Raw genomic sequence first — 72089 nt, forward strand, 5'->3', positions numbered from 1 at the left:
GAATACAAAGACTGTGTGAGATCAAAGTGAAGGATTGGTGCAAAGGACAAGCACTTCTGTAGAAGTAAGGTCATGCAGAGGCACATAGCATTATAAATCAGTATAATGCCCTGCGCTCCAGGGAGGCCGTACTAGGCCACCAATTAAGGGGATGCCGACATGACAGGGTTTTGGCTGCAGAAGGGTAGGTTGGTGAGTTGAGGGTTAAAAGTTTAAAAGTTAGGGCAGTGAAGGAAGGAGGGGGGAGGAGTTAGGAAAAGGCGGGAGGAAAGGTTATATAAGGATAGGTCAGGGGTAGGAGGCACGTGGCGAAGTATATGTCTGTTTTGAAGGGCCTTTAGGGGCTCATTTGAAACAAGACGTGCGTGAACGTATTTGGAAAGGGGAGTATGTGGAAATTTTTTCCCTACTTCCCCTAGAACGTTTTAATTTGGAAAGTGGGAAGAAGGATGATGGCAAAAAAGAGGAAGAGGAAAAACGTAGGTTCCGTTTAATCCCACGTACTTTTTCAAACTGGCTTCAAGCGTTCGCGATCCTGGCCAGCGTGATTGGAGAGAAAAAGCCGGAGTGTTGTTCGGCTTTATTTTGTTATATGGACGCTATTGGGGAAGCGTTTCGGGGTGTACAGCGGAACTGGATGGCTGCGCTACGATGAGCAGTTCAGACAGAGGATGGCGGTGCGGAGTAATATAAGGTGGGACCATAAGGATATTGGGCTGTGGATGCGGGTAATGGCACCTGTGCGCCCGGCCCAGTCCTTTCGGGGTGAGGCTGGAGGGTCAGGACAGTCAGCATTTACAGTTGCTTCCGCAAAGGGATTATGTTTCCTTTTTTAACAAAGGGAACTGTAAATTTGGGGCAAAATGTTGTTTTAAAACATGAATGCTCATCTGCGGCGGAAACCACGGATTCAACCGTTGTTTTAGGGCTAATAGGCAGAGGGGTGGAGATGCCAGTGGGAAAGGGGGCGTTATTGGCGAAGACGGACATTGAGGCGGCATTTCGCCTCTTGCCGTTCACCCAGTTAGTTTACATTTGTTGGGGATGTTTTTGGGGAAGAGGTTATTTTGTGGATAGGTGCCTACCGATGGCTAGTTCGGTGTCCTGTGCATATTTTGAGTCTTTCAGCTCTTTTTTGGAGTGGGTGGTAGTCGACGTGTCAGGTTGTTCATCCATTATACATTATTTGGACGACTTCCTGTGTCTGGGCCCGGCGGGCTCCAGGGTTTGTTCTCTGTTACTGAACACGTCGAGGGCGGTTTTTCATTCCTTTGGGGTGCCACTAGCAGAGGAAAAACGGTGGGCCCCACCACGGAATTGAGTTTTCTGGGTATTGTGATTAACACCGATAGGTTAGAATGTCATCTGCCAGAGGATAAGTTAGTGGACTTGAGGTTGGCGGTAGACAGGGCTAGGCGGTCCCCTAAAATTAGGTTAAAAGATTTGCAGTCGCTGCTGGGAAAACTCAATTTTGCATGCAGAATCATGCCCATGGAAGAATATTTTGTCGTCGGTTGGCGGGGGCTACGGCTGGTGTAACGGCCCCCCGCATCATTTCATTCGTTAGGCAGGGAGCTCAAGGAGGATCTGGCGGTATGGGCTGACTTTTTACAGCATTTTAATGGGAGGTCTTTGGTTTTGGGTGACGTGGTGGAAAACTTTGATTTTGACCTGTTTTCAGACGCAGCGGGTGGATCCGGTTTTGGGGTCTATTGTCATGGGCAGTGGTGCGCAGGTACATGGCCGGATGCTTGGGCGGACCGGGGTTGGGTTAAGAACCTGGTGCTTTTGGAACTATTCCCGATTGTGCTTGCGGTGGTGTTGTGGGGGGACCTTTTTAGTGACAAAAAACTGCGTTTTCACTGCGACAACTTGGGGGTGGTGGACATCATCAATGGCATGACGGCATCCTCGCCGCCTGTGATTCGTTTGTTGCAGCACTTAGTGTTACTTTGCCTGAGGTTGAATGCTTGGATTGTTGCAGTGCATGTGCCCGGGGTTACTAACTGTATTGCGGATGCTCTTTCTCGTTCGCAGTGGGACCGGTTTCGGCAGCTGGCGCCAGATGCGGAGCTCGAGGGTCTGCGGTGTCCGGAATCCATGTGGGTGTTGTTGGAGGAGCCATAGGTCGGTTACTGCTGGATTCCAAGTGTCCGGAACGTGGGTAGCGTACGGTATAAACGTGGCAGGAGTGGGCTGTCGTGGTGCTCGGATTTGGGGTGTCGCGGCGAATGAGGGGGAGGTCCCCGCTGCTGTTACTGTTTTTGGGGCATGTTAGAGAGGCGGGCTGGTCGGTCGCGCGTCTTAATAAATGGATAGCGGGGTGTTGCGTTTGGTTTCAAGCTACGACAGTGGCCAGATGTGACCAAGGCTTTTTTGGTCCGACAGGTGTTGAAAGGTTGGAGGCACGGGAGTTAATACGGGACATCAAATTTGATTTGCTTAGGCTATGGTCCTTATTCCCAGGCACTATCACGGTGTGGTCAGATATTGTGCCGCGGAAGGTGTGGCGTGGAGCTCGGTCGGTTGAGCGCCTTAACAAGGCGCGGATCAAGGTCAACAGGCTGATAGGTAAATTTGTGGCCAGGAATGGGGCCGTGGCTGTTCGGCATACTGAATTGGAACGGGGTGAGGGAGCTTTTTGGAGGGCCGATGGCATTCGTCTAAATGCCGTCGGTATTGGTCTTTGGGGTTACAGGATGGTGTCGAGCGAGCACTGAGATTGTGGAGGGACGCGCAAGCCTAAGGTTGGGGTCAGGTTGCGCGTCGTTGGCGGGGGGAGGTCCTCGAAGTTGGTGACACTGATGCTTATGGAGGAGGGGAGGGCCTCAATGGTGGGGGCTGGACTCCCATGGTTGGTGTAGTTGGCTCGTGGAGAAGGCGTCCGTGAATTGGTCTCCGAGCTGGCGTTTTACGGCTGGAGGCAGGACGGTGGTGCCAGTCTGGGCAAGTGCGGTTTAATAAAGTTGGGGCTTCGAGGACCTCCCTCGTCAGTGGGGAAGATAACACGGTATTTAATGATTATTTAATGCTATGGAAATTTTATGCTTTATTTATGGTTTTGTATTTGAGATTTGGGAATAAACGGCTGCTGTGGCCATTAAATCCAAGATCGGTCTCTGTGTCGTTATTACTCCTGAGATGGTAAGGTAGGAAGGGGGGAGGTCTGGGGTGTCTCAGGTAAGTGGTATACTCCCCGAAATGATAGACAAATAACCTGGTCATGCAAGTCCAGAACAGAGGATCGCATACACACACGGTGTGTTTCCTGTAATGGAGTCGCTCGTGTGAAACAGCCCTTACATAATGTCCATTCAAATGTCTGCAAGAGCCAGTGCTTGTTAGTGGCTCCCTGTTATGACTCATAAAGAGGGGTATCCTGCAAATGAGATTGTTTTGCCAGGAACAGAACTGTCGTCTGGGACACTTCTTTGGCATGGGGTTGGGTAATCCAGAAGAACAATGCCCTGGATTCATGATGGCCACAAGTGGGTATAGGGCCTGGTTTTATGTGTCTACCAGCTGTTTCCAGAATGATGAATCGGAAGTAGATGCGGAGTATTCTGTGCAGTCTACAGGTTTGACAACCAAACATGCAACATTAATAGAATATGAAAAAAAAAATATGTTCCAGAGAATCTACAACCTTTTCTAGATTTTTGACTTATAAGGGTAGGTTCACATATCCATTCAGAAATTTGGTAGCCGGATCCATCAGAGGAACAGGGCTTCAACAGGCTACCGGATTTCACGGTATCCCCCATAGCCGTATATTGCCGTTCACCACCGAATCCCCTTTCACTATAATGGGTTCCAATGGGGATCAGGCCACATTCCAGAAAAATGCTGGCTTTCAGCTGAACAGCAAGTCGTACATGCAGAAATTTTTGTCTGGCAAAAAGATGCCATTTATGCCAAAAAGTGGCCGGCTCCCCACCAGCATTATCCGGCAATACAGGATTAGGTGAACAGCCTGCTTAGCCGTACTGTCTGTTATTCACTGACTTATTTTTAATACTGAAACATTGTGGTGCACAGAAAATTACTGCTAAAGTACTATAGGCATATTTTCATTCTGATAAGTTATCATGTCAAAAACTTAAATTGTGAAGACAAGTCTAAAAGTTCAGATTGTAGATAGAGCAGCTTCCCGGGGGATAATCCTTATATTGGAAGGAAAGAAGTACAAACAGATGTTTTCTTCTTTATCTCATAAGGCAATAAACCAAATTCCAGTACTATCGCTTAATACAAGTAATAAATAAAACTGCACCAGGGGGACAGGCAACATCTGTGTTATATGGGAATGGGGCTCTACAACTTGTCATTGACATTCATTATTTCAGAGCTCCACTGTTTGTGAGGCTTGCAACACAAAGGATTGACAGAGCGTCTTCTGTCATTTGTAGATACAGGTGGTATCTGTGAGATATTTGACGTTCTTCATGTCAATACTTGATAACTATTAATAACTTCAGTCAGATTGTTCCTTTGAGAGTTTTTGAAAAAGATTTTTAAGTGGTATCTATGTCCATCTAATGTAAAAAAAAAAAAAGTAATAATTAATGATATAGTTGTGAATATATCAAATTCAGTCCTCGTTGTGGGGTGTACATGACGTCTTCAATAGAGAATTCATCAGGGTGATGCTGCTTCTCTTGCCATCTAGAAGGATTACAGTAATCTGTGATTTAATATGAGCATTGTGTTATATCTCATCTGATAGTTACAGTTGCAAGAAAAAGTATGTGAACCCTTTAGGCCTCTTTCACAACGAGCATGTCCGGATGCGTCCCGGGCATTGCCGCAAACCCGCGCGAGTAGTTACGCAATTGCAGTCAGTTTTTATCGCGCGGGTGCAATGCGTTTTGCACGCGCGTGAGAAAAAACTGAATGTGGTACCCAGACCCGAACTTCTTCACAGAAGTTCAGGTTTGGGTTCAAGTTTGTGTAGATTGTATTATTTTCCCTTATAACATGGTTATAAGGGAAAATAATAGCACTCTGAATACAGAATGCATAGTAAAATAGCGCTGGAGGGGTTAAAAAAAAATTCAAAATTTTTTAACTCACCTTAATCCACTTGCTCGCGCAGCCGGCATCTCTTCTGTCTTGTTATGTGAGGAATAGGACCTTTGATGACGTCACTTCGCTCATCACATGCCGACTGCGCGAACAAGTGGATTAAGGTGAGTTAAAATTATTTTTATTTTTTTTTTCTAACCCCTCCAGCCCTATTGTACTATGCATTCTGTATTCAGAATGCTATTATTTTTCCTTATAACCATGTTATAAGGGAAAATAATAAAGGTCGGAACCCCATCCCGATCGTCTCCTAGCAACCGTGCGTGAAAATCGCACCGCATCCGCACTTGCTTGAGGATGCTTGCGATTTTCACGCAGCCCCATTCACTTCTATGGGGCCTGCGTTGCGTGAAAAACGCACAAAATAGAGCATGCTGCGATTTTCACGCAACGCACAAGTGATGCGTGAAAATCACCGCTCATGTGCACAGCCCCATAGAAATGAATGGGTCCGGATTCAGTGCGGGTGCAATGCGTTCAACTCACGCATTGCACCCGTGCGGAAAACTCGCCCGTGTGAAAGGGGCCTTAGAATGATATGGATTTCTGCACAAATTGGTCATAAAATGTGATCTAATCTTCATCTAAGTCACAACAATAGACAATCACAGTCTGCTTAAACTAATAACAAACAAAAAATTTAATGTTACCATGTTTTTATTGAACACACCATGTAAACCTTCACAGTGCAGGTGCAAAAAGTATGTGAACCCTTGGATTTAATAACTGGTTGATTCTCCTTTGGCAGCAATAACTTCAACCAAACGTTTCCTGTAGTTGCAGATCAGACGTGCACAACGGTCAGGAGTAATTCTTGACCATTCCTCTTTACAGAACTGTTTCAGTTCAGCAATATTCTTGGGATGTCTGGTGTGAATCGCTTTCTTGGGGTCATGCCACAGCATCTCAATTGGGTTGAGGTCAGGACTCTGACTGGGCCACTCCAGAAGGCGTATTTTCTTCTGTTTAAGCCTTTCTGTTGTTGATTTACTTCTATGCTTTGGGTTGTTGTCCTGTTGCAACACCCATCTGCTTGTCACGGCCTTTAGTTTGAGCTGTGACACTGTTGCCACACTTGCGGTTGCCCGCGGCAACGTGTTGTTGTGAGCATGCAGAGGAAGTGTCTCGGCCTTCTGGGTGATTGTAATGACATGGTTGCCACGCATGCTGTTGCCGGTGATAACGTGTTGCTTAGTCTGCTCGTGTGTGCACTTCCCCTTTAAGTGGCTTCCTTCCTCTGTCTGGTGTTGGAAGAGTTAACTCCCTTCCTAGTGTTTTGTGAACACTGGGTTGTGTGTTTGTGGGTGTGGCTGCTTAGGCTATTTAGTCTCTGCTGGAAGCCTGTAGCTGTGTGTTCCTCCAGGCTTGGTGTGTGCTGGTGGTTCACTGCTCCTGGCTTTACCATCTTTCCAGTGAGGGCCACCCTTGTGGTCATAGATGTTCAATGTCATCCCGGTGTCTCCTTCCCTTCCTGTCCCTATTTGTATGGAGTGGGTTATGTTCAGGGTGTTTATATGTCTAGCTTGGTGTTACATGTCTGGTGGTGTTTGTTGTCATGTTTACTAGACATTCCCCTGTTTTATGTCATTGCAGCTATGGTGTCCTGGGTTCCTGTGTGGTTTGTGGTGTGTGCTGTGTCCTTTAATGTTGGTGTGGACACCAGCACTTGTGCACGAGTTCCAGTCAGTGTGTCTGTGGCAGGTAAGTGTGTTATTGGTTTCGCTTACCTGCCATCTCCTTGCAGCCTGGCCTCAGATAGAGACTCCTGTTCATCCATTACTGGGATGAACAGGTCGTCTCTTCCCTGCTCCTTGGTGAGGGATTACCAGGGCGACTTAGGGTTTCTAGGAATCCTGAGTGTGAGTCGTCCTACCATCGGGGTCCGCTCATACGGTGAGGAGTCAGGGAGAGGATTAGGGATGTTGTAGGAGGTGACCTGCTCCCTTATTTCTCCTTTTGGCCAGGCTGATTCCCTTTTACCCTTTGACACCGTACGGTGGGTGGTTTCCCCCACTCCCCGCCGTGACACTTCTGTTCAGCTTCAGCTGGTGGACAGATGGCCTTAAGTTCTCCTGCAAAATGTCTTGATAAACTTGGGAATTCATTTTTCCTTCGATGATAGCAATCCGTCCAGGCCCTGATGCAGCAAAGCAGCCCCAAACCATGATGTCCCCACAACCATACTTCACAGTTTGGATGAGGTTTTGATGTTGATGTGCTGTGCCTCTTTTTCTCCACATATAGTGTTGTGTGTTTCTTCCAAACAACTCAACTTTGGTTTCATCTGTCCACCGAATATTTTGCCAGTACTGCTGTGGAACATCCAGGTGCTCTTGTGCAAACTGTAAACGTGCAGCAATCTCTTTTTTGGACTGCAGTGGCTTCCTCTGTGGTATACTCCCATGAAATGCATTCTTGTTTAGTGTTTTATGTATCGTAGATTCGCTAACAGGGATGTTAGCATATGCCAGAGACTTTTGTAAGTCTTTAGCTGACACTCTAGGATTCTTCTTCACCTCATTGAGCAGTCTGCGCTGTGCTCGTGGAGTTATCTTTACAGGACGGCCACTCCTAGGGAGAATGGCAGCAGTGCTGAACTTTCTACATTTATAGACAATTTGTCTTACCGTGTACTGATGAACAGCAAGGCTTTTGGAGATACTTTTATAACCCTTTCCAGCTTTATGCAAGTCAACAATTCTTAATCATAGGTCTTCTGAGAGCTCTTTTGTGCGAGGCATCATTCACATCAGGCACTGCTTCTTGTGAAAAGCAAACCCAGAACTGGTGTGTGTTTTTTATAGGGCAGCTGTAACCAACACCTCAAATCTCATCTCATTGATTGGACTCCAGTTAGCTGACACCTCACTCTAATTAGCTCTTGGAGATGTCATTAGTCTAGGGGTTCACATACTTTTTCAACCTGCACTATGAATGTTTACATGGTGTGTTCAATAAAAACATGGTAACATTTAATTATTTGTGTGTTATTAGTTTAAGCAGACTGTGATTGTCTATTGTTGTGACTTAGATGAAGATCAGATCACAATTTATGACCAATTTGTGCAGAAATCCATATCATTCCAAAGGGTTCACATACCTTTTCTTGCAACTGTAAGTACAATGACTTAAAGGGGTTTTACACGCTGCTAGACCTGTGAAGGGAAGTATACATGTTTGGTTCCCACCACTAGGTTCTTGCTTCTTCGGTCCCATGTCGCCGCTGCCACTGAAACGCTCCGGTTTCATGTGTCAACATCCGGTTTGACGAGGGTCACATGTTCCACTGCAGCCAATGACTGGCTGCAGGGGTGATGTTTTCCCCATTGGTCACATGACCCACTGACATGATGCATGGGGGTCATGTCACTGTTGGATGCAGTGGCACAAGTGACCTCATCAAACTGGATGTTGACATGTGGGACTGAAACTCGTTAGTGGTAGTGGGGGACCAAAGGAGACAAAACGCTGTGGTGGTAAGAAAGCAAGTATGTTTCCCAATACAATTCTGGTGATACGGGGTGCTTAGGCTGAAACCCCCCGAGCGGGACAACCCCTATAAATCAATTAACTGTCTTAGAAAACTCATTATCCAATACTGCCTAGAGAATTCTGAATTAATAGAGGAAATCCTCCATCTGGGACCATCTCTATTGCCAGGAGGAGCTACAAAGAATGGGACAGATTTATTATTTCTATAGATGGCATTAGCTTAGACAGGCTCAGGCTGGATGATAAAGTTGGTGCAGGTTTAGTCACTTTAGTCTAACTTCATATTAACTATTGGTTAGTTTACTTTTTGACTGAATTTTAGACCAGAATGACCACCTTTTACCATGAAGCAAATATTTTTCTGCTAGAACTCACCTCCTTTTTGGGCTAAGCGCAGATAATTTCTCTAAACTTAGATGTGCCAAATTGTACCACATTTTGCCTCAATTTATTCCAAAATCTGGGTGCACCTTCACTAGTAAATCTTGGCCAAGGTCCATTGCTCTGGAATACTAAGCACTTAAATGAACTACATTGACATAGGAGACATAGTGGCGACATTACAGATAAACTGAAAGCTTACAATAGGTCCTTACACACGCACAGAGTTTAAAGCTGACATAGAAGGAGTATCATTAGCGTGCCTTCAATGGTGGCAGTCCACGCGACTGCTATGGGGCCTGGGGAAGGAGCATAGCGCTGAACTTCTCCTTCAGATGTAAAAACACTGCATTTTCAGCAGCCACCACTAGGGGGAGCTCAGGAAAAACATATGATTACAGATTCCATTTCAGTCAATAGTAATGTAGTAGAGGCTGCCAGGCAGAAGGGAAGCAGTAGATTTATTAATGTATTTATGCCAGTTGTCTAGTGTGAATACATTGAGAAATACATACGGTGTTCAAAATTAGTGCCATAGTTATGAAGCATTTGTTCCATTTTTTCTGACATAGAAGCTGGAATAAGTTGGGTGGGACCAGGTGTGACTTTTTTATTATATTTTTTATAAAAATTTCTTCTGCTTAATTTTCAAAAAAGTAAATTCATCAGGAAAATTGGGAGTCGGAGGACCCATACTAGGTTTTGCTTTGGGGCCCTTTGAAATTTGTGTATATCTCTGAGGGACATACTATGAGAAATGCTTATCATTAGCGGATACTTCCAAAGTTCTGTTCATTGTGTTGGAGGCTACATTTAAAGCCGCTGTCACAAAGCAGTGTGTGCAGCGTTATACTTTCAGTCAGAACAATGGACACTACAAAAGAACGTGAATGGACTACAGCCAACTTTACCTTTTGGCAAATAACAGAAACAGCTATATATAATACAGGTTGTGAATCCTCATTTACATAAAATTAGAAGGATAATAATTCTAGCAGCAAGTAAAAGAATCATTATTATACCAGGAATATTTGGAACTTTTCCTTATAATCCACAAAATTTGACAATTGGAAAGGTTTTCCAAGTCCAGAGTTTTGATGGTACATCCTTACAATAGGTCATCAATATGAGATCATTGGGGGTCCATCTCTCAGAACCCTGACTGATCAGCTGTTTGAGCAGGCTGTGGAACTGATGTAAGCCCTGCAGGCTCCTCATTGTTTATGTGGAGGCCATCTACCTGTTTGCCTCCTACTCAAAAATGGCAGTGCAGGCTATTGTAGCTTCTACTCATTCTATTTTACAGGACAAAGCTGCAATACACTGCAACCCTATTACTAAGTAGACCATGTGCAGGTAAATAGATCGAGATAGACAATCAAGCTCTGCAGCACTCACAATGGAGCCATGGTCCATTCAATCAGTTGATTGTGGGGGTTCCAAGAGTTTGATTCTCACCAATTTGATATTCATGGCATGTTTTGAGGATTGGCCTGGTGTCAGCTAAGCATCTGTGCCAGTGTATAGTAGAGGGAAATATTCTGACTCAGATTGTTGTAATAGCGATTTATCCCTAAGGAGACCTCTATGCCTGGCATGTAGGAGCAGATATAATCACTGTGGACAATCCTTATCAGATAACTTGAATTAACCAACACTGAGTTTATCCATGTAAATTGCTTTATTCTGTAAGCCAGATAACAGAGTACAGCAGAACAGATGGATTCTGGTATTGTGCGGTCAAAAGATAATGCTATTATAAGCTTACATGAGAATACATGTGTACCTGTTCAATGCCTGGAGCAGTATGGAGAAACAGGAAGTGAGGTACACAGAAGAAGGGGTGGAGCAATGAAAAGAAATGAGTCACAGATATAACAAGTGCAATCCCACTAGATGGGAGCATATAACCAAATATAGAATATATATGAATTAAACTATATAGATTTAACTGAGTAGCAGCACAGGAAATCTCTATGGTATGGTCCACTGTTGTCATAGGCGCAACATGTATTCATGTATGAATACTAATGCAGAAAAAACATAAGCAGTTGCCCATAGCAACCAAATCCAACTTTCATTTTTCAGTTTAAAAAAATACCCTGATTGGTCACTATTGAGAACTTCACATTTTGTCACTAAGGGAATATTAAAGGGGTTCTCTAACCTCAGACATTGGTGGCATACCTCTAGAATATGCCACCAATGTCAGATAGGTGTGGGTCTCACTTCTGGGATCCATACCTATCTCTAGAATGGAGCCCAATAGTTATCGAGAGTGCACCATGCATGGTTACCCTCCATTCATTTCTATAGGGGTTCCGAATATAGCCAAGCACTGGCTCAGTTATTTCCAGCAATCTCAATAGAAGTGAAGGGAGCAGTGGCCGTGCTCGCGTGGTGTACTCTTCATTAATTTCTATGGGATTTCCTAAAATGGCTGCAGTATTTTCGGAATTCCCATAGAAGTGAATGGAGAGCAGGCCGCGCATACACAGTGCACTCTCATTTACTTTTACTTCTGGGACCCACATCTATCTGACATTGATGACCTATCCTTTCGAGCTGCTGGTATATATGGCCTATTTAGCTGTTGCAGAGGGGACGCGATCCTCGCTCTTCTAGGGATCACCCCTTCTTCTCAGCAACAAAAGAATTTACCGATGCTTGTGCCCTAGATTGGTGCTGCGGACGGAGGGCGTTCCCTTAACCAGGATCTGCCCCTCACCCTTGGCAACACCGGACGTCACAGGCGCCCGATTTTCCTATTGGCCGCTTTAGAATCCCTCCCCCTGTGGGTGTGGGGACTCGGCGTATGCACATATGGACTAGGAGAACGCCCGATTTTGGCGCAAACTCACCTCTGAATGCAGCACTGGTTTTCACATGGACCCTCCTCCACCAGTAAGTAATAATCCATTTTGATTAATGATGTAATTAACTTCACTTAGTCACTACAGATGTAGATAGATCATGTGGTGTAACGCCACACAAGAGACACACCCACTGACCCACTATTTAAAGGCACATTCCACTATATGATTTCATAGCTTGAAAAAGACCAGAGATGGTCGGAACGTCGCTATCTGTATGCTGCTGTTACTAATAAAGTAACCGTTTTTTTCACCTGAATTGAAGAGTGCTGTGGATTTTTCTACTTATTGTTACTTGACGGGACCCCCAGTCAGGATCCCCATCCGCGGGCACCACTTTACCATTTTTCTATTTTATATCTGCCCCAAATTGGGACCTGGAGTGCTTTAAATCCATTGTATCCAAATCAATGTCCACATTCTAATTGTCAAACTAGTATGGATATGGATATGGACATTGATGTGGATGTAGATTTCAGTTCACACAATGGCCCATATTTACTATAAATTATGAAGGGGAGATGGCTTTATCAAGTTCTGCACTCCCGAATTCTGGCTTCAAAAATATGTATAATGTGTATGGTAAAATAGTGGAAGGTGTGATTCCTCATCTGGGTGAGATAGATAAAATCCAGAAAGCTCCACTTATTTTAGCAAAACATAGTTTGCTGGAGCTATTTTGTTTAGATTTCATGGGCTGGATTTTATTTGGACTAAGAGGCAGCATTGGCAGAGGGACCTCCCAGTCCACACCCTTCCAGTACAGGCATTCCCCCTAGCCTGAGGGATACCAGGTGTAGGGTGCTGGGATCATTAGTGGGGAATAAAAAGAAATCCCAGACTGTCAGTCTGGGGGAAAAGATGCCTGGAGAGCTGAAGTGAAGCCTGATCTCCCCTGATGTGAACAAGACACTGTAGGTGAGAGAGGAATCATCTGCTGTATTAGTTAGTGTGGCGAAACCAACCTCGCCACTGGGTTTTGGAGGGGCCTGGCTACTAGCCTCTTGCCCCAGGATTATGGGCCCTCTCATCAGCCAGGCCTCATTTGTTCACAAAGAACTTGGACTAACTTGAACCCTGGTCTAATTCGTGCCATTTTGGGATGTTAAATGTCTATGTGTATTGAAAAGGGTGGGATATTGTATACGTTGAGTAGGGAGGTCTGTTCCATTGTCTCTCTGTGTGTACTGGCGATGTCCTTTGTCCTGAGAGATAATTGAATTACTTCTCGGTTGTCTCCAGGACAGAGGATATTGTGTATCTGCCTGCCTGTGATGATTGCATCAACCCAGTGTGAGGTAATTCTATCGCGGGCAGAGGGGAGGATTTTGTGTGGGAGTGTCTGAGTGTATTGTACGTGGTTATTGGCTGTTTTTACAAAACCCTGTGGGTGGTAACCTTGTTGGAAGATGTGTATAAAATGCGCCGCTGGCCTCTGCCCTCCCCTATCCTCTTCTCCAGAGCCAGACTTCCCACAGGCTACCCCAGTGGAAGAGCTGGCATCTGGGCAGAGCACAGTCGGCCTCTGCCCACCAAGTACCTACAGCGCCAAGGTAGAGAACCACAAGGAAGCAAGGAGTCGCAGATGCCCACTCAACAGCTGGGGACATAAAGAACAGAGCCAGGCCCCAAAATTAAACAGGTCCAGTATTGGGTTGTGGTTGGACTGCCAGACTAACTCAGGTCCTGACCGTGAGGTCAGGTATCTTGTTAGTCTTCCCTGGGAGGGGGAGATGTGTGGCGAAACCAACCTCGCCGCTGGGTTTTGGAGGGGCCTGGCTACTAGCCTCTTGCCCCAGGATTATGGGCCCTCTCATCAGCCAGGCCTCATTTGTTCACAAAGGACTTGGACTAACTTGAACCCTGGTCTAATTCGTGCCATTTTGGGATGTTAAATGTCTATGTGTATTGAAAAGAGTGGGACATGGTATACGTTGAGTAGGGAGGTCTGTTCCATTGTCTCTCTGTGTGTACTTTGTCCTGAGAGATAATTGAATTACTTCTCGGTTGTCTCCAGGACAGAGGATATTGTGTATTCGCCTGCCTGTGATGATTGCATCAACCCAGTGTGAGGTAATTCTATCGCGGGCAGAGGGGAGGATTTTGTGTGGGAGTGTCTGAGTGTATTGTACGTGGTTATTGGCTGTTTTTACAAAACCCTGTGGGTGGTAACCTTGTTGGAAGATGTGTATAAAATGCTTGTGTGTTAAAATAAAGAGTTCCTGTTTTTATACCTTCATGAAGTTTTGGCTCATGTTTGGGGAATGGGATAACTACACTCTTGGGGATTGCTATATCACAATACTCCCCTGAGTATAAGCTCTCGTAATGGTTCCTGCTCTCTGCATTTAGGAGAGGTTCACCCACTGGAGCCTGGAGCCTTGTCGTAGGTCCAGGGTGGGTAGGAGACGGCGAGACCTCCACCAAGCTTCGGCGGTTCGTGGGGTCTACAGCACTGATGGTGTCATGTGGAGTGCTTGGAGTCCTCTGGAAGCACTAGGAGCATCTATCGACGGAGGTACCCAGTCGGGGTGCTAGGCGTTCCGTTACAGTTAGAGCCTAGATGGGCCGGTTTTTGTTTTATGTTATGTTATGCTGATGCTGTAACTGCACCTCACCAAGTGATGCTATAGCTTGAACAAGACACTGTAGGTGAGAGAGGAATCATTTGCTGTATTAGTTAGAGCCTAGATGGGCCAGTTTTTGTTTTATGTTATGCTGATGCTGTAACTGCACCTCACCAAGTGACGCTATAACTTGGATGCTAATGTTAAGCTGAAGTGACCAAATAAAGCATGGTTTGGACTTTAAAACCCACTGTATTCATGAAAATCTGTCATTGCGAACCCCACTGCGAGTACAGATCCCGACAAACGTAATATTAGTGCTTTTTGTTCTGTGATTATTGTTTATCATGCGTTAACATCTCTAATGGTCAAATAAAATCTGGCATCTAATGCAAAATCATTTCATAGTATAAACTCAGTCTTGCAAATCACACAGCAAGAGGAATGAGAGAGGTGTAATTGACTGTCAGAAAAACCTAAAAAGAATGGAAGGAGGATCTTCGAGGTGACTCGTTGACAGAACCTGCACCTTGAAACCAAATATTACAACGGTACCTGCCACACAGCTTCTTCCCCCCCCCCCCCATACACATTAATGATAAGTGTCAGCCAAACCTGAGAGAATGGCAGGTTTGGCCGAAGGTCTATTGTGACTCTCCCAAGGTAGATCATATTGTGGGAGATAAGGAACGGACAAAAAAATTTTTTCCAGTCCTTTTGTTCTCTCAGGAGAAAAGCTGCAGCCAGAAGTGTCTGGCATTAGCTTTCTCCTCTTTCTTCATGAAATATACATACACGTCCAGCCAAACCGAACACTTATGTGTATGGGAGAGTCCAGGGGGAATCAGGAGAGATAACTATAGGCTCATTTGGCTGACAGTTATTGAATGTGTATGGCCAGCTTAAAGGAAAGACTGCACACACTCTGTCAAGTTTTAACTAATGGTTTAGGTACAAAAAGGGGTTCTCTGTGAATGATTTAAATTGGCTACCAGCAACATGTCCTAAAATATGAGCAGGACTGGTTGCCTTCATTAGCAGAGCTGCTGAGGGGCAGGGCTAGGTTCTTACTGCACACTACACTCTGGCATTTGCATATATTACACATTGGTGAGTGTTCCTGTGAGGCTGCTCAGCCATGAGGGCATATCATAGGCAGGATCACATCATTATTGCAGTGCAGTGTGTAGTGAGGCCCTGCTTCCTCAGCCCCTAGGCAGCTCTGCAAATAGAGGCAACAGGTCTTGGTCACATTCAAGGACAGGGTTCTCACAAACGAAAAAGCCAAAACGCCAGTGTGGAAGTAGCCTAAGTTAACAGGTTTGTACCAAATTTAAAAGTTATCCCCTATCCACAGGGACCTCCGCAGATCCCAAGAATGGAGCAGTAGCTTGCATGGTTGATCTGTTGCACCATTCAGATGGGGGAAATATGACCAACATTTTCAGGATCAGTGGGTTTCCAAAGGTTGGAGCCCACTGATCAGATAGTCATTCCCTATCCTGTATGAAAAAATGAATGCACATACCTTATATCTCATTTATTTAGCTTGTAAGATATTTTCTGCACTTTGCCAGACAAAGGGGTGTCACTAAGGGGAAAAGGGGGATGGCTTGGTGTGAAGGGGCATAGCACAAAGTAAGCAAACCAATAGGTGGTATAAAGTTAAAGTGTCTAACCTATTATTCAGTATCAGCCACTGTGATAAATTTGGCACGTCTGTAGACTGTTTAAATTTACATTGTGTAAATATTAGACAAGATTATTTAATCTGCCCCAGTATTTTTATATTTTCCCTCTCAATAACACACATCATTTTGGGGTAGGTTTTGATTTTATTTTTTTCGAATTCTTATTAAGATTTACAAATTGACACATTTCCTACAGACTCTTGTTACATTTTCTCCTTCTTACCTTCTACGACCACTGAAACTAAAGGCCATTTTACATGGGACTATTATCGAGAACACACACTCATGTAAATGCTCATTCCTGATCATTGCCCGAAGTAAAAATATCACCAGTCACCCGATGAGCAGCAGGTGTCTGTTAGGCTACTTTCACATTAGCGTTTTTTTTGCGGATCCATCCTGGATCTGCAAAAACGCTTCCGTTACAATAATACAACCGCATGCATCTGTCATGAATGGATCCGGTTGTATTATGTCTTCTATAGCCATGACGGATTCGTCTTGAACAAGATTGAAGGTCAATGGGGGACGGATCCGTTTTCTATTGTGTCACATTGTGTCAGAGAAAACGGATCCGTCCTTATTGACCTACATTGTGTACTTGCAGCGTTATTCTGTCTGCGATGGGAGCACAACCAAACGGAATGGAATGCACTTTGGTGCATTTCGTTTTGTTCAGTTGACAATGAATGGGGACAAAACTGAAGTGCTTTTTTCCGCTATTAAGATTCTATGACGGATCTCAATAGCGGAATTGAAAACGCTAATGTGAAAGTAGCCTTATTTGGGTTAAGGCATCATTAAAGCCGCACAAAAAATCAGCTGCTCTGATCAGCTGTTTAGAAACGACACAGTGGGCAGAAGACTTCATACACTGTTTAGTTTCTGCCATTTTGGTATCTGAGCTGAAGTATCTTGACACTGACACCACACAGTAGATGGAATCTTGTGCTTCTACTGTATCATTTACGGCTGTTGGCCAAAGCAAATGATGGTGGGGTTCCAGGTATCGGACCCTCACTGATGTGATATTGAGGATCATCAGTACTTGAAACTCATTTAAGAAAAGCAAGATTATGTTCTTCACAGGAGAACACCTTCAGTGTACAACCATTGTCCTTACAGCGCAGTAGAATATGCCGAGCAGCATAAACTGTCTCTTTATAGAATTAAGTAAATCCCCATCATTAATACACATCCTTCATCTTCATCATTAATACATATCCTTCATCTTCATTAATACATATCCCTAAATGATTTAGAGCACCTGTTATTGATCCAGTTATCTAATGAATACACTATACAGTATCTGCTGAACTATTGGAAATCTGCTTGAAAGGGCATAATTGCCTTAGAGCCTCTTTTCAGGCTTTTCAGGTTCTTTCCAGCAATCGTCTTTTTACTTTTGTACTCCTTGGAGATGCTGCATTATTTTAGTCGGCCACTTGGGACTCGTAGCTTAAATGCTTTTGGTAGCTCTGTGAGTAAATGGGTATAATGCACCAGAAACAAATAACATCCTCTGCTGAGTATTACATTGTTATCTCCTCCAACAATCTTGGCGCAGCGCGTTATAGGATGCAAAAAGCTTTGATCTCTGCTTTAGCAATCCTGCAATTCAGTAGAGATTAACGGAATCTTGTTACTCGCTCGTTTCTGACGTGTTGGAGAATGTGGCACCTGTAAGGTTTGTTTTTTCCTAATTTTTGCACCTTTTTAAAACATGTTTCCCTATTAGTGCCTATTAGAGATAACACAGGGCCTAATGTGTTAGAATCACGTATGACAGATTTATCTCTCAGGCTGTGTCTCAGAGTCACACAGTGTTCAATGCTGAAGCCTTTTCTATTCAGGCCATGTATTGTCTGCTCAAGTGTTGGCATTTGCAGCTTTATACTTTAGCTCAAATCTAAGCAATACCAGTCTTTCCTCAGCTTTCTTCATGTCTCTGGCACAGATATTGTCTAGCTGATTCCTAGGATTCATCCCAAGACAGTTCTTATAAGACTTACTTAAAGGTGATAGTCTTCTCTGTTACTTCAAAGCTATGAATTTCTGATTTTCAGTAACAAAGGGGTTTTGAGGAGTAAAGTATTTTAAATTTATTTGCGTAAAGACTGCATAGGTGTTTTCCAGACTTTTGCCTTGATAGCCTATCTTCAGAATAGGCCAGGGGCATAATTATAGGAGGTACAGAGGTAGTAATCACACCGGGGTCCTAGTGATTGAAGGAGTCCAGGGACCACTCTGCCACATAACATACCAGTATTATAAACAGCACATGGCAGACAAGGGCCCTGTTAGAAATAGTACATTATAGGGCCCAGGAACTAATCTAAGAAAGTGAACTTCCAGAATAGTTCTTTACAGAAGAAAAGGAACACACATTTCCACTATACTTTTTTCTGTAAGTACTTAATGGTTTTTAAAATCTCTGGTTGCACAATTAAACTCTGATTATACCAATGTATACATTTAGAGCAATACACAATTTGTTACATATTAAGCTGCGTAAATATTTTGATAATAAAAGTCTATGTTCAAAATATTTTATAATACAATAACAATAGAGGAATACATTATTTACAATATTTAAAGTGGAACTGTCATGTTTTCATAAATAAAAAAAATCTATTTTAGCATGTGTAACTTCTGCTGCAGCATAATTCATAAAGCAATCTTTGGTTTCTTTAGATACCCCTGTTTTCCTTAAGTTTTTCCCTTAGTTATGGCAGTTTTAACCTCTACAATATGAGGATCTTCTCAAGATGGCTCCTCTGCCAGGTCTCTGAAGTCGAAACTGCCTTCCCTCACTTCACATACACACTTGCTGTAGCCAGCAGCTTCCTGCCAGCCAATCAGATTGGATTACTGAGAGACACGCCTCCTCACTCTGTAGCCTAATGCAGGCATGCAGTGTGAAGGACCACCCCTCTGTCTTCTGTTTACAATGAGTCGGAGACAGACAAGCCATAGTAACAATCTTTTAAGGGACATGTGGAAAGGGACAGGGGACATTAATGAAAGCTGTTATTATAAGGTAATTGCAGATCTTTTGACAATCATTGACAGACTAGCTCAGGTATACATGCCTAGCTCTAATAAACTAGCAAATAAAATAAAAAAAATATGACAGTTACACTTTGAGCTTTGGGAAATTGCATCCACTACTATTGTCTGTGATGTGAAATGTTACATTATTAGAAAGGGACTATACCTAAGTAGCTTTCTCAGATGCTTTACTGGCATATATCAGAAGTTGCATAGCATATATCAGTGAGCATGGACTCTTCCAGAATGGGAGCTGCACTGCAGTATCTAGATCCGTCCACTACAAAAAGAACAGAACCATGTAGCTTTGGCACCGACTTCAGCTCTGGAACTACTGCACAACAGTTGATCGATGGCGAGTGGGGTGTCGTACCCCTGTCAATCAGATAGTCATGGCCTATGCTGAGGATAGGCCATCAGTTGTAAAATCCTGAACAACCTCTTTAATTGAAGTGACCATGGTGCTTTGTAGAAACTTTACAACCAGGGTTAGTTGGAGTTTTTACCTCTGAAATTTTTTAGGATAGTTTTTCCTTATTCAAAAATCAATGGAACAGTGTGTGGAAAATTTGCTAAAATTTTTAGAAAAATTTTCAACTATGCAGATACAGTAACAGCTTATTAGGCTTCTTGCTAATGCAGCTTTTATCTGAGAATCACATTATTGGGGAGATTTATCAAGACTGGCGCTTTCTACGCTGCTCTTGATACCCCCTGCACTGCCGGAGGACACACCTTATTTATGACATGGCTCAAGCCTCGTCATAAATAATTTGCATCCCCCAGCAGTCCATGAATCTAAACAGAAATCTATAGCAGCTGTGGGCTACAATAGATTTCTGGCTTCATTTGCATCTGAAAACTGGTATAAATAAAGTTAAATTTGTAGTAGCTGCTGGCCACGCACCCTTCCAGCCCTCTTTCTGAAAGGTGGAGAGAGCGGCATAACAAGTGGAAGATGTGACAATATTTTCAAAAGTCACAAACACATATGGGGTCATTTATCAAACTGGTTTAAAGTAGAACTAGCTTAGTTGCTCATTGCAACCAATCAGATTCCACCTTTCATTTTCCAAAGGAGCTGTTCAAAAAGAAAAATTGATATTTTGTGACTTTAACTCCACTTTAGGTGCAAGGGAGATAAATCTCTTGCTATGTTTTTAAAGAAGGGTGCCGTCCTATGGACCTCACTCAATGTCCAATACATCAAACTCAGTATAAAAAACAGTCACACTCCAAAGGCTGGAATGAAAAAAAAAAATAGAGCCCAACTCTTTTCTTTAGAAGGGTTCCATGAAGCTAGGCTAAATACTTGCTCATATAAATGTGTCCTCCCTTACCTTTCATCTTGGCTAGCGATATCCCAAGATATGCACGAGGAGACTACCTTGAAAAAAAGAACTTGTGTTTTACTGTCGAAGTAAGTTGTGGAATTTGTTACATATATTCACTAGTGCTCGGGGTATACAACAGTTTTCATTTTGCTTAGAGTTTATAAGAATTGCATTTTATATACTGTACCATATATTTATGTGAGATATGGGATATGATAACCCCAGCAACTACATCATGATCGTAACTATAAAATAGTAAAGTATATTATTTTACACTAAAACCACCTTACACCTCCAAGGATAATAGATATTAATAGAAAGCCTTTCATTGCTCTGGATCACCAGAGATACTAGGTACTCTAGAACCTCTTACAGGAACACTATCACTAACTAAATCACCCTAAATAAAATGCACAATGTAGTCAATATAGAAAGTTGGTAAAGTGAATATAATCACTTGTGGAGGGTAAAGAAGCCACATTTTGAAGCCTTTGTTGTGGGCATCAACGATCTTGGAAACCACCATATAAAAATCCTATGTTTTCCACTGTTATAGACGTAACCATACCATAAACTGGAGATCTGCATTGGCTGCACCATTTTATATGCTTGTAGTATACAAATTATGCTATTCTCCAGTAGGAAAAATTAGAGGCTATGGTGAGTATGAGAATATTTATCTTGGTCCACCCATACATTGGGAGCATTGTGATCTAACGTTTTATGTATCATCCTATAATTAGACAGACCATACAATTTATGACCGCGAGGACGCTTTCTGCCTCTAAAATAGTTAATCTATTGATACCCTCTATAAATATTTCTTCATAATTACTTTGCCTGATAAGTAGTGGCTACTGATAATCATTTCAGCTCTTCCCATACAGCTAATATCTAACATAGAATAAGCAGAAGACAGATAATTTATGGCTACAGGATTCCAGCTAATATACAGTATCAGGGCTACTCAACTGGCGGGCCAGAGACCGAATCCGGACTACCGTTGCCAGCTGTCCAGACTCTTGCATGTCCCACTTCTCAACTGTATCTGCATTCTCAGGGTGCAGATATAGTTAAATATAATGGTAAAGCAAGGAGCTGTCATCTCTCTGCTTCACCATTCCTCTGCTGTCAGTAGTTCAGTGCTGGCAGGGTGTGATGTAGTGACATCATCATGCCTACTGTGCTGAGCCACAGACAACGCAGCACAGAGTGGAAAAGACGTGGTCTGCTCTGTTTCTCAGGGGAACGTGGGGAAGATAAGTATACAAACTAGAAGCACTTTGAGGGCAGCCATCTAAAAAGGCTACCTATGGGGCATAATTATGAGAGGGGCATCAGTGTGTGGGGGGGCTACCTAAGAGGGCATAACTCTATGATGTGGGATTCTCTCTGTGTGGATGGGCCACAATAAGGGTCATCATTATGTGTGGAGGCACTTGAGGGGGCAGCACTGTGTGGAGGTCACTGAATGAGGCATCATACTGTGTGAGGTCAATTTAAGGGGCATCATACTGACTGGTGGGCACTTACTGGCAGGGGCATTGCTAGGGTCTCAAAACATCCGGCGCCCAAGCCCCAAAGCATATGGCCCAATTCTCTAAGTCGACCGATGGCCTCCTTCCAACCCACCCAAGCACTAGCACTGAAGACATTTTACTGTACTTGCTATACAGCTATACAGCAGCACATACCCCTCACATCCAGGGCCTCCCAGGTGACGACAACTTCTCTCAGCTGCCTCGTCTCTGCAGAGTGTGACACACAGACATCTTAGCTTCCTCACTTTTCTATTATCATCTCCCATCCTGGAGTCTCCACAGTGTTATCCTGCTGCTCGCTGTACTCCCCAATACCCCAAAATACAATCCTGAAAAAAATGAGTGCTCCCCATAGTAATAGGGCTCCTCATAATCCCACCAATATTAATTTCCTTCTAGAATGCCCCCATTAGTAATTCTGCCCCCTACTGTGCCCCAACAGTGAGTGCCACCATTAGTAGAAGAGCCCTCCAGTATTAATAATGCCCTCACAGAGCACCCAGTAAAAATAAGGCCCCACTATTGTTCCCCAAGTCGTAATAAAGCTCTCCAGACCCCTCTGTAGTAATAAGGCTTTTACTAGATAGGGCTTTTACTAGAAATAAGGTGGCTCTTTAAGTCCCTCCTATAGAGCACCAGTAGTAATAAGAACGCCTATAGTGTCCCCTGGATTTAAAATGCCCCTACTGCTATAATGCTCACCCTAAAGTGCCCCAGTATTTATATTGCCTCCTACTGTTATAATGCTCGCCCTGAAGTGCCCCCAGTATTTATATTGCCCCCTGTAGTTATATTCCTCCATTTAGTGTCCTCAGAAATTATAATTCCTCAGCCCCTCCACCGTACAGTCCTATGTAAATAACATTATTTTCCTCCCTCTGCCATAGAGTCCCATGTAAATACCATCACACCATCTCTTCAGCCCCCTCCAATATAGTCTCATGTAAATAACATCCCTCTCTATATACAGACCCCTCCAATATACAGTTCCACATAAATAACATCACCTCCTCCCCAGCCGCCTTCTACATACAGTCCCATGTAAATATAATCACCCCCTCAATATTCAGTCCCATGTATATAACATCACTCCACCCACTGTCCCATGTAAATAACTTCCCTCCCTTCAGCCCTGACATACAGTCCCAGTTAAATAACTACAACTCCCAGCATTGCTCTGCCTCTCCCTTCACTTACCTCTCCTCATGTAGCAGACATCACCCCATCTTCACTGCTCAGCCGTCCTCTCCTGCACTGGTCACATGATGGTGACATCATCACAGGTCATTTTCAGCTACTCCATTTAGAACTGATCACATGGACTGTGATGTCAATACAGGTCCTTCAGCTCTTGCAGGGCATTAGATTCAATTGTGTTGCCATCCTAAGGACAGCAATACAGTTCTATCTATGTGGCAGGCCAGGCCCGAATGTTTTAACCTAGCAACGCCCCTGCTTACAGGGCATACTTTGTTTTGGAGCTCTTAAGGGGGACTGATTGTGTATGGGGGTACTTAAGGGATGATCCTACTTTCAGGTGGCACTTAGGGTGTCATAATGTATGGGGGCACCAAGGGATTGTATCGATGTGAGGGGGCACTTAGGGGACATCCTACTGTGAGGAGGGTACTAACGTGGCATCATGCTCTGTGGGGAGCACCAAGGGAATATCATACTGTCAGAGGAGCACTAAGGGCATCATTTTTGTTAGTTGGCATTATGAGGACATTCTACTGTGTGGGGAGGCACTAAGGGGGCACTATAAGTGTACAGAAAGAGGATTAGGTGGACCTAGAGGTATGGCTATGTGCCATTGGTGTTGCCCCTCCTTATATAGATATATATAGATATATAGATATATATATATATATATATATTTTTTTTTTTTTCCCCGGCTTTGACCTTCATCCTACAACATATTTACAATTGGTCATTTGACCAAAGATCGAGATTTTTTCATTAGACTCTTCACTTTTATTATTACTTGCTTAGGATAGTGTAGTATACATGGGGAATACACTTAAAACTTGCCAGTTGAGGTGTATAGATTTGTCAGCAACGGATACACGCGACAGGGGATATCCTCCAAGAATTCCGCTCCTATTATGAAGAACTATATAACATTAGAGGGAAGTTCGCGGATTTACCCGTAGACGCCAAAACTAAGAAGATCAGGGAATTTATGTCTGGTTTGCTCGGCACTAAGCTGTCCTCTGAACAGAGAGAGGAGTTGGAGGGGGAGATAACGGAATCAGAGGTCCATAAAACCTCTGATTTTATGAGGGGGTTAGTAGTTGGCAAAAGCCCTGGCCCTAATGGTTTCACGCCTCGATTTTACAAATACTTTCTAGATGAGGTTTCCCCCCCTTTTAACAGAATGTGTATTTCCCTAGCGAGTGGTTTGTCTTTCCCTCCCCAGGCCTTAATGGCTCATATATGTGTTATCCCAAAACCGAGCAAAGACCCGTCCGATATCTCATGCGGCAACTACCGTCCGATATCTCTGATGAACGTAGATGTGAAGATCTACGCAAAAATATTAGCAGATAAAATGAAGTCATTTATACCTTCTTTGATCCATGTAGACCAAGCGGGTTTTGTCCCGGGGAGGGAAACACGAGACAACACCATCCGCTCCATGGCCATCATTAATAGAGCTAGAAAACTAGGGTCCCCTCTTTGTCTTTTATCGATCGACGCAGAAAAAGCGTTCGACCGCGTGGATTGGTCCTTCCTGAGCGAGGCCCTGAGGGCGTTCGGTTTCGGCCCTGGCATGATAGATAGAATACTTGCATTATACCGTGACCCTAGCGCCCAGGTCAGAGTCAATGGATCATTATTGACGCCTTTCCGTATTCATAATGGCACCAGACAGGGATGTCCACTTTCCCCTCTGTTGTACATTATGGTTATGGAGTTTTTAGCCAGAGCTCTCAGAGCCAATGAGTCTATTAGGGGCCTAAGACTGGGAGATCTGGAGTCGAAGATCGCCATTTATGCGGATGATCTCCTTATCTACTGTACAGACCCACTGGTCAGCTGTCCTAATATACTGAAGGAATTTTTGGAATTTTCGACCTTTGGAGATCTTAGCAATTTTAAAGTTAATCTCCATAAGTCAGAGGTCCTTAATATCACTTTATCGCAAACCTTGGTCAACAATTTGCAATCCTCTTTTCCCTTCCGGTGGGCCCATGGTCACATAGCTTATCTAGGTACAGTCATTCCCTCAGATTCGTCTGATCTCCTCCCTCTAAACTTTACCCCCCTTATTGAGGACATTAGGAAGGACTTGAGGACCTGGAAAGGGTTACCATTATCCTGATTTGGTAGGATTCACACTCTTAAAATGAATATTCTCCCACGTATCTTATACCTTTTTCGCACTATCCCCATACCCCTCCTGAACGCCTTCTTTAGGACTCTTAGATCTATGTTCCTGAAATTCATCTGGGCGGGCTCTTCTCCTAGGTTAGGGATGAGATTTCTGGTCCACCGGAGGTCGAGGCGAGGCGCGGGGGTCCCGGATCTCCCGAAATACCATAAAGCGGCAATCCTTTCGTATGTACTAGATTGGTTTCATAATGGACAATCCAAGATATGGATCCAGTTCGAGAAATACGAGGTGGGGTTTCCAGTTCAAAACCTGCTCTGGATCTCTAAGTCCAGGAGACCCTCGCGTCTCCCCCTATTGACCTCGGGCATTGTGAGAATATGGGATAAAATAGCAGCTCCCTTGGGTCTCACCCAATCCCCCAGCCCCTTGACACCTCTTTTTGATAATCCGGAATTCCCTCTGGGTATGGGCAGCAAAACGTTTTTGGCTTTAGAGCTTGTGGATAACCCTTCTGTATCCTCAGTTTTAGAGGGGGGCTCCTTACGGCCGATATCCTCCTTTCCGGAGGGGTCATCTGGAGGGGCGTGGCTTTGTTATGGCAGCTTAAAAACTTTCCTGACATCTTTGGGCCCGAAGGACGTTCTCTCTAGGGACCTTACTACCTTTGAAGCGCTCTGTACCCAAACATCCCCTCCTACACACTTAGTGTCTCTGATCTACGGGCTACTTCAGGGGAGGGACGATTCTGTTTCAACCCTACCCTTTGTAAGTGCATAGGAAAAGGAACCGGGGAAGTCATTCCCTTCCAAACTATGAGAGAAGGCATTCGAGTTATCTCATAAGTCGTCTATAAGCTGCGGTCTCCAGGAAAATAATTTTAAGATCATTTCCAGGTGGTACAGGACACCGGCCCTGTTACGTTTTCCTTCATGCATGCCCTGTGGACGGGAGGAGGGCAATATGTCCCACATCTGGTGGTCCCGAAATAAAATAACACCTTTCTGGGAATCTATTATTGATTTATATAATATGGTCAGTGGCAGTAATTCCAGGTGCACGCCGGAGGGTGCTTTGCTCTTTATGTTCCCTAGTTCTACTTCCACTTTGAAAAAAGGCCTCTTGAGATTCTTCGTGCAAGCGGCTCGCCTGGTCATACCCAGATTTTGGAAATCCACCTCTGCCCCTCTTCTTAGGGACTGGCTCACCGCCTTTGAGAAAATGTACAGAATGGAGGAGCTTTGGGCGGAGGACACGGGCAACTCCAGTAAGTTCTTAAAAATCTGGACTCCCTGGATTTTGTTTAAGGGATCTACTGACTTTATTAATTGGCTGAGTAGGGATGATGCCAGCTCCTAAGCAGACCTCACCCCCCCCCATATAGGTTTTTCAGGCCGCACTGGTGGTTCTTCTTAAATTATGGGGTAGTCTAATTAGGCCTGAGCTGATCGGGATCTATTACTACCTCGTTTATTAACTTGCTACTTTTATTGTCAGGTAACCCCCCTTTTCCCCTCCCTTCTTCTCCCTATGTGTTTTTGTCTTAGTCTTGCGTCCCTGTTTCGTGTTGTATACATCAGAGCTCCATTGCCTTTCTATTCTTGTAACCAAATTTTGGTATGTAATCTAAGTGGAAGGTGTAATAACTTGCTTCATTTCCCTTTTTTATTTTCTCTTCTATATCTGGTTCTTTTATGATCATTTGATTGTATATACCTAAATGTACACAGCCTCGACTTGCAATCAGGCTGTTTTTGATGTATTGTTCTTCTCTTGGCTCCTCCTAATAAAATAATTTAAACAACAGATTTGTCAGCAATATTGTTGCCACGGACATAGCAACAATGTATTAATGTATAGGTGGGTATCGCTGTTTGGGAACCTGCAGCTGCTGCGAGTATCCTTTCTCACATTTGATAGTACTGTCTCGCTAAATTATTCATTCAGTAGCCTCTAACTGTTCTAAAAGCATTCAAGCATTGCCCCCTGACATGTTTCACCAGCTATACTGACGTCTTCAGGGGCTCAGGCAGAAACTGCTACTTGGGTGGAGACCAGCTTTTAACCCCTCTGCTTGAGTACCCCTGCAGTAAATAATATATCTTTCACCTAGCAAGTGTATTACGATAGACAGAACTTGTTTAGGAAGGAATTCCTGACTTGCATTTTGGTCAAATTTGTCTCTGAAGTTGAGATCACAGTGCACTATGTTGATTTATTGTCCTGATATTCTAAAAAAAAATCAAATTGTCGAATTATTGAAGAAGACCTTATATTCAGTATCTATCACTGAGCCACTGGCTGAACAAACTTGTAATGTACAAGTGACTACGTAGACAGTATTGTTGCCTTTCAGCACTGGGTTGAATTTGACCAAGGGCAGCATCATCTGTATGTAGTTTGTATGTTCTTCCCATGTTTTTGTGTGTTTCCTCCCACACAAAACATACAAGGCTAACTTGGCTTTCTATGGAAAAATTGACCCTGGGGCAGGGCCCGTTTAAGACAAAATGTGGCCCTGGACAAAATTTAAAGTGGGGTCCCAAATCCTGATATATTGGACTAGCAGTCTGACAGAACTTTGTAGGCACGGACAGCAGTTGCAATCATAGTAGCTGATTGTAGATTGCCACATCATCTCTCTAGCAGTCTCTTTGGGTAATGTTCACACATAGTATTTTCTGTGCTTCAAGAGGACCTTTTATGGGTCCAGACATTATAAAATAAGTAGCACGTTATGTAAAGCATAAAGCAGGGATCTAATAGCGCTTACTATTTTTCCTGGGCGCCGCTCCGTTCGCCCTCTGTGCCCCTGTTAAATTCTCCCGCCTGGTATGCTAATTAATAGCATCGGAACAGGGAGGAGAAGACGCCAGGGTTTCTCAATGGGCGTCTCATTCTCCCTGGCTGTAGCGCGGTCCAATCACAAAGAAGAGCATCACAGGCAGGGAGAAAGAAAGAAAAATCACCTACTCCCTGGCTGTGACGCTCTCCTTTGTGATTGGACCGTGCTACAGCCAGGGAGAAGGAGACGCCCATTGAGAAACCCTGGTATCTCCTCCTCCCTGTTCCGATGCTATTAATTAGCATACCAGGCGGGAGAATTTAACAGGGGCACAGAGGGTGAACAGAGCGGCGCCCAGGAAAAATAGTAAGCGCTATTAGATCCCTGCTTTATACCCTGCATAACGTGCTACTTATTTTATAATGTCTGGACCCATGATAGGTCCTCTTTAAAAAAAAACTAATGCAGAATCTGCATCAGTTTTTTTGGGATGTGTTTTTTTTTTCTGAAGCATTTTTATAAAACGCTTTTGATGTTTTTATAAAACGTTTTTGATGTAGTTCTGGTGTGGATTTTCATTCCTTCCCATTTTCAATTGGAATTATGGATGGCCAGGGCACTTCTTTTTTTTCCATGGTGCAGTTTAAAACCATAAGCTGGAAAAAAGGGGCTGTCCCACCCAGGCCCCTGAAGTGAAGGAAGAGCACAGTGTGAATACACGGTCACCCTCCATTATGCTATGAGTGCTTTTAAAATAGCTTATCACTGCCAATTCTATAGCAGTAAATGGAGATAAAGCTGCACATGCACAACGTTATGGAGGATCTGTGGATGACACTGTTATGGGGTACCTGTGGATGACACTGTTATGGGAAATCTGCAAGTGACACACTGTTATGGGGGACCTGTGGATGACACACCTATGGGGGACCTGCGGATGACACTGTTATGTGGAATCTGTGTATGACACACTTTATGGGGAATCTGTGGGTGACACACTGTTATGGGGGGTCTGTAGATGACACTGTTATGGGGGACCTGTAGATGACACTTATGGGGGATCTGTGGATGACACTGTTATGGAGATCTGTGAATGACACACTTATAGAGGATCTGTAGATGACGCAATGTTATGGGGATCTGTGGATAACACACTGTTATGGGGGATCTGTGGATGACACACTGTTATGGGGGATCTGTGGATGACACACTGTTATGGGGGATCTGTGGATGACACACTGTTATGGGGATCTGTGGATGACACACTGTTATGGGGGATCTGTGGATGACACACTGTTATGGGGGATCTGTGGATGACACACTGTTATGGGGGATCTGTGAATGACACACTGTTATGGGGGATCTGTGGATGACAGTGTTATGGTGGATCTGTGGATGGCACTGTTATGGGTTGTGATACTGCCTCAATCTGTGACATAGCTTTACAGATTCCTTTATTAGCAGCCCTGGTCTGCTCTCCCCCAAGTACTGAAAAAAAGACACTGCTAATTTGGACTCAGGTTCTTAATCTATACTTCAATCCCCCCCCCCCCCCCCCATTAACAATGCAGACCACCTAAATAATGCAGTCTTCATAAGTTTAACCAGAGCCCTCTATGGCCCAGACAGTCATGCAGTAATTGAACGCAGCGTGGTCACATCACAAGCACCACACGAGCATGCCGTTTGGTTGTGTTCTGGAGTCACAAGGAGCCCACAGGACACAAGGAGCTCACAAAGGGGCACAGCAAGATTACATTAAAAAAACACAGAGAGCACACACAGTGGGCACAGGGAGTGCACACAGCGGGCACAGGGAGCACACACAGGGGGTACTGGGCAGTGGCGGATCCAGAGCCTGGTCTCGGGAGGGGCACTTCCAGATTATTTTCTGTCCGCCGCCACAAAACAATGGTGCTTATAGAACAGACTCCACAGTGTAGAGGTGTACTGTATATTTTGTGGCACAGTGTAGAGGTATACTGTATATTGTGTGGCACAGTGTATGCTATATGTGTATAAGAAACATATTCCACATGAAAACTTAAAATTAATTGGCTTGACCCTTGGGGATCTCGGACACCACTTCAACACTTTGACCGGGTGCTCGGCGGAGCTGATGTGTTTTATCCTAATGAGAAAGATTTCATAATAAGGATTTGGAGAAGGGGCAGAGGGATAGCAGAGCAGGGAGAGGATGTGCTGCTACTAGGGGGTTATACCATGGGGGAGTAATAAAGCCCACCATAATGCCCCCCCAGTAGAAATAATTCTCCTTATAATGTGCAAAACATACCCCCTTGTAATGCCCCAGGTCAGCTAATGACCCCATAGTGCCCCCATAATGTGCCAGTATAAAATACCCCTATATAGTGCCCCCAGTAAATGCCCCCATAGTGCTCCACACCCTCCTTCCTCCTAGTGCCCCCCATAATGTACCAGTATAAAATGCTCCAGTAGATGCCCTCAGTGTCCACCATAATTTGCAAATATAAAATACCCCTTCTTAGTGCCCCCCGTAGATGACCCCATAGTACTCCTCTCCCCCTTCCCCATAGTACCCACCATAATGTGTCCCAGAATAAAATTGTACTGTACAGAGCACCCCATATAAAATACCCCTTCTTTGTGGCCTCAGTAGATGCCCCTATAGTGACCCCAATAATGTTCCAGTAACAAGAGCAACCCCCCCAATCATGTGCCAGTAATAACAGCCCCCCATGTGCCAGTAATAACAGCCCCCCATGTGCCAGTAATAACAGCCCCCATGTGCCAGTAATAACAGCCCCCCCATGTGCCAGTAATAACAGCCCCGCCCATGTGCCAGTATTAATAACAGCCCCCATGTGCCAGCAATAACAGCCCCCCCATGTGCCAGTATTAATAACAGCCCCCCATGTGCCAGCAATAACAGCCCCCCCATGTGCCAGCAATAACAGCCCCCCCATGTGCCAGCAATAACAGCCCCCCCATGTGCCAGTAATAACAGTCCCCCATGTGCCAGTAATAACAGCCCCCCATGTGCCAGTATTAATAACAGCCCCCCATGTGCCAGTATTAATAACAGCCACCCATGTTCCAGCAATAACACATGTGCCAGCAATAACAGCCCCCCATGTGCCAGCAATAACAGCCCCCCCATGTGCCAGCAATAACAGCCCCCCCCATGTGCCAGTAAAAGTATTGTATATATAAAAATAAAAATAAAAAAACACATACTTACCTCCATGTCAGCGATGCGATGCAGGCCTCTTCCGGCCTGTGTCCCGCACTGTACGGCTCAGGCGGCGCGATGACGTCTAGTGCCTGCAGCCTATCAGAGGAAGGGAAAGGGACACGCCTCTCCCTCCCCTGCCTCAGCACAGTCATCTGTATCGCTGTCCTGAGGATGGCGATACAGATGACTATGGAGATGAGCGCTTCCACAATGGAAGCGCTCATCTCCCTGTGCCCTGCCGCCGCCAGCTGGGGGGGGGCAATTGCCCCATTGCCCCCCTGGATCCGCCACTGGTACAGGGAGCACACACGCCATGGACTTACCAGCTGGAGAGGAAACAGGCTGGGTGCTTTGATAAGAGGGTCCTGGGAGCTCCCTGCTCCAGGAGCTGAGGTCTGAGTCTGGGGGTTGGATGTAGAAGAAGGCCCAAGTCATCCCAGTATGAAGTTTACTGTAGGCTTCCAGCTTGGAGCAAGTGCAGGCAAAGGATGGGGCGGAGCTATGTTAGCACGGCCCACACAGAACGTCCTGATGCCGGTCTGTGGCATCACTCAGGATTGTGGATAATGTCACTGAGGTCTGGGGAGACTGTTCGGGAGGGGAACAGCAGCGGTCACTGTTTTTACAGAGACCGCTGCAGCATGATAAAGAGACACTGGGGAGCTTGTGGAGGGATAAAAATAAACTTAAGTATCTAACCACAGGGGGCCCCTTTTGTAAAAGGGGGTCCTGGGCAATTGCCCCGTTTGCCACCCCTAACGTCGACCCTGCCCTGGGGAAAAGCATGTGTAGGGTATGTTCACATATTCAGGTTAATTTGTGTTTTACTTTTGTGATTTATGCAGCATGAAAACCTGTTAAAAGGTTTGTCCCATTCTTTCAAACTCAATCCTGCCCGATCCGGTGAAACATGTCGGGGGGTAGAGTTTGAACACTATATAATTTAAGCACAGCTAGTGGTACCTATAGAAATTATACATATGAGATCACATATATAGGAGAACTAGACTAGAGATAGCATGAAGTTCCTTGCAGCAGCAGCGCCAGTGGCCGCGCACAGCTGCCGATTCTGCTGCAAGTGCAATTGATACTACTGTATATTACAAAGTTGATACATAAGAACAACGGTACCTTTAGATAATTATTAAGAATCTGCTCCACTACTGAGAATTTTAATGTTTTTGTTCTTCACCCTCACATTATTTTATTATAATAAAGAAATAAAAGTGAAGTTTTAACAGTTTAGTGACATAGATGCAAATAAAGCGTACATAGTCTCCTGACTAATTGTCAATTTGATAGGCATAACTAGGACACATAATAAGTCAAGACAGAATTTTCAGAATTTCAATAGGGCCGAATCTGTCCTCCGAATAAATTTGACAGGTTGTGGATGATATTATGGGTTCTAAGACAGCACTAGTAATGTCAAAGTGACAGTGACACACAGTACATGACTATGGGTAAACACATGGCTGCTGGCAGCAACAAACAGCCTGTTTTACTTTCACACTAGCGTTCGGAGCGGATCCGTCTGATGTTTCATCAGACGGATCCGCTCCGAAAATGCAGACGTTTGCATCCGTTCAGAACGGATCCGTCTGCATTATTACTTAGAAAATTTTCTAAGTCTGAAAGTAGCCTGAGCGGATCCGTTCAGACTTTACATTGAAAGTCAATGGGGAACGGATCCACTTGAAGATTAAGCCATATAGTGTCATCTTCAAGCGGATCCGTCCCCATTGACTTCCATTAGAAGTCTGGACGGATCCGCTCGCCTCCGCACAGCCAGGCGGACACCCGAACGCTGCAAGCAGCGTTCAGTTGTCCGCTCACTGAGCGGAGCGGAGGCTGAACGCTGGCAGGCGGATGCATTCTGAGCGGATCCGCCTCCACTGAGAATGCATTAGGGCCAGACGGATGCGTTCGGGGCCGCTCGTGAGCCCCTTCAAACGGAGCGCACGAGCGGACACCCGAACGCTAGTGTGAAAGTAGCCTAAAATGATATTTAACCCTTTGTAGCCCAGAAGTTGTCTGTTCACATAGCCATACGAGGGCTTGTTTTTCGCAGGACAAGTTGTACTTTCCAACGCCACCATTTAATATTGCTTATGATGTAGTGGAAAGCGAGTAAAAAATTCCAAATGGGGTGAAATTGCAAAAAAAAAATAACAATTCCACCACAGTTTTATGTTTTTTTTTTATTTTTTACTTACGACTTTCGATGAGCGATAAAACTGAAACTGACCAGTTACTTTCATTCTACAGGTCAGTACGAATCCGGCGATACCTTGTATGTATAGTCTTTCTTGTGTTTTGATAAAATAATTAAAAAGTGGGAAAAAAATCTGTTTTATTTTCTCATCGCCATATTTTGACCCCTATAACTTTTTTGTAATTATGTGGGGGCTCATTTTTTGCAGGGCGATCTTAACTTTTCATTGATACCATTTTGGGGTGTGTATGACTTGATTGATTACTTTTTATAAAAAAAAATTGTAGAAATTGAAGCGACCAATAACAACGAATCTGCCATTTTGACGCTTTTTTATCTTTTGCTGTTTTCCATATGGGGAATATATTTTTATATTTTTATACCATGGGCATTTTCGCACATAGCGACACCCATGATGTGTATTTTTTTTTAAACTTTTTGTTCTTTTATTTTTATTTTGGGAAAAGGTGGGTGATTTTAATTTTTTGTTTTCTTATTTTTAAAAAATGTATTTTTTTTTACACTTTTTTATAGTTTCCATAGGGAACTATAACAAGCAATCATTAAATTGCTAGTCTCATAGACCTCAATGCACTAGCATTGGAGTCTATGAGAAAATTACTAGTTTCCTATGGAGCCCTATTACAGGCAAGGGTTCTATAGGAAATACTATGCAGCAGTCTCCTGTCATTCACAAAGACAGGGGCTGCTGCACACACGCTCCGGCTCCTCTGATCGCCGCACAGGGTAGCTGAAGCATCACCGGAAGTGTGCACTTTTGGTATTTCAAGTGCTCAGATGCCGTGGTCAGGATTGACCACAGCATTTGAGGGGTTAAATGTTTGCGATCGGTATTACTGCCGATTGCGGACATTAGCCGTGGGTGTCTGCTATAAGAAACAGCAGGTCACCCGTGGCTATGGCACCTGCTCTGCTCATAAGCGGGTGCCATCTTTAAAGACCTGGCCAGTGCCGTACTATTACGAAGCTGGTCGGGAAAGGGTTAAAAAAAAATAGTAAAAAAAAATTCACTTTTTGGTGTCAAATGACTGCCGGTGTGTATGCACAGACACCTTCTGGGGACATGTGATCCTTCTTATTCATCTTTCCTGTCTTCTTATCTGAAAAATGGCTGACACCATGTAGAGAAATGTAGCAAAAAATTCAGATTTGTTTTCTACCTGAATTTTTGGACGATTCAGGTAAAACTGAATTGGAACCACATCAATTCACTCATCTCTGTACATAATACATACAGTATATTAGTGAGATGAAAGTATAAAGGTTCACTAAGCTCAGAAGGTGAAAGTGCAAAGTTCAAGTAATGTCATTGATGTAGAGATTTACATTAAATAGCCAAGTGCTGAGAAAACTGGTAATTCTTATTCATTGAACAGATTCTTAATTTCAAGGTCTACATAAGAAGCAATCATCTTGTAGCATTATACCTCAACAGAATAAAAATATACATTTTCTTTCTTTCTTTCTTTCTTTCTTTCTTTCTTTCTTTCTTTCTTTCTTTCTTTCTTTCTTTCTTTCTTTCTTTCTTTCTTTCTTTCTTTCATTCTTTCTTTCTTTCTTTCATTCTTTCTTTCATTCTTTGTTTCTATTGGCTCAAGGTCTCAAGTATCAAAAAACACAAATAAAAGGTAGCCCTCCAAGTTAGCTGAAGTGTGGCGGACCTGCTTTAAATCACCTCAAAAGCAACATTTCAGCCCAATACAATGAGAATGGTCTAAAACTGTGAAGAATCCAATCACATGACAAAAAAAGATTAATTTGTCATATGATTTGCTGGTTGGAATAGTCTATGTCAGGTAGTGACTAGAGATGAGTGAATTTCTTAAAATTCTATTTGGGTCAAATTTGAACCAAATCAGGAGTGCACACAAGTACCCAAAACACTCCGACTCTATTGTTTCTCCCGAAACAAACTGTAACAAATTCTATTAAACCCAAACTTTTTGGAAATGTTGAGCTGAAATTCAGAATTTTAGGACTGATCTGCTCATTTCTTCAGGGACTCTTCTCTATCTGGAACTTCTCATTCCTAAGGCCTCATGCACACGACCGTTTTTTTTTGCGGTCCGTGATCCGTGACCGTTTTTTCGTCCGTGGGTCTTCCTTGATTTTTGGAGGATCCACGGACATGAAAAAAAAAGTCGTTTTGGTGTCCGCCTGGCCGTGCGTAGCCAAACAGATCCGTCCTGAATTACAATGCAAGTCAATGGGGACGGATCCGTTTGACTTTGACACAATGTGGTGCAATTTCAAACGGATCCGTCCCCCATTGACTTTCAATGTAAAGTCAGGAGTTAATATACCATAGGATCGGAGTTTTCTCCAATCCGATGGTATATTTTAACTTGAAGCGTCCCCATCACCATGGGAACGCCTCTATGTTAGAATATACCATCGGATTTGAGTTACATCGTGAAACTCATATCCGACAGTATATTCTAACACAGAGACATTCCCATAGTGATGGGGACGCTTCTAGTTAGAATATCCTACAAACTGTGTACATGACTGCCCCCTGTTGCCTGGCAGCAATACAATAGAGGGGGGCTGGGGGGCCGCACACTGGCCACCAATGATATTCAAACTGGGGAGGGAGGGGGGTCTGCCCCCTGCTGCCTGGCAGCCCCTGATCTCTTACAGGGGGCTATGATACGCACAATTAACCACTTCAGGTGCGGCACCTGAAGGGTTAATTGTGCTGATCACAGCCCCCTGTAAGAGATCGGGTGCTGCCAGGCAGCAGGGGGCAGTCATGTACACAGTTTGTAGTATATTCTAACCAGAAGCGTCCCCATCACTATGGGAACGCCTCTGTGTTAGAATATACTGTCGGTTCTGAGTTTTCATGAAGTAAAAACTCAGCTCAAAAAAAGCTTTTATGCAGACGGATCTTCGGATCCGTCTGTATAAAAGTAACCTACGGCCACGGATCACGGACGCGGATGCCAATCTTGTGTGCATCCGTGTTCTTTCACGGACCCATTGACTTAAATGGGTCCGTGAACCGTTGTCCGTCAAAAAAATAGGACAGGTCATATTTTTTTGACGGACAGGAAACACGGATCACGGATGCGGCTGCAAAACGGTGCATTTTCCGATTTTTCCACGGACCCATTGAAAGTCACGGGGTCCACGAAAAAAAACTGAAAATGGCACAACGGCCACGGGTGCACACAACGGTCGTGTGCATGAGGCCTAACCTGCATATAATTTGAGAATAATATCTGGCCCTTGAATGTCTCCCAAACCAACATAGAAAACATAGGTAAAGATATAACTCCCTCCCCCGCACTTTTTTTGGTTATTTCATGGTGAGAAAAAAAAAAGAGATTATCTTTAAAGTCCTGGAAGTTATAGATGAATGAGACCATTAAATGAAGAGTTAATTAAATGAAGCGACTGAATCTAGGCCATCTGGCATTTTATACATTTACACAAATGTCATTTGCTTAAGATATTAATTCTCTCAAATGGGTCTAAATTGAATAGTGCATTTTCATGTTAAGAAAATTAAAATGATAAAAAAATTAGAACTGCAGTGTATTCAGTTCTGCAGAACTAGCAAAGTTCCCTGCAAGGATTAATGCTGTACGTTTCACCACATATTGCTGATAACCTGAGATAGCTTAGCTGCGGTACATTGCTGCTACCCAAGCACATGCAACATTGGCATAAACTTTAATTACTAACTAATTATCTTCCACATGTTACAAAATAATTACTGCTTTCTTTTCCTTAAGGAAACAGTGCGGTGTTAATGCTAAGATTGCTTCACAATTTGTAGGCTCATAATACACGCAAATAATCTTACAAATATAGTATTTGAAGATGAGGCTTTACTCTATTTTTCTTGTATGATATATTCTATGTTGTCTATTATATATTTTTATCCATCAGGCTATCTGTTCTCTGGATCCAAATGATTTCAGAAGTCTCATATATAATAGAATCTGCAATGCAATGAATAACTTTTTGCTAAATGTTACTAAATGTGACTTGTAATGTCCTAGTGGATATGTTCCTCTTTTATTTGTACCTCCAGTGAAAAATAAGAACATTTCAGCCAATGTCGGCAAAGATGGCAAAGCTTTAGGTACTGTATTCTAGCTTGCTAGTCCTAGTGAAGGTGTGCTCTTCTATTTGTCTGCCCATGTACTGTACTCTGCCTGTTTACCATCTCTGACCCTCTGCTGCTCTGTCCTGACTTCTGCCTGTTTAATGTACTGACCACCAGCTTCCTGCCCTGACTTCGGACTTGTTTTATGGATATGCATGAACTCTGCATGCTTCGACCTCAGCCTGTTTTCTGACCACGAGTATTGGCTGTTCCCTTGGTACTTTTCACTGGTCAACTGCCCACTATGACGGGGCTTTCCAAGAAGTAGCAGCCTGATGGATCCCTTGTAGCAAAGACCAGTTCAATGTATAGGGGTTAAAGGGTAAAAATCTGAGGGCTGCCAGGATAATAACCTTAGATGTAACCCAAAGTTAAACCGGTTATCAGTGTTGAGCGTATCGAAGTCCATGAAGTGGACTTCGGTCCGGATTTCAAGATAAATTAAATTTGCTGCAAAGCCTGGATTTCCTTGTGCTTCGTGGTAGTGAATTGATTTAACCTGGAATAGTGTTAAAAAAGAAAAATCATACTTACCTGATCCATTTGCTTGTGACGGGCCAGCTGCCGCCATCTTGCTTGAAGACCTTGCACAAAATCCTCTGCCCGGTGACGTATGATGCCACCACCCCAGCCGGTGTGATGACGACATCTCAAGCCGTGCAATATTTTGTGCCAGATCTTCAAACAAGATGGCGGGTCCAGCCCGTCACAAGCAAATGGATCAGGTATGATTTTTTTATTTTGCACTCTGTTATTTATATCAGAAGCTGTGATCATGTATGAACGTGGCATCTGAGGGGTACAATGATGGGGAGCTGCGCAATCACTGCCCCCTATCATTGCATGCACTACTTACAAAGAAATGCGCTTCGTAACGAGTTTATTCGTCACAAACCAAATTTTTTTGTAAAATTTGGCGAAGCAGCCAAATTGAATTTTCCAATAATTTGCTCATCTCTACCGGTTATATCAGTGTGCATAATGGTTTCACTCAGGCTGTCCGTTAAAAGAGGCCTCTAGAATTTGTGAAATAATTCACTTGCTATTGTGGATGTTGATTTAACATCCGGTTCAGACCTGAGCGTTTTACAGCGCGTTCCTACGCGCTGTAAAACGCTCAACAAGGAAAAACCAATGCCTCCCTATCGCCATGGTTCTCACCTGGGCGTTTTACAGCGCGTACGATCTCGCTGTAAAACGCCTGACGCCCCAGGAAGTTCAGGAGCTTCTTTGGGGCGTAGTGTCGCGCGTTCCCGTACATAGACTTCCGGGAACGTGCGACAATGGCCGTTCACTTCTGTCTGACGCGCGATTGTAAACTGTCGTTCTATTCTACTATTAATTAAACACCCATTTAGGGCAAGATCCTAAATTTTAAAAATATGAGGAGAGCGTCAAATAAGGGACATGGCCTAGGTCGTGGTGCTGCTGGTGGAGCTCTTGTTGCAGGGAGAGGACGTGGTCGATCTGTGCCAGCTACACGCACAAGTGAAACCCCTTCCTCAGGTGCGAGTAGGCGACAAAACCTGCAGCGGCATTTGGTCGGACCTAATGCTGAGGTCTGAACAAGTACAGGCGATAGTAGATTGGGTAGCTGACAGTGGATCCAGTTCCTTCACATTGTCTCTCACCCAGTCTCCTGCTGAAAAACCACCGTTGGCACCTGCAGCCGATGTCCATCAGTCTTTCACCTCACCCCCTTGCAAATCAGCCAAGCAGTCTGAGCCCCAAGTCATGCAGCAGTCTCTTCTGATTTTTGATGACTCTGTTAGCAGGGTTTCCCAGGGCCATCCACCTAGCCCTGCCCCAGAAGTGGAAGAGATTGAGTGCATAGATGCCCAACTACTTATCTTCCGAGATGAGTACATGGGAGGACCATCGCAGCACTTCTCGGATGATGTCGAAACATAGATGTCAACTGCTGGGGTTTTAGAAAGTGTGCAGACCGACAAGGAAGGCAGGGGTGAAGACTGGGTGGAAGATGATGTGGAGGACGATGAGGTCCTCGACCCCACATGGAATCAAGGTCATGCGAGTGACCTATGTATTTCGGAGGAAGAGGCGGTGGTCGCACAGATCCACCAGCACAGTAGAAGATGGAGCAGGGTGCAAAAGCGGAGCGGCCGTCCTCTAGACAGTACGCCTCCTACTGCCCACCGCAGCAAGGGACCGAGCACACCAAAGCCAGCTCCAAGGAGTTCCCTGGCGTGGCAGTTCTTCAGACAATGTGCTGACGACAAGACACGAGTGGTTTGCACGCTGTGCAATCAGAGCCTGAAGCGAGGCATAAACTTCTCAACCTGAACACAACCTGCATGACCAGGCATTTAAGTGCAAAGCACGAGCTGCAGTGGAGTAGACACCTCAAAAACCAAGAAAGGTCTCTGGCTCCTCCTGCTTCCTCTTCTGCTGCAGTCGCGGCCTCTTCATCCACCTCTGGAGTAACAGTGCCACCTGCCACCCCGCAAACAGAGGATCTGCTAGCAACACCAACACCTGGGTCACCAAGCATCTCCACAATGTCCCACGGAAGCGTTCAGCTCTCCATATCCCAAACACTGGAGAGGAAGAGGAAGTACCCCCCTACCCACCCTCGATCCCTGGCCTTTGAAATGCTGTCATTCCGTCTGGTGGAGACTGATAGTTTTAAAGGCCTTATGGCGGTGGCTGTCCCACAGTACGTCGTGCCCAGCCACCACTACTTTTCAAGGCGAGCCATCCCTTCTCTTCACAACCAAGTAGAGAACAAAAACAGGTGTGCACTGCGCAACACCATCTGTGGCAAGGTGCACCTGACTACGGATACGTGGACCAGTAAGCACGGTCAAGGCCGTTATATCTCCATAACAGCACACTGGGTAAATGCAGTGGAAGCTGGGCCTGAGGCGGATAGCAGTTTGGCGCATGTCCTTCCACCACCGAGGATTGCAGGGCGCTTCAGTTTGCCTCCTGTTGCTTCCTCCTCCTACTCTGCTTCCTCATCCTCTGCCAGCTCCTCATCCGGTCAAAGTAACACCTTCACCACCAACTTCAGCACAGCCAGGGGTAAATGGCAGCAGGCAGTTTTAAAACGTGTCTGTTTGGGGGACAAACCCCACACCGCGCAGGAGCTGTGGATGGGCCTTGAACAACAGACCGATGAGTGGTTTGTGCCAGTCAGCCTCAAGCCCGGCCTGGTGGTGTGCGATAATAGGCGAAATCTCGTAGCAGCTCTGGGACTAGCCGGTTTGACGCACATCCCTTGCCTGGCGCATGTGCTGAATTTGGTGGTGCAGAGATTCCTTCAAAATTACCCCGATATGTCAGAGCTGCTGCATAAAGTGCGGGCCGTCTGTGCGCACTTTCGGCGTTCTCACCCTGCTGCTGCTCGCCTGTCAGCGCTGCAGCATAACTTCGGCCTTCCCGCTCACCGCCTCATATGCGACGTGCCCACAAGGTGGAACTCCACCTTGCACATGTTGGCCAGACTGTGCTAGCAGCAGCAGGCGATAGTGGAGTTTCAGTTGCAGCACGCACGTGTGAGTTGCTCGGCGGAACAGCACCACTTCACCACCAATGACTGGGCCATGCGAGACCTCTGTTCCTTGTTGCGCTGTTTCGAATACTTCACCAACATGGCCAGTGCCGATAACGCCATTCTCAGCGTTACTATGCCACTTCTATGTCTCCTTGAAAAAACGCTCCTGGCGATGATGGAATAGGATGTGGCACAGGATGAGGAGGAGGAAGAGGGATCATTTTGTAGGGTTTCCTGCCAGTCATTCCCAAGTGGCTCTGAGGGTGGGTTCCTGCACCCACAAACCCAAGGTACACAATTGTCCAGCCAGGGCACAGTTCTGGCGGATGAGGAGGTGGAGTATGAGGAGGAAGAGATGCAGGAGGAGGAACCATGTTCACAGCAGGGGGGCACCCAGACCAGCTCATGGCCATCACTGGTGCGTGGATGGGGGGATACAGAGGACACAGATGATACACCTCCCACAGAGGACAGCTTTTCGTTGCCTCTGGGCAGCCTGGAACACATGAGCGATTACATGCTGGAGTGTCTCCGCAACGACCGCCGAGTTGCCCACATTCTAACTTGTGCTTATTACTGGGTGGCCAAGCTGCTGGATCCCCATTACAAGGACAACGTACCGTCCTTAATTCCGTCACTGGAGCGTGATCGTAAGATGCGTGAGTACAAACGCACACTGGTAGACGCGCTGCTGGTGGCATTCCCACCTGACAGTGGGGGCTCAGTGGAAGCACAAGGCGAAGGCAGAGGACGAGGAAGAGGTCTCCAACGCAGCTGGGGCACCACCAGCACCTCAGAAGGCAGTGTTAGCATAGCCGAAATGTGAAAAAGATTTGTCAGCACGCCACAACAACCAGCACTACCAGCTGATATGGAACGTCTTAGCAGGAGGCAGCATTTCAGCAACATAGTGGAGCAGTATGTGTGCACACGCCTACACGTACTGAATGACGGGTCTTCCGCCTTCAACTTCTGGGTCTCCAAATTGAGCACATGGCCTGAGCTTGCCCTTTACGCCTTGGAGGTGCTGGCCTGCCCTGCAGCCAGTGTATTATCTGAACGTGTGTTTAGCACGGCAGGAGGCGTCATTACAGACAAGCGCAGCCGCCTGTCCACAGACAATGTGGACAAGCTCACGTTCATTAAAATGAACCAGGCATGGATCCCTCAGGACTTGTCCGTACCTTGTGCAGAATAGACATGTATACCGGCACTAAGCAGCCATTGTTATACTGCAGCGCAATTGCTCATGTTTGTATTTTGGATATTTCACACTCTTTTGGAGTGTACCTTAATTTTACAAAATTAAATTAAAACCAAAAACCTGTGTGTGCTATCTCGTCCTCCTCCACCGCCGCTTCCACCTACTCCGCTACGTCCACCACCTCTTCAAACTCCTACTCCATATGGAACTCCACCTCATAAATCCATAATTTTTTTTTTGTATGTGTTTTATTTTATATCATTTCACTACTTTGTCATTTACATTTTCTGGTGAAATTAACCAATTTTTGGATGTATAGTACCACTGCTATACCTAGTAGGCCGGTTAAAAAAATAATAATTGTCAATTACATCTTATGGTGAAATTAACAAATTTTTGGGTGTATAGTACTACTGCTATACCTAGTGGACCAGTAAAAAGAAATAAAAAAATTGTCAGTTACATTTTCTGGCGAAGTAAACTAATTTTTGGGTGTGATGTACCAATCCTATACCTAGTAGACCAAGAAAAAAAAAATTGTCTGTTACATTTTTGGGTGAAATTCACTAATTTTTGGGTGTAATATACCCCTCCTCTACCTAGTTGACAGCTTAATAAATTTCAATAATTTTTCTGTTACATTCTTGGGTTGACATTATACAATTTTAGACGTGAATAAACACCTGCTATGCATAGGTGACAGGGAATACAATTTTATAAATTATTCAGTAATTAATGCGCACCACATCCTTTCATTCAATGCTTAAACTTTGAAAAGTTGTCACACTTTTACGCTTTAATAATTTCTCCCATATTTCAACTCTATAATTTTAAATTTGAAAAAATGAATACTCCTTGGTTGTGGTCTCTCTTTCTCACGCTCCCTCTCCGGCCTGGAACCCTGATTCCCAGCCACCCGTGATCACCATGGTAGGCGCATAAAAGAACATCGAAAGTTGATAGAGCAGATATCAAATTGGATCGTGAACATCACAGGGACGTGCGACATGGTGGGGCAGTAAGTGTGCACACGCCTACACGAACTGACTGACAGGGGTCAGCCCCTGCAACTTCTGGGTCTCCAAATTGGGCACATGGCCTGAGCTTGCCCTTTACCCCTTGGAGGTGCTGGCCTGCCCTGCAGCCAGTGTATTGTCTGAACGTGTGTTTAGCATGACTGGAGGGGGTTATCACAGGTTATATTTCCCAAGGTTTTGGGGTGTACCCTAATTTTAAAAATAAAATTTAAAACCAAAAAGCAGTGTAGGCTACCTCCTCCTCCTCCACCGCCACATCCACCGCCTCCTCTACCTCCTACTCCATATGGACCTGGTCCTCCTAGATCAAGATTATTATTTTTAATTTTTAGGTATTTTATGTTATTTTAAGTCATTTCCCTATCCACATTTGTTTGCAGAGCACTTGCCATGCTCTTAATCAAATTTGCTGCCATTTGCAGCCCTTTAGCCCTTTCCATGACATTTTTACAGCCATTTTAGTGCTCAAAATTTCGGGTCCCCAATGACTCCAATGGGGTTCGGGGTTAAGTTCGGGTCAAGTTCGGGTCCCAAACTCTAACTTTTTTCTGAAGTTCGGCCGAACCTGTCGAACCCGAACATCCAGGTGTCCGCTCAACTCTGGTCCTGAGACATTCAATTACATTACCACCAATCTATGTACTCAAGGGTCTTAAGACCACGTTCCCTTAACCGCCTCCGGACCGCCTAACGCAGGATCGCGTTCCGGAGGCGGCAGCCCTGCGCAGAGTCACGCATATATGCGTCATCTCGCGAGACGCGAGATTTCCTGTGAACGGGGGCACACAGGCGCGCGCGTTCACAGGATCAGAAGGTAAGCGAGTGGATCTCCAGCCTGCCAGCGGCAATCGTTCGCTGGCAGGCTGGAGATGTGATTTTTTTTTAACCCCTAACAGGTATATTAGACGCTGTTTTGATAACAGCGTCTAATATACCTGCTACCTGGTCCTCTGGTGGTCCCTTTTGTTTGGATCGACCATCAGAGGACACAGGTAGCTCAGTAATAAGTAGCACCAAGCACCACACTACACTAAACCCCCCCGTCACTTGATCACCCCCCTGTCATTGATCACCCCCCTGTCATTGATCACCCCCCTGTCATTGATCACCCCCCTGTAAGGCTGCATTCAGATGTCCGTATGTTTTTTACGGATCCACGGATACATGGATCGGATCCGCAAAACACATACAGACGTCTGAATGGAGCCTTACAGGGGGGTGATCACCCCATATACACTCCCTGATCACCCCCCTGTCATTGATCACCCCCTTGTAAGGCTCCATTCAGACGTCCGTATGATTTTTACGGATCCACGGATACATGGATCGGATCCGCAAAACACATACGGACATCTGAATGGAGCCTTATAGGGGGGTGATCAATGACAGGAAGGTGATCACCCCATATAGACTCCCTGATCACCCCCCTGTCATTGATCACCCCCCTGTCATTGATCACCCCCCTGTAAGGCTGCATTCAGTTGTCCGTATGATTTTTACGGATCCACGGATACATGGATCGGATCCGCAAAACACATACGGACATCTGAATGGAGCCTTATAGGGGGGTGATCAATGACAGGGGGGTGATCACCCCATATAGACTCCCTGATCACCCCCCTGTCATTGATCACTCCCCTGTCATTGATCACCCCCCTGTCATTGATCACCCCCCTGTAAGGCTCAATTCAGACATTTTTTTGGCCCAAGTTAGTAACATAGTAACATAGTACATAAGGCCGAAAAAAGACATTTGTCCATCCAGTTCGGCCTGTCATCCTACAAGTTGATCCAGAGGAAGGCAAAAAAACCCTGTGAGGTAGAAGCCAATTTTCCTCACTTTAGGGGAATAAAAAATTCCTTCCCGACTCCAATCAGGCAATCAGAATAACTCCCTGGATCAACGACCCCTCTCTAGTAGCTATAGCCTGTAATATTATTACACTCCAGAAATACATCCAGGCCCCTCTTGAATTCCTTTATTGTACTCACCATCACCACCTCCTCAGGCAGAGAGTTCCATAGTCTCACTGCTCTTACCGTAAAGAACCCTTTTCTATGTTTGTGTACAAACCTTCTTTCCTCCAAACGCAGAGGATGTCCCCTCGTCACAGTCACAGTCCTGGGGATAAATAGATGATGGGATAGATCTCTGTACTGCCCCCTGATATATTTATACATAGTAATTAGATCTCCCCTCAGTCGTCTTTTTTCTAACGTGAATAACACTAATTTTGATAATCTTTCAGGGTACTGTAGTTGCCCCATTCCAGTTATTACTTTAGTTGCCCTCCTCTAGACCCTCTCCAGCTCTGCTATGTCTGCCTTGTTCACAGGAGCCCAGAACTGTACACAGTACTCCATGTGTGGTCTGACCAGTGATTTGTAAAGTAGTAGGAATATGTTCTCATCACGGCCATCTATGCCCCTTTTGATGCAACCCATTATCTTATTGGCCTTGGCAGCAGCTGCCTGACACTGTTAGCGGAATTTTTATTATTTTTCTTACAAAGTCTCATATTCCACTAACTTGTGTCAAAAAATAAAATCTCACATGAACTCACCATACCCCTCACGGAATCCAAATGCGTAAAAATTTTTAGACATTTATATTCCAGACTTCTTCTCACGCTTTAGGGCCCCTAGAATGCCAGGGCAGTATAAGTACCCCACATGTGACCCCATTTCGGAAAGAAGACACCCCAAGGTATTCGCTGAGGGGCATATTGAGTCCATGAAAGATTGAAATTTTTGTCCCAAGTTAGCGGACAGGGAGACTTTGTTAGAAAAAAATAAATAAATAAAAAATTTCCGCTAACTTGTACCAAAAAATTTAAATTTCTATGAACTCGCCATGCCCCTCATTGAATACCTTGGGGTGTCTTCTTTCCAAAATGGGGTCACATGTGGTATATTTATACTGCCCTGGCATTTTAGGGGCCCTAAAGTGTGAGAAGAAGTCTGGGATCCAAATGTCTAAAAATGTCCTCATAAAAGGAATGTGGGCCCCTTTGCGCATCTAGGCTGCAAAAAAGTGTCACACATCTGGTATCGCCGTACTCAGGAGAAGTTGGGCAATGTGTTTTGGGGTGTCATTTTACATATACCCATGCTGGGTGAGATAAATATCTTGGTCAAATGCCAACTTTGTATAAAAAATGGGAAAAGTTGTCTTTTGCCGAGATATTTATCTCACCCAGCATGGGTATATGTAAAATGACACCCCAAAACACATTGCCCAACTTCTCCTGAATACGGCGATACCACATGTGTGACACTTTTTTGCAGCCTAGGTGGGCAAAGGGGCCCACATTCCAAAGAGCACCTTTCGGATTTCACAGGTCATTTACCTACATACCACACATTAGGGCCCCTAGAATGCCAGGGCAGTATAACTACCCCACAATTGACCCCATTTTGGAAAGAAGACACCCCAAGGTATTCCGTGAGGGGCATGGCGAGTTCCTAGAATTTTTTATTTATTGTCACAAGTTAGCGGAAAATTATGATTTTTTTTTTTTTTCTTACAAAGTCTCATATTCCACTAACTTGTGACAAAAAATAAAAACTTCCATGAACTCACTATCCCCATCACGAAATACCTGGGGGTGTCTTCTTTTCAAAATGGGGTCACTTGTGGGGTAGTTATACTGCCCTGGCATTTTAGGGGCCGAATGCGTGAGAAGTGGTTTGAAATCAAAATCTGTAAAAAATGGCCGGTGAAATCTGAAAGGTGCTCTTTGGAATGTGGGCCCCTTTGCCCACCTAGGCTGCAAAAAAGTGTCACACATCTGGTATCCCCGTACTCAGGAGAAGTTGGGCAATGTGTTTTGGGGTGTCTTTTTTACATATACCCATGCTGGGTGAGAGAAATATCTTGGCAAAAGACAACTTCTCCCATTTTTTTATACAAAGTTGGCATTTGACCAAGATATTTATCTCACCCAGCATGGGTATATGTAAAATGACACCCCAAAACTCATTGCCCAACTTCTCCTGAGTATGGAGATACCACATGTGTGACACTTTTTTGCAGCCTAGGTGGGCAAAGGGACCCACATTCCAAAGAGCACCTTTTGGATTTCACCGGCCATTTTTTACAGATTTTGATTTCAAACTACTTCGCACGCATTTGGGCCCCTAAAATGCCAGGGCAGTATAACTACCCCACAAGTGACCCCATTTTGGAAAGAAGACACCCCAAGGTATTTCATGATGGGCATAGTGAGTTCATGGAAGTTTTTATGTTTTGTCACAAGTTAGTGTAATATGAGACTTTGTAAGAAAAAAAAAAAAATTATCATTTTCCGCTAACTTGTGACAAAAAATAAAAAGTTCTATGAACTCACTATGCCCAACAGCGAATACTTTAGGGTGTCTACTTTCCAAAATGGGGTCATTTGTGGGGTTTTTCTACTGTCTGGGCATTGTAGAACCTCCGGAAACATGACAGGTGCTCAGAAAGTCAGAGCTGCTTCAAAAAGCGGAAATTCACATTTTTGTACCATAGTTTGTAAACGCTTTAACTTTTACCCAAACCATTTTTTTTTTACCCAAACATTTTTTTTTAATCAAAGACATGTAGAACAATAAATTTAGAGAAAAATTGATATATGGATGTCGTTTTTTTTGCTAAATTTTACAACTGAAAGTGAAAAATGTAAATTTCGATTAATAACAAAAAAAGTTAAAATGTCAGCAGCAATGAAATACCACCAAATGAAAGCTCTATTAGTGAGAAGAAAAGGAGGTAAAATTCATTTGGGTGGTAAGTTGCATGACCGAGCAATAAACGGTAAAAGTAGGGTAGGTCAGAAGTGTAAAAAGTGGCCTGGTTATTAAGGGTGGTTAAGCTAAGGGGGCTGAGCTGGTTAATCATGGGGGTCCCAGCAGTCAGATCCCTATCAATCAGACACTTATCACCTGTCGTGTCAATGCTGTTGGACCTTTTCACATTCCCTATTCTTTGGGTTTAAAAAAAAAATAATTAAAAATCTGGGCCAAAATATTTGTCAAACTAAAATAGAAATGCTCGCCTGTTAAAGGACCTGTGTCCACTTTTCTTTTTTTTCACTCTATCCACAGGATTGGGGATAACTAAGTGATCCGTGGGGGTCTGAACGCTGGAGCCTCCACTGATCCCCCTTCTTGATTGAGTGGCAGGTTGAGCATATGCCCTGCCTCTCCATCCATTCTCTATGGGGTCGCTGGAGATGGCAGAGTACAGTGCTGGCTTTTTCCAGTGGTCCCAAAGAGAATAAATGGAGAAGCAGGGCATATGTGTGGCCTGCCACACCATCAAAAAGGGGGAACACTAATCGGACCCCACTAATCATATAGTTATGCCCTATGTTTTAGAGAAGATAACTTGAAAACCTAGACAACCCCTTTAAACCCTAGACTAGTATCTCTTTACATGGTAGCAGTGATGCCTGTAAATACGGAATATCATCACTGCCGCCATGTAAACCATACATGTCAATACTGGAGAATGTGACGCACTGTGCAGAATTTTTCAGTCATAAATCCAACCCCCTTTGCAGGTCATAACCTTTAACAAAGCCCAGGAAATGGTGCTATAGAAGCGGATCCTGGAGCAGGGGTAACTGGAGAAGAGGCAATATAAGCGGTGCATTTAGAGTGGGGGCATCTGGAGCTGGGGCATTTATGGGGGTGCACCTAAAGCAGAAGCATTAAGGTCGTCTGATGCAGAGTAATAGTGGTAATCCTGGAGCAGAGGTATTAGGGGGGCAACTGGATAAGAGGCAGTATTAGGGGTGCATTTAGAGTGGGGGAATCGGGGGGGCATCTTGAGCTGTGGCACTAATGGGGGTGCACCTAAAGCAGAGGCATTGGGGGGACTCTGCCCTAGGTCCCCCCAATGCCTCTGAACTCTGCAGAGAGCAGCACACATTCATAGATTTGTGTCTGCTATAAACAAATCCCTTATTTCCCCCTTACAGTCTCCTACAGCTCACTACTGTCACACACCTGAGAAATCAGCCCAGCACCGCAGAGGAGTCCTTCTCTCCAGCAACCACAGTTTTCTGACAACAGGGAGGGCAGGAGGATGGCCAGACATGTTCTCTCTTCCTTCACTGACAGCAGCCCGGGAAGCTTAAAAGATACTGTGGGGCCTCCTGTACAATTTACACCGGTAGGAGGCTGCATCACTGTGCGATACTGCCACATAGTGTTTACAATAATTATCTCTCCTGAGAAACAAGATAAATAATTACTCCTCTGTATTATCTCCAGGTGCAGGAGACTGGGGGCCTACTGAGGAATTCCCCGCCTCCCCGGTGGGCCAGTCTGAGCCTGGGTGCAGATCATTTCTCTAAACCTAGATGTGACAAATTGTTTCACATTTTATGCCAAAATCTGTTAATAGGGGCCAATCCATCTAGTTGGTTGACAATTATGGTAATGGTATGAAACGAAAAAACTTATTTAAGTTATTGTAAAGTGTGCCATCACCATGGGGAACTCATGATTCTACCCGTCAGAACCCCCTAGTGAATAAAACAAGTGGATTAGACCTTCTGATGTTTTCCCAGACATCAGTGAAGTAAATGTGACTATGCTGCAGTTTAATGCACAATATCTGGTCAACAGTGGCACTGTTCGGGGAGAAATGGGCCTCGCCGCATTGCAGTACCATTGACTCTTACTTCTAATGATTGAAATTCCTTCCAGCAGGCAGACCCCAACAGTAATCGATGGCATGTCCAGGGGTGCAGCTTATACGGAGTGCATAAGTAGCAGTTGCACCTTGACACTAGCACCTGCGGGGGCTGAAAGTCAGTTACAAATGTAGACACCAGTATTATAAATGGATTATGGGAGGAGGGAGGCTGTTAGTGACTTTGGATTGAGGGCTCAGTAGCGTCAAGTTATACCTTTGGGTGTATCCAAGCTATGTACCATCATTTGTGGTGCAAAAATCTCTTTACTTGATCAAATTGTACAAATATAATTCAGGTGGAAAAAGCTGGTTGACATGAACATGGTCTCCTACACCCACAAACATCAACCTATGCTTGGGTCAGCAATACAAAGGTCCTTCTAACAAGAAGTTGCATTGAAGAAAAGACATATACTGTATTACAGATTTTTCTAGTGCAATTTAAAAAAAACATTTGTATCTACGCGTTTAGGAATGCCTTTGGCTACATGAATAGAGGAGCCATGTGACTCAGGCCAATGTCTAATTATGTTGCATAACTATAAATAATAATCCTTTGCCTTCAAGAAAGTGTTAGAATCCGCTCCCAACATTTCATAACGTATAGCTTGGGAACCATCCCTGGTTTAATTGAATGTTGCTGTTCATAATCCACAGAGAAGTGAATATAAGGTAATATTCCAACTGATTCCATATTTCACTTCCCTCCTGAGTAGAAGTTAATGGATTCTCTGCCGCTTAAAATGATGCAACTACCATGCAGTTATGCAAAGAAATTTATAGTTGTGTAAAATGATTGAGCTTACCTCCTAATGCTTCTTATTTTCAATATGCATGGTTTTAGTATGTGTGAGGTTGACAGTGAAGCACGCTACCGCTTGCACTCACTGCATGTATAAGGCTACATTCACACGACCATAGTGTTTTGCGGTCCGCAAATTGCGGATCTAAAAAATAAACACGGATACCGGCCTGTGTGCGTTCTGCAATTTGCGGACCACACCTGGCCACTACTATGATAGAAAACACCTATTCTTGTCTGCAATTGTGGACAAGAATAGGACATGCTCCATCTTTTTTGCGGGGCCACGGAACGGAACTAGGGATGCGGACAGCACACGGTGTGCTGTTCATATCTTTTTGCGGCCCCGTTGAAATGAATGGGTCCGCACCCGTTCCGCCAAATTGCACTGTGGAGCTGCTGTGTGGGTAAGTATTAGAATGGTATAGGCTAACAGTTATTCGATGCTGTTTTGGATTTCCTTTGTTAGAGAAAACAGCGCTCAGATCCCATACTCTTTCATTCTTCAAATCCTTTTCACACTTGTAAAATGCTTCTCAAGTCTGTCAGCTTCAGAGTCACCTGCACAGTGCACACCTTTCCTACCAAGTGAGGAGCGCAGAGTGCAATCCAGTACAGTACACCGGTCTTTATGTCATCAGTCCTGAGGGCATGGGCAAACAGAACAGAACAATGGACAATTATAGCAGGAACAATGTGCGCTTTTACTACTCACTTGGAAATTTTAAATGGATCACACGTTGTACAGTTCTGCTTTGTTTACAGGTTATTAATTCATCACATTCACATCTGGCATCTGGTTCATTTAAAGCTCTGTTCCATATTTTTGCATGCTATGCTCTTTAAGTTCAAAGGTAAATGAGAAAAGCTGCAGAATTTATGTCAATTTTAGGCTTCTTTCACACTAGCGTTGTTTTGTTCCGGCGTTTAATTCCAACACCGGAACTGCCCGCCGGATCCGGAAAAACGCGTGAAAACGGATTACATTTGAATCCTGATCAGGATTTTGATCACAATGAAAAAATGCATTGGAAAAAACGGATCCGCCATTTATGGACTTTAACTTTTTTTTCAAATTTTTCGGGTTTAACGTGCAAAAGCCGGATCCGGTTTGACTGAACACACAGCGCCAGATCCGGCGTTAATGCAAGTCAATGGGAAAAAGACCGGATCCGGCGTTCAGTCAAAGTGTTCAGGATTTTTGGCCGGAGGTAAAAATACAGCATGCTACGTTTTTCTAAAAAGCCTGATCAGTCAAAAAGACTGAACTGAAGACATCCTGATGCATCCTGAAGGACGGACTCCCCATTCAGAATGTATTTGGATAAAACTGATCAGTTCTTTTCCGGATTTGAGCCCCCAGGACGGAACTCAGCGCCGGAAAAGAAAAACGCTAGTGTGAAAGTACCCTTAGACATTTTATTTATTGAAAGTAAGAGTCTACGGCTTTCAGTTAAAGAGGTATTCCAGTTGTTAAAAGTTATCTTCTATCTACAGGATAGGGTATAACTATTAGATCTTTGGGTCTCCTACTTCTGGGACCTGCACCAGTCATGAGAATGGGTACCTTGTACCCCTTAGAGCCCCAAGAAGTGAATGGAGCAGAAGGTTCAGCATGCATATGGCTGCTCTATTCATCTCTATGAGAGTTCTGGAGACAGCTACTTCCGGAAGACCGAAAGAGCTGAATAGAGTGGCTATTCATATGACTGACCTGCTCCTCAGTTTGGTTCAGGGTACCCATTCTCATTATAGGTAAGGGATACAGGTACCCGTTCTCATTATAGGTAGGGGTCCCAGGGGTAGGACTCCCACCAATCTAATAGTTATTCCCTGTCCTGTAGATAGGGAATACATTTTAGCAACTGAAATACCCCTTTAAGCAAGACTTTTTGCCAAGCTAAAAGTCCAAACAAAGAGGAAATAAAAAAGTGTCCCTTCACGGTGTCAGCACACATTAGATTAGTGTCTGATAAACCTGGAAGATGTTGAGGGAAATTAAGGATCAGGATGCTGGAAATCAACCATTCTTTTGTTTTCAGGGCAGGTAAGCAGCCAACACAATTGTCTAGCAAAAGTTTTATGGCCCTTTTATATAGAACAGGCAATAGTTGGGAATGAATATGTTCATGCTTGAACAAAGCCTGCTTATTTGATAAATTTAAATGCATCAGTCATCTCTACTGTAGGGGAATGAATGATCATGACTATGATTATTGGTCCCCATACAGTTTCACTGTTTGTCAGTGGCACATGCCTGTTTACCCAGGGCAATGTTCTGCCAAGATATCATCATTTTTGGCGCTGCATGAAGGATGCAATTCACCTACAAGTGAATGTTTTCTTGTCAACTGTTTCGCTGCACCTTTACCAAGACCATTATCGGGTAAGTATATCATAAGCTTCAAAGAGGTTTTCCGGTCCTCAGGATAAGCCATCAGTATCTGAATGGAAAGAGTTTGCAGTAGCTCCAGTGTCAGAAGAAAGCGCCAGAACCAAAACTCCATCCATTGTGTGGATGGAACTGGTTACTGCAATGTTGCTCCCATTGAAGTAAACGGGAGCAGTGCTGCAATAATCAGCTCCTATGTATTGCGGTGCTATGTACTTCTGGCACTGGAGCTACTTCAGAACAGCTGATCAGCAGGGGTGGATCCCCAATGATCGGATATTAATAAACAATTCTGACGATAGGCCATCAATGTAAAACCCTGGAAACTTCTTTAAGGTCGGACCTCAGTAGTTAACCATCTGGCCTTAGAAAATTCAATTCCCTATACATAGTGATGGTAATAAAATAATACATTAGCTACAAGTGAAGAGTATGTCTGAAAGTCTTCTGCCCTCATTTCACAAAAATTAATGATTTGATCCCACCAAGTGCCTTTTTCAGACATGTCTATGTCAGAATTGATGTTGAGCGAATCTAAGTCAATGAAGTGGAATTGGATCCAAATTTCAGGAAAAAAATCTATTTGTCTTAAATTTCTTGGCGCTTTGTGGTAATGAATAAATTTTTCCTGAAATGGCAGTAAAAAAAAAAATACATGCTCAACTCATCCATTTGATCACGCAGAGGCCATCACAGCCATCTTTATTGGCATGTGACATCACCACATCATCACACTGGGCGGGCGCGGTGACTTCATTGATGCATGAAGCGTGATGAGAATTTACATGTTTTCTTCAATCAAGATGGTGCCGATGGCCTCTCCACGATCAAATGGATGAGGTGAGTATGTATTTTTTTTTGTTTTAACCCCTGAAAGGCTAAATGTGACTCTCAGAAGCCACGATCAGCGTTGAACGCGGCATTTGAGGGGTTAAATTACAGGTAGCAGCCGCAGAAAACCGCCCCCTCCTTCTGTTGATTGACAGGGCCAGCCGCGATCTCCTGCTCCGGCCAGCCCTGTCAGCATTTCAAAAATCGCGCGCCTGTGTTGATTCGGCGCAGGCGCTCTGAGATAAGGAGTCTCGCCTCCTCAGCACTCCCTCAGTGCGCCTGCGCCGATGAAGTCTTCTCTTTTGGTGACGTCATCGGCGCAGGCGCACTGAGGGAGTGCTGAGGAGGCTGCCTCCTTATCTCAGAGCGCCTGCGCCGAATCAACACAGGCGCGCGATTTTTTAGACGCCCTACTTGCTGGTAGAAAGGTAATTAGCATATCATAAAAGTAAGTTTTTTGCTAAATCTACTGAACGAAAATGATTAATAACATAATGTATGGCAATATGGCAGGATAGGGATTATAAGTACACAAAAAAAAAAATTTGTTTAGTGGGGTGACAGAAGCCCTTTAAAAAATAAATCTTCGGTATCCAAAAGAAAAAACAAACAGTAAATTAATTTCAATGTGTCTTCAGGATATGGTATGGACTACAGTATTAGCTCATTTATGCTGTTTTACACTTCTAGGGGTGTTCCACCTTCAGATGACTCCATAAGCTTATCCATGCTGCTGGCATTTTTTTACTAAGTACTTTGCTTTATCTTTCTAGCTTGTGTTTATAGATATCTGTCATACCTGTAAATTATTGGACAGCGTACACCGGAGCTTATTTTCATTGCATTTTATCTCAAGGCAACAATAAACAAATAGCTGAACCTTATATTTTAGCTCGATACTCTATGGTCATGAAGGCTAGAAGAAAAACCTAAAAGGAAAATGTCTAACATCGTAATGTAATTAGCAAATTAAATTTTGTTGAAATCAATTTTTACATAATTACTAGGTTTTTTAGTTTTTTTTTTCCCATTATATATATATATATATATATATATATATATATATATATATATATAAAAACGAAGAAAGGACAGCACTCCAAGTAAAAAATATATACTGGTCTTTAATCACCCATGCAGATGGCAACGTTTCAGCTCAAACAAGAGCCTTTTTCAAGCTTGAAAAAGGCTCTTGTTTGAGCTGAAACGTTGCCATCTGCATGGGTGATTAAAGACCAGTATATATTTTTTACTTGGAGTGCTGTCCTTTCTTCGTTTTTGTTCATCTGGGGTAAGCAGCAATATCCCTGGACATAGCACCCACATTGCTTGTCTCCAGTGCCGCCGCTATCTTTCCTTTTTTATATATATATATATAGCAAACAAAAAATTACACAGCAGCACTAGTCCAGTAGTATGGGTGCAAAATCCTCCAAGCCACAGGCTCAACGGCTAATCGATAGATATATGTTCAAAAGATGAGGCAGCATTCCAGAGGTAAAGAGAAAAAATAATGGACCCTTTATTGACCCTTCTGCAACGTTTCAACCGCTCAATGCAGTCATTATGAAGCATAAAACATGGTGTCTCACAGGGGTATATATACCCAGAATACATAGCAGCAAATAGAGTGACAATCAATTAATAAAAAATGCAATCATAAAAATAAGTGTTAAAATACATACAATATCATCATACAGTGATCAGTGTATCAATAATATGGTTTACATGATTGTGTTCAAATGTGCAAATCAACAATATTCATGATTAGTACAAACATATACTATAAACTGTGCAGCCGGCTGTTGCTGGGGCAACAACGCCAGTATCACTGGTGTTGTTGGCCTGTGTGCGCTTGCCCCGCCCCGCTGGCGTGGCGAATCCAAGCGCTGCTCTCGGCTTGGTCTCGCGTTGGCTGCACGAGTCATGTGGATGGTCAGGTGATCAATCACGTGGCTCTGGTGGCGTCTCCTGGCTCTGTCCGTTTGAGTTGCGGTTGCTAGGTTTCTGGACATGCGCAGTCTGACTTGGAGGAGGTGGATTTTGGCGCCGCTAGTCTGTCTCCGCTGAGTGAGTTTTTATTCTTTTTTAATTATAGCTATTGCTGATACTTATGCACAGGTGATGTAACACTGCCTTATAGAGTTCAGTTTACACAGTTTACAGTATATGTTTGTACTAATCATGAATATTGTTGATTTTCACATTTGAACACAATCATGTAAACCATATTATTGATACACTGATCACTGTATGAAGATATTGTATGTATTTTAACACTTATTTTTATGATTGCATTGTTTATTAATTGATTGTCACTATATTTGCTGCTATGTATTCTGGGTACACATTTATAATTGCAAACTTTATTTTCTCCATGTCAAAATCTATAGGTCAGTGAAGTCGCTTACACATTTCGAGAAATACATAAGTGAGATTGCTGATAAATCCAGTTTACTGATCACTTTTCAGCAGTCATTTTATTATCATCACAGGCAAGAGTGCAATGAAAGGTAACACCTATATATATATACGGTATAACATGGGATCCACCATCGACAACAGGCGGTAGTCCTAGCTCAGCTCCATCCCCTCCTCCTTGATATGTACTCCAGCACATGTGTATGGAGGCCTAACAATCCACAATATAAATGTCTGTCACTTATTATGCAGAAATAGTATATGGATAGCTAGCAGGGGGGGCGGTGGTGGGGAATCCTGGGTCTTTTTTTACTTTTTGGTGGTGTTTTTATGAGAATTTGCACAGAATTACTTATGCTATCCATACCTGTAAAGACCAGCACTGTGCAAACTGCTTAGATGTTTTTTACTTAAGACTTAAACAAACAGACTGACTTTCAAAATGAATACTCTGGTTATTCCAGTTATTCTCAAAGAGGTACTTGATACCTTACTAAGAACCGGTTGGTTGAGATTGACCTTTCTACAGCAATCACTTATTATAACACTGAATGGGAATTATTAGCAGCAAGAAAACATGGGATTATCTTCAGATAATCTGTGTAGACCAGAGCAAAACCACACAAAATACTTCGATATGTTGTACTAAACAGCAAATGGTAAAGCTGACTCTGCCTCATGGGAAAGCCCATTTCACATAATTAAGGGTCTTGGGTTAATCACTATATTGTCCTTTTGTAAGGTTAGTTTGTTATCTGGATAATTCTGTTTAGTTCTTTGTATCCTCTTTATGTATATAAATCTAGAGGAGACATATCATTCCCTACATCATTTTATCAATATTTTATATACTTTATATAATTTATATAAATGTAAATAACATTTGTGTAATTTTTACTCAAGTTCCCCTTGAGTGACGACTCATGGTAGCACACCCATTGCAAACGGGGAGAGGGTGGGGGCTAGATAAAAAACATGTCCACCTAGTTATACCAAGGCAATTCAGATAAGTACTCTGTTTACATACACAGCAGACAATCTAAAAAAGCAAAGCTGTGGGGGGGGGGGGGGGAGGGGGGAGTGTGCAGCAGCCTGAACCAATGATGAGAGAGGAGGTGTGTCTCAGACTTCCTCCTACTTCCTGTAGGCAAGGCAGCTAAGCTGTAGTCACAGTTCCCAGCTTTGACATAATAAAGCTGAGCTAGAAAGCAAGTGAGGAAAATAAATAGCAAGTTATTACTCCCTAAAGATATTCACACATTTTGAACTCCTGGTTGGACAGTTGTTTTCAGTGGCTAGATGAATCCATTATCCAATCAACATATAACTACTGCCAAACATGGTCAAGTTAGATAATGCTTGCAGTACCCAGATACATAGGGCATAGAGTCGAGATAATATCAAGCAGTGCCTATATAAGTGTGCGGCACAGTGTCCCGAGAACTAAGAGAAACCAGTCGACCCCAATCCCTGAATTGAGCATTTTTACTTTGCATACAAGATTTAATAGTCTCTATAAAAGTAAATAAGATAGGGATGTGAAAAAGCGAGTAAATATAATTTTAACAATGAAAATAGTATAGTAAATAAGGAGATGAGCTAATCGATTTGACTTGAATCACATTTGTTATGAATTTTCCAATTTTTTCAGATTACAGTCTCACACAAATCACTCAAAATGGCGGCTGCGATTATACAGAGCAGAAGACAGAGAATGACCCCATAACATTGGACAGTGGCCCAGAGGACTTCCCCATAGCCACTATAAAACTGTCTAACCTGCTTCTTTGTGATACATATAGAATAGAGAGGATGTCAGACAGATAATGAAAGATAATAAAATAATAATAGTAAAAATAATAATTAAAAAAATATATACAGGTAGATAGGGGATTAGAGTCTGTGACTGTGTTACATAGAGAGGAGAAGAGAATGGATAGACTTACAATAAACTGATAGAGAGAAGGATTTTAGAGAGAGATGTCAGTCAGTGTGTTACTTAGGCAGGCACAGGCCGTCATAGCCGCGAGTGCTGCTGCATCTATACATTTCAGTTTCTTACATTAATTTGCGAATCTTCATCACATCAGTCACAAATCTATTATAATATTAACCCTAATGCCTCTGAAACAGACATCACAAATATGACAACTTTTCCATATACAGGTGAAACTCGAAAAATTTGAATATCGTGCAAAAGTCCATTTATTTCAGTAAAAGGAATTGCAGCTTAAAATTATAATTTTGTAAAAAGGTTCAATATTCTAGGCTCAAAGTGTCACACTCTAGTCGGCTAATTAATCCATACCCCCTGAGAAAAGGGCACCTCAAAATTGTCACTTTAGGGTTTTTATAAGCTGTAAGCCATAATAAACCAAATTATATGAAATAAAGGCTTGAAATATCTCGCTTTGCATGTAATGAGTCTCTCATATGTTAGTTTCACCTTTTAAGTTGCATTACTGAAATAAATGAACTTTGCACGATATTCTAATTTTTCGAGTTTTACCTGTATAGTGCAACAAAAAATTGCCATATTATTCTACGTCAAGTATTTATATAGTGACATTATGCTTCAGTCTAAATCCAAGTGACAATTTTTTTAAATTTTATTTTAATTTTAATCGTAGTGCTGATAGTTTGCTGCTGTCTGCCTAGAATTTTAAAAAGCATAAAAAATTTGACAGTGCATTTTTAAAACAGGCTTTTTCTTACCACCGGCTACCATCTGTTTACCCATAGCCATATACGTCACTGTCACTGTCTTGACGTTAAAGAGATAGAAAGAGGTTGGATATAGTCCTGCGAGACCTCAGAATGCCATACACATTAATTTAGATTGTATTGAATCTGACGTCCGATTAGATCAGATCCCAAGCAAATTCAGAGAAATTCACCGATCTCTAAGGCCCCTTTCACACGGGCGAGTATTCCGCGCGGATGCGATGCGTGAGGTGAACGCATTGCACCCGCACTGAATACCGACCCATTCATTTCTATGGGGCTGTTCACATGAGCGGTGATTTTCACGCATCACTTATGCGTTGCGTGAAAATCGCAGCATGCTCTATATTCTGCGTTTTTCACGCAACGCAGGCCCCATAGAAGTGAATGGGGTTGCGTGAAAATCGCAAGCATCCGCAAGCAAGTGCGGATGCGGTGCGATTTTCACGTACGGTTGCTAGGAGACGATCGGGATGGAGACCCGATCATTATTATTTTCCCTTATAACATGGTTATAAGGGAAAATTACTATGCATTCTGAATACAGAATGCTTAGTAAAACAGCGCTGGAGGGGTTAAAAAAAATAAAAAATAATTTAACTCACCTTAGTCCACTTGATCGCGATGCCGGCATCTCCTTCTGTCTCCTTTGTTGAATAGGACCTGTGGTGAGCATTAAATACAGGAACAGGACCTTTGATGACGTCACTCCGATGACGTCATTAAAGGTCCTGTTCCTGTATTTAATGCTCACCACAGGTCCTATTCAACAAAGGAGACAGAAGGAGATGCCGGCATCGCGATCAAGTGGACTAAGGTGAGTTAAATTATTTTGTATTTTTTTTAACCCCTCCAGCGCTGTTTTACTAAGCATTCTGTATTCAGAATGCTATTATTTTCCCTTATAACCATGTTATAAGGGAAAATAATACAATCTACAGAACACCGATCCCAAGCCCGAACTTCTGTAAAGAAGTTCGCGTTTGGGTACCAAACATGCGCGATTTTTCTCACGCGAGTGCAAAACGCATTACAATGTTTTGCACTCGCACGGAAAAATCGTGGGTGTTCCCGTAACGCACCCGCACATTTTCCCACAACGCCCGTGTGAACCCAGCCTAAGAGTGAACTATCACTAAATGTCAAATTAAGCTCTGCTACATGCTACATTGTCTTTATGTAGACAGGTTGCTATAAGTATTTAGTAAGACATAGTTTAAGACTAATGTAAAGTGCTGGTCTTGGCTGTATAAAAAGTAATTAAACTCATAAACATGGGAGATGTGTTTCTCCATCTCAGAGTGAACTACCACATTTTCTGCTACAGAGGGGAAATGTGACTGGGAGTTTTCCTGGGGACAATTAATAATTTAGAGGGAGTACATAATTTGGAAACATGTGAAGAATGAATTTTGCAAGACCCAGACTTGGATCATGTAATAATATCAGTAACATAAAAAAAAACATTATAATGAAATCTCATATGTGAAAGTGCCTGACTTATTCATTTAGCCTATACTTAGGAGAATATTATAGTCATAGAGGTTGTATTGGTAGTAATTATATCTAGTCCTTAACACTTTGGTTGCCCACAATCCATCAGCCACACAGGAAAGAACAATTATGCTTAATGGTGCAAACTGTACATAAAAAAATAAAAAGTTAAATGATCTTATCTTGCTAAATCAAGCTTTACAGATGAATGTAAATGTTAAGTCATTTCCTCAGTCTCATGGCAGTGATAACATAGTAAGCCTCAGTATTCCGGAAAATTAAAGATTCAGATAACCAACAGGCCAATACTGCGTTTTACAGCAATCAGTAGACCATGAGTGGCACTACACACTGAGCTTCAGGCTTTATGCATACAGTCATGTTGCAGTTTCCTTTTATATGGAGCCGCAATGCATAGAGCCTTACTGTCCATTCACTTGACTCTGAATTCATATGGAGTCAAGAGGAGGATCTGAATATACAGAGTGAATGAGTGAGCAGTGAGGCATCAGGAAAAACTCATAATCAGTAACAGGCCAAAGTTGGGCAGACAGAGTTTGTGAGAATCAATTAATGGGTCAAAGGTTAGGGTAGGCAGCACAGGGTCAGTATGATAATTAGGTCAGGTCAGACGGCAGAGGCTCTGAATCCAGGAATAAGGCAGAAGTTGGTACACGGGCAGACAAGCAGGTGACAACACCTTTGTAGGATCTAATAAGCTAGTACACCCACAGTATTGCTCAGGCAGAGAATTAGACAAACAGCACAGCATATACACTCACCTAAAGAATTATTAGGAACACCATACTAATACAGGGTTGGACCCCCTTTTGCCTTCAGAACTGCCTTAATTCTACGTGGCATTGATTCAACAAGGTGCTGATAGCATTCTTTAGAAATGTTGGCCCATATTGATAGGATAGCATCTTGCAGTTGATGGAGATTTGAGGGATGCACATCCAGGGCACGAAGCTCCCGTTCCACCACATCCCAAAGATGCTCTATTGGGTTGAGATCTGGTGACTGTGGGGGCCATTTTAGTACAGTGAACTCATTGTCATGTTCAAGAAACCAATTTGAAATGATTTGAGCTTTGTGACATGGTGCATTATCCTGCTGGAAGTAGCCATCAGAGGATGGATACATGTTCTCATTCTGTTTACGCCAAATTCGGACTCTACCATTTGAATGTCTCAACAGAAATCGAGACTCATCAGACCAGGCAACATTTCTCCAGTCTTCAACAGTCCAATTTTGGTGAGCTCGTGCAAATTGTAGCCTCTTTTTCATATTTGTACTGGAGATGAGTGGTACCCGGTGGGGTCTTCTGCTGTTGGAGCCCATCCGCCTCAAGGTTGTGCGTGTTGTGGCTTCACAAATGCTTTGCTGCATACCTCGGTTGTAAGGAGTGGTTATTTTAGTCAACGTTGCTCTTCTATCAGCTTGAATCAGTCGGCCCATTATTTTCTGACCTCTAGCATCCACAAGGCATTTTTGCCCACAGGACTGCCGCATACTGGATGTTTTTCCCTTTTCACACCATTCTTTGTAAACCCTAGAAATGGTTGTGTGTGAAAATCCCAGTAACTGAGCAGATTGTGAAATACTCAGACCGGCCCGTCTGGCACCAACAACCATGCCACGCTCAAAATTGCTTAAATCACCTTTCTTTCCCATTCTGACATTCAGTTTGGAGTTCAGGAGATTGTCTTGACCAGGACCACCCCCCTAAATGCATTGAAGCAACTGCCATGTGATTGGTTGACTAGATAATTGCATTAATGAGAAATAGAACAGGTTTTCCTAATAATTTTAGGTGAGTGTATAGCAGAAGCTGATTAACACATTACAAGCAACCTAGCAGCTGTGCACAGAACCAAAGGAGGGGTTAACACTTGTAATACTGCATAATGAAGTAAGGTAAATGAAGAATACCAGAGTACATTTTCCCCATAAGACACAGAGAGCATTTACACCCAGGCACATTGCTGGAGCATCGAACCTGCAACAGACATGGATTGAGTGGAGCAGTGTCCCTGCCTGTTTAAAGTAGCAGGGCAGTGGTGGGCATGAATCACCAACATAACATTAGGCATATACAGTGGGGGAAATAATTATTTGACCCCTCACTGATTTTGTAAGTTTGTCCAATGACAAAGAAATGAAAAGTCTCAGAACAGTATCATTTCAATGGTAGGTTTATTGTAACAGTGGCAGATAGCACATCAAAAGGAAAATCGAAAAAATAACTTTAAATAAAAGATAGCAACTGATTTGCATTTCATTGAGTGAAATAAGTATTTGAACCCTCTAACAAAAAAAGACTTAATACTTGGTGGAAAAACCCTTGTTTGCAAGCACAGAGGTCAAACGTTTCTTGTAATTGATGACCAAGTTTGCGCACATTTTAGGAGGAATGTTGGTCCACTCCTCTTTGCAGATCATCTCTAAATCCCTAAGGTTTCGAGGCTGTCTCTGTGCAACTCTGAGCTTGAGCTCCCTCCATAGGTTTTCGATTGGATTAAGGTCCGGAGACTGACTAGGCCACTCCATGACCTTAATGTGCTTCTTCTTGAGCCACTCCTTTGTTGCCTTTGCTGTATGTTTTGGGTCATTGTCGTGCTGGAACACCCATCCACGACCCATTTTCAGTTTCCTGGCAGAGGGAAGGAGGTTGTCGCTCAGGATTTCACGATACATGGCTCCGTCCATTTTCCCGTTTATGCAAATAAGTTGTCCTGTGCCCTTAGCAGAAAAACACCCCCAAAGCAAAATGTTTCCACCCCCATGCTTGACGGTGGGGACGGTGTTTTGGGGGTCATAGGCAGCATTTTTCTTCCTCCAAACACAGCGAGTTGAGTTAATGCCAAAGAGCTCTATTTTGGTCTCATCAGACCACAGCACCTTCTCCCAGTCACTCTCTGAATCATTCAGGTGTTCATTGGCAAACTTCAGACGGGCCTGCACATGTGCCTTCCTGAGCAGGGGGACCTTGCGAGCCCTGCAGGATTTTAATCCATTGCGGTGTAATGTGTTTCCAATGGTTTTCTTGGTGACTGTGGTCCCTGCTAATTTGAGGTCATTAACTAACTCCTCCCGTGTAGTTCTAGGATGCTTTTTCACCTTTCTCAGAACCATTGACACCCCACGAGGTGAGATCTTGCGTGGAGCCCCAGAGCGAGGTCGATTGATGTTCATTTTGTGCTCCTTCCATTTTCGAACAATCGCACCAACAGTTGTCACCTTCTCTCCCAGCTTCTTGCTAATGGTTTTGTAGCCCATTCCAGCCTTGTGCAGGTCTACAATTTTGTCTCTGACATCCTTGGACAGCTCTTTGGTCTTTCCCATGTTGGAGAGTTTGGAGTCTGCTTGATTGATTGATTCTGTGGACAGGTGTCTTTTATACAGGTGACTAGTTAAGACAGGTGTCCTTAATGAGGGTGACTAATTGAGTAGAAGTGTCTAACCACTCTGTGGGAGCCAGAACTCTTAATGGTTGGTAGGGGTTCAAATACTTATTTCACTCAATGAAATGCAAATCAGTTGCTATCTTTTATTTAAAGTTATTTTTTCGATTTTCCTTTTGATGTGCTATCTGCCACTGTTACAATAAACCTACCATTGAAATGATACTGTTCTGAGACTTTTCATTTCTTTGTCATTGGACAAACTTACAAAATCAGTGAGGGGTCAAATAATTATTTCCCCCACTGTATATAAAAGCAATTCTGCAATTTTTTTTAATGTTTGTTTGCCATTCACTATGTGGTTTTATTAACCGCTTGCCGTCACACTAACGCCGATAGGCGTCAGTGCGGTGGCACTCTCAGGTCTCAGCGACGCCTATTGGAGTCATCTCGTGAGACCCGAGATTTCCTGTGAACGCACGCTCACAGGAACGCGCGTTAACAGGATTGCGCAGTTCACAAGTTCAACTACAGCGATCATTGGCTGGCAGGCTGTAGATTTTTAAAATAACCAATGAAATGGGTATGTCAGACGCTATTTTGTAAATAGCGTCTGATATACCTGCTACCTGCTCTTCTGGTGGTCCCTTTTGCTTGGATCAACCACTAGAGGACACAGGCAGCTCTGTAAGTAGCACCAATCACCACACATACACTACACCCCCCCTGTCACTTATTAACCCCTTATTAACCCCTGATCACCCCATATATACTCCCTGATCACCCCCTGTCATTGATCACCCCCCTGTAAGGGTCCCTTATCACCGCCAGTTACTTAGCTACTTGTTAGGTAGTTAGAACCCAGCCCACCGCACCACAGTCACTGATTAGTCGCTGATTAGCGTCATCGCTGTCGCTAATCAGCACTAGTACTATATAGTATCTGTAAGTGATCAAGACTGATCGCAATCAGATCTATATCAGTACATTAGGGTCACCTTAGGCTCTGCAAAAAATGCAGTGTTCGCCCGATCAGGCCTGATCTTGTGCGCACACTTGCGTTCAGTCCGCCCCACCACAGTGACAGAATTTTTTTTTTCGGATCACTGCAAAAACTGTAAAATCGCTGCGGCGCTATAAAGATCACTTTTGAGCTTTTTGGATCTTTATTAGCGATCGCAGCTTTACTTCACAAGCACTCCTTTTTACTAGGTAGGTTTGCTCTTTTTCCTGGGTAGTCTCAGAGGAATACCCCCTAAATTTAGTTAGCCCAAAATGTCAAACAAGGGGTATTCCGCTGAAGAGGCCTACAGGATTCTGGCCGTGATGGATGAAAGCGATGGGGACGCCTCACCCGCTGAATCCAGTGGTTCAGAATATGAACCTGTAGACAGCAGTGGCACTCTAAACGCTAGTGAAGATGACGAGGTTGAGGTCCCTGCTATGGTCAGGTGTACCCGATCCCATGTCAGTGTTCTGCATACCCCGCGTGATGAGCCTCATTTGCAGCAGAGTGGTGCTAGCGCTGATCTTTTTTATGGTGCGGCATACACCAGCAGCGCAGCACATCCTGGACCTTCTACCAGCACTGCCGTATTCCCTGGTGAAGTGGCGAGCACCAGAAGGGCAGTTCAAGCTGGCAAACCCAAATTGGCACTCCCCTGCTTCCGCCGCACCCGTATTGCCCCCTTTCACCGCCCAGTCTGGAGTTCACGTGGAGACAGCTCAGTTAGGATCAGCCCTCGAGTTTTTTGAGCTGTTCTTCACCGCGGATCTCTATGACTTAGTTGTGGCAGAAACCAACCGCTACGCCACACAGTATATAACCGCCAATCCGGAAAGCTTCTATGCCCAGCCTTACCGGTGGAAACCAATCATAGTTTCCGAATGTAAAATATTTTTGGGGCTTATCCTCAGCATGGGTCTAACTAAAAAAAATGTATTGCGGTCCTATTGGTCTAAAGACCCAATACATTACATGCCCATGTTCTCTGCTGCTATGTCCAGGGCACGTTTTGAGGTCATAATGCGCTTTATGCATTTCACTGACAATAAAACCCGTCATCCAAGAGGCCACCCTGCTTATGACCAGCTCCACAAAATTCGGCCCCTCATAGACCATTTGTCATCCAGGTTTGCAGATGTGTATACCCCCAATCAGAACATCTGCATAGACGAGTCCCTTGTACATTTTACCGGGTGCCTTGGCATCAAACAGTACATCCCCAGCAAGCGCGCCCGGTATGGGGTCAAACTGTATAAGCTCTCTGAAAGTGCCACAGGCTATACATATCGTTTTAGTGTCTATGAGGGAAAAGACTCAAAACTGGAGCCGGTCGGATGTCCTAACTACCTGGGGAGCAGTGGCAAGATTGTCTGGGACTTGGTGTCACCCTTACTCCACAAGGTGTACCACTTATACGTGGACAATTTTTACACAAGCGTGGCCCTCTTTCGGCACTTACATATAGTCGGAATTCAATGCTGTGGCACCGCGCAACCTAGTCGCCGGGGCATCCCCCAACGGCTCGTTAATACCCGACTTGCACGGGGGGAGAGGGCTGCCTTGTGTGACTAAGAACTGCTCGCGGTGAAGTGGAGGGACAAGAGGGACGTTTACCTTCTGTCCACCATTCACGCAGACACGACAGTACAAATTGAAAGGGCAACTGGAGTCATTGAGAAACCCCTCTCTGTCCACTACTATAACCTTCACATGGGAGGGGTGGACTTCAATGACCAGATGTTGGCTCCCTATTTAGTGTCCCGCCACACCAGACGCTGGTATAAGAAGGTGTCTGTTTATTTAATTCAATTGGCTCTGAATAATAGTTTTGTTCTCTACAGTAAGGCTGGGAGAACGGGATCCTTCCTAAAATTCTAGGAAGAGATCATTTCGGAACTCCTGTATCCAGAAGAATCCGTGCCCCAAGTCCCTGATGTAGTTAGCCGGCTACATGGCAGACACTTCCCGAGTGTCTATCCTGGTACCCCAACTCAGCGTTCCCCAAGAAAAAGATGTCGTGTCTGTAGCAGGGCTGGAATAAGGCGTGACACCACCATTTTTTGTCCTGACTGTCCTGACCAGCCTGCCCTATGCATAGGGGAGTGTTTCCGCAAGTACCACACACAGGTACACTATTAGTGTACGGATCGCGTGACACAGGACAGGCACACAGGGGTCTTAGGGCCCTTTCACACAGACCTGCTACAAACCTCTCCTTTCACCTGGGACAAAGTGCATAATATACCTCGCCACATCTCTGGGCGATTTGCGCTTTGCACATTGTCCCATGGGGAAGGAAAGGTTTGTCCTCTAAAGGTAAAAATAAAATAAAAATCACAGGTAAGCAAAAAAGTTAATTTTCTGTTTCAAATGTTATATAAAGTTTATAAAAGTTGATGTTAATAAATTTATTGCGTTGCGGCCTGTTTTTTTTATATTTTTTTACCTTTATTTTTCAACCAGCTGTAGCACTGATGTGCATTCTGACAGAAGCATTGCGCTGCTGTCAGATTACACAAAAGTCGGTGTATGCGGCGCTGCAAGACGAGATTTCTCCTCTGCAGTAAGAAAGATACGTTTGCCGAGGCTTATGAGCTGAGGGGCGGTGTTCATATGATTTGGCAAACATTTTTTATAAAAAAAAAAAATAATTCTGGCAATGATTTATTCATCCACATCGATTGATGTGAATGGAGAAATCGGGTTTGCCAGGGCATACGAGCTGAAGTAGGTTTGGATGTTGGGCGGAGCTCCTATGTCCTGGCAGACGCCTTTCCCCTCTTTTTTTTTTTTTTGCACATTTTTTGGCAGAGATTTTATTATCCACATTAATCGATGCGAATGAAGAAATCTGTGCCGTTCATTTTTTCTTTCAGCCCACAGGCTGAACGAAAAAAAAAATCTCATTACCCGTATGCTCAATATAAGGAGAATAGGAGAAACTCCTAATGCTGGCCATACATGTAATGATTGTGGAGACCCTCAAATGCCAGGGCAGTACAAACACCCCCCATTTTGGAAAGAAGACACCCCAAGGTATTTGCTGAGGTGCATATTGAGTCCATGAAAGATTGAACTTTTTGTCACAAGTTAACGGAAAGGGAGACTTTGTGAGAAAAAAAAAATATATATCAATTTCCGCTAACTTGTGCCAAAAAAAAAAATCTTCTATAAACTCGCCATTCCCCTCACGGAATACCTTGGGGTGTCTTCTTTCCAAAATGGGGTCACATGTGGGGTATTTATACTGCCCTGGCATTTTAGGGGCCCTAAAGCGTGAGAAGAAGTCTGGAATCCAAATGTCTAAAAATGCCCTCCTAAAAGGTACTCATTGGAATTTGGGACCCTTTGCGCACCTAGGCTACAAAAAAGTGTCACAGATGTGGTATCACCGTACTCAGGAGTAGTAGGGCAATGTGTTTTGGGGTGTCTTTTCACACATACCCATCCTGTGTGTGAGAAATATCTCTGTAATTGACAACTTTTTTTATACAAAGTTGTCAATTTACAGAGATATTTCTCTCACCCAGCATGGGTATATGTAAAAATACACCTCAAAACACATTGCCCTACTTCTTCTGAGTACGGCAATACCACATGTGTGACAATATTTTGCAGCCTAGGTGCATAAAGGGGCCAAAAGTCCAACGAGTACCTTTAGGCTTTACAGGGTTGCTCACAATTTAGCCCCGCCCAAAATGCCAGAACAGTAAACAGACCCCACAAATGACCCCATTTCGGAAAGTAGACACTTAAAGGTATTCACTGAGGGGCATAGTGAGTCCGTGGGAGATTTATTTTTTTTTTGCCAGAAGTTAGCAGAAATAGAAACTTTATATATATTTTTTTTCTCAGAAAGTGTCATTTTCCGCTAACTTGTGAAAAAAAATTAAATCATACATAAACTCACCATGCCCCTCTGCGAATACTTTGGCGTGTCTTCTTTCTAAAAAGGGGTCATTTGGGGGGTATTTATACTATCCTGGCATTCTAGCACCTCAAAAACATGACAGGTGCTCAGAAAGTCAGAGCTGCTTCAAAATGCGGAAATTCAAATTTTTGTACCATAGTTTGTAAACGCTATAACTTTTGCGCAAACCAATAAATATACACTTATTGGATTTTTTTTTATCAAAGACATATAATTCTGACACAAACTTGTATAGAAATGTAATTATATTTGAACAATTTAACCAGAGAAAGTTAAAAATACACTTTTTTTGAGAAAATTGCGGTCTATTTTGATTAATTGCGGGGGAGCAGTATACTTACCGTCCGTGCGGCTCCTGGGGCGCTCCAGAATGACGTCAGAGCGCCCCATGCGCATGGATGACGTGCCATGCGATCACGTGATCCATGCGCGTGGGGCGCCCTGACGTCACTCTGGAGCGCCCTGGGAGCCGCACGGATGGTAAGTATACTGCTCCCCCACTCCCCACTACACTTTACCATGGCTGCCAGGACTTTAGCGTCTTGGCAGCCATGGTAACCATTCAGAAAAAGCCGGATCCAGATTAATGCCTTTCAATGGGCATTAATTCCGGAACCGGACTTGCGGCAAGTGTTCAGGATTTTTGGCCGGAGCAAAAAGCGCAGCATGCTGCAGTATTTTCTCCGGCCAAAAAACGTTCCGGTCCAGAACTGAAGACATCCTGATGCATCCTGAACGGATTTCTCTCCATTCAGAATGCATTAGGATAAAACTGATCAGGATTCTTCCGGTATAGAGCCCCGACGACGGAACTCTATGCCGGAAGAAAAGAACGCAAGTGTGAAAGAGCCCTTATATGGGTTATCATGATTGTGGCAACACACATATATGCATATTGTTGAACAGTTATCCACAATAAAACCTATTTTTTATGGGGGAAAAAGTTTATTTATTTATTTATTTTTTACTGTAAACATGTTTTTTTGTGCACACTTGACTGTTTGCAGCAAACGTGATCAGTTCATTGCTTAGGTATAATGCTTTGATATACTCAAAGCAACCCATCAGCACCCCGTTATTATGTTGTGTGGTGCTAATGGGTGTAACAAATGTAATTTATACATCTTTTCTTTTTTCACTTCCTGTGAACCACTATCGGTATGGGGAGGAAGTGTTATCAGTAACTGACAGCTATCTCTTGCACACTTACAGTGAGGAACAGAAGTATTGGAACACAATGCGATTTTGCAAGTTCTCCCACTTAGAAATCATGGAGGGGTCTGAAATTTACATTGTAGGTGCATTCCCACTCTGAGAGACAGAATAAAATAAAAAAAATAATCAGGAGATCACACTGTATGATTTTTAAAGAATTTATTTGACTTGCACTGCTGAACATAAGTATTTGAACACCTGAGAAAATCAGTGTTAATATTTGGTACAGAAGCCTTTGTTTGCAATTACAGAGGTCAAATGTTTCCTGTAGTTCTTGACCAGGTTTGCACACATTGCAACAGGGATTTTGGCCCACTCCTCCACACAGATCTCCTCTAGATCTGTCATGTTTCGGGGCTGTCGCTGAACAACACAGAGTTTCAGCTCCCTCCAAAGAAGTTCTATTGGATTTAGGTCTGGAGACTGGCTAGGCCACTCCAGAACCTTGATATGCTTCTTACAGAGCCACTCCTTGGTTATCCTGGCTGTGTGCTTCGGGTCGTTGTCACGTTGGAAGACCCAGCCACGACCCATCTTCAATGCTCTGACTGAGGGAAGGAGGTTGTTGCTCAAAATCTCACAATAAATGGCCCCATTCATCCTCTCCTTAATACAGTGCAGTCGTCCTGTCCCCTTCGCAGAAAAGCATCCCCAAAGCATGATGTTACCACCCCCATGCTTCACAGTAGGGATGGTGTTCTTGGGATGCAACTCATCCTTCTTTTTCCTCCAAACACGACGAGTGAACTTTAGACCAAAAAGTTCTACTTTGGTCTCATCTGACCACATAACTTTCTCCCATGCCTCCTCTGGATCATCCAGATGGTCATTGTCAAACTTCAGACGTGCCTGGACATGTGTTGACTTGAGCAGGTGAACCTTCCGTGCAATGCATGATTTGAAACCATGATGGCGTAGTGTTCTACCGACAGTGACCTTTGAAACTGTGGTCCCAGCTCTCTTCATGTCATTGACCAGCTCCTCCCTTGTAGTTCTGGGCTGATTCCTCACCTTTCTTATCATCAGTGATACCCCACGAGGTGAGATCTTGCATGGAGCCCCAGTCCGAGGGAGACTGACAGTCGTCTTTAGCCTCTTCCATTTTCTAACAATTGCTCCAAGAGTTGATCTATTTTCACCAAGCTGCTTGGCAATTGCCCCGTAGCCCTTTCCAGCCTTGTGGAGGTCCACAATTTTGTCTCTGGTGTCTTTTGACAGCTCTTTGGTCTTGCCCATGGTAGTAGTTGGCGTCTGACTGACTGTGGGGTGGACAGGTTCCTTTAAAGTTCTCAGACAGGTGCTATTAAGTTAGATTAATGAGTGGAGTAGAGGTGGACTTTTTAAAGGCACAGTAAAAGGTCTTTCTTTGAGAACGAGAATTCTTGCTGTTTCTCAGGTGTTCAAATACTTATGTTCAGCAGTGCAAGACAAATAAATTCTTTAAAAATCATACAATGTGATTTCCTGTTTTTTTATTTTTTATTTATTCTGTCTCTCAGAGTGGGAATGCACCTAAAATGTGAATTTCAAACCCCTCCATGATATATAAGTGGGAGAACTTGCAAAATCGCAGGGTGTTCAAATACTTCTGTTCCTCACTGTATACACACAATGCCATCCATCACTTATAATACCCTGTACCGATAGCTGTTCACAGAAAGTGAGAAAAGCAAAGCTAGAATGTAGAAATTACAGGTTTTACTGAATCTCCTGCTGCTC

Source organism: Bufo bufo, chromosome 3 (assembly GCF_905171765.1).
Source record: "Bufo bufo chromosome 3, aBufBuf1.1, whole genome shotgun sequence".
In the NCBI taxonomy this organism is placed as follows: Eukaryota; Metazoa; Chordata; class Amphibia; order Anura; family Bufonidae; genus Bufo; species Bufo bufo.